General features: G+C 32.6%; 9 protein-coding genes and 1 long non-coding RNA gene across 22 annotated transcripts in view; 8 read left to right on the top strand and 2 right to left on the bottom strand.

Moving 5' to 3' along the window:
- The window catches only part of LOC133669227 (uncharacterized), a 5,431-nt gene extending 3,445 nt beyond the window's left edge, over nt 1-1,986 (bottom strand). Inside the window, exons 1-3 of one of the 2 annotated variants that reach the window (XM_062089282.1) lie at nt 1,826-1,986; nt 1,657-1,704; nt 1-291 (exon numbers count right to left, since the gene is read on the bottom strand). The exon at nt 1-291 is cut by the window's left edge and continues 480 nt beyond it. In XM_062089282.1, the coding sequence (XP_061945266.1) occupies nt 1-291; nt 1,657-1,662 (297 nt within the window). In that variant the 5' untranslated portion in view covers nt 1,663-1,704; nt 1,826-1,986. Of the gene's footprint in view, nt 352-1,656; nt 1,705-1,825 lie in introns of both variants that reach the window. The other variant, XM_062089281.1, reaches the window with a different exon arrangement.
- Nucleotides 1,987-7,037: 5,051 nt separating this feature from the next.
- Nucleotides 7,038-9,477, top strand: LOC133669423 (probable methyltransferase At1g29790). 2 transcript variants are annotated; one of them, XM_062089550.1, is made up of 3 exons: nt 7,038-7,406; nt 7,749-9,233; nt 9,338-9,477. In XM_062089550.1, exons 2-3 carry the CDS (start codon nt 7,835-7,837, stop codon nt 9,340-9,342), a joined length of 1,404 nt encoding a protein of 467 aa, XP_061945534.1. In that variant the 5' UTR covers nt 7,038-7,406; nt 7,749-7,834; the 3' UTR covers nt 9,343-9,477. The 2 variants fall into 2 exon arrangements, with proteins under 2 accessions (XP_061945534.1, XP_061945533.1); XM_062089549.1 differs by having other exon boundaries at nt 7,749-9,477.
- Nucleotides 9,478-15,977: 6,500 nt separating this feature from the next.
- Nucleotides 15,978-16,709, top strand: LOC133670188 (nuclear transcription factor Y subunit B-4-like). Its single transcript, XM_062090692.1, has one exon. The coding sequence runs from the start codon at nt 15,978-15,980 to the stop codon at nt 16,407-16,409; it is 432 nt and encodes a 143-aa protein (XP_061946676.1). The 3' UTR covers nt 16,410-16,709.
- An 8,958-nt stretch (nt 16,710-25,667) lies between these two features.
- On the top strand, nt 25,668-26,577 carry LOC133670187 (nuclear transcription factor Y subunit B-4-like). The gene has a single exon (XM_062090691.1). The coding sequence runs from the start codon at nt 25,770-25,772 to the stop codon at nt 26,217-26,219; it is 450 nt and encodes a 149-aa protein (XP_061946675.1). The 5' UTR covers nt 25,668-25,769; the 3' UTR covers nt 26,220-26,577.
- A 2,628-nt stretch (nt 26,578-29,205) lies between these two features.
- On the bottom strand, nt 29,206-31,072 carry LOC133669640 (uncharacterized). Its single transcript, XR_009833932.1, has 3 exons — nt 30,910-31,072; nt 29,906-29,966; nt 29,206-29,536 (listed from the first exon to the last, which is right to left on the bottom strand). It is a non-coding gene; the product is annotated as an uncharacterized LOC133669640 (long non-coding RNA).
- A 2,874-nt stretch (nt 31,073-33,946) lies between these two features.
- Nucleotides 33,947-40,485, top strand: LOC133670048 (probable cellulose synthase A catalytic subunit 3 [UDP-forming]). 3 transcript variants are annotated; one of them, XM_062090460.1, is made up of 14 exons: nt 33,947-34,211; nt 34,683-34,886; nt 34,984-35,391; nt 35,472-35,583; nt 35,685-35,847; nt 36,312-36,578; nt 36,667-37,012; nt 37,121-37,258; nt 37,342-37,467; nt 37,572-37,784; nt 37,870-38,146; nt 38,630-38,826; nt 38,934-39,284; nt 39,381-40,485. In XM_062090460.1, exons 2-14 carry the CDS (start codon nt 34,806-34,808, stop codon nt 39,963-39,965), a joined length of 3,264 nt encoding a protein of 1,087 aa, XP_061946444.1. In that variant the 5' UTR covers nt 33,947-34,211; nt 34,683-34,805; the 3' UTR covers nt 39,966-40,485. The 3 variants fall into 3 exon arrangements, with proteins under 3 accessions (XP_061946444.1, XP_061946446.1, XP_061946445.1); XM_062090462.1 differs by having other exon boundaries at nt 34,201-34,302; XM_062090461.1 differs by lacking the exon at nt 33,947-34,211 and adding an exon at nt 34,309-34,482.
- A 2,459-nt stretch (nt 40,486-42,944) lies between these two features.
- LOC133669257 (flavin-containing monooxygenase FMO GS-OX-like 4) lies at nt 42,945-46,902 on the top strand. The gene is made up of 7 exons (XM_062089321.1): nt 42,945-43,679; nt 43,836-43,906; nt 44,499-44,654; nt 44,785-44,867; nt 44,982-45,117; nt 45,208-45,381; nt 46,471-46,902. The coding sequence occupies exons 1-7, from the start codon at nt 43,112-43,114 to the stop codon at nt 46,666-46,668; spliced, it is 1,386 nt and encodes a 461-aa protein (XP_061945305.1). The 5' UTR covers nt 42,945-43,111; the 3' UTR covers nt 46,669-46,902.
- A 1,355-nt stretch (nt 46,903-48,257) lies between these two features.
- LOC133669289 (putative cullin-like protein 2) lies at nt 48,258-52,383 on the top strand. Of its 4 annotated transcripts, none has more exons than XM_062089364.1 (9): nt 48,258-48,404; nt 49,240-49,405; nt 49,510-49,606; nt 50,376-50,561; nt 50,696-50,743; nt 50,817-51,020; nt 51,123-51,200; nt 51,694-51,786; nt 51,995-52,383. In XM_062089364.1, exons 2-9 carry the CDS (start codon nt 49,278-49,280, stop codon nt 52,103-52,105), a joined length of 945 nt encoding a protein of 314 aa, XP_061945348.1. In that variant the 5' UTR covers nt 48,258-48,404; nt 49,240-49,277; the 3' UTR covers nt 52,106-52,383. The 4 variants fall into 4 exon arrangements, with proteins under 4 accessions (XP_061945348.1, XP_061945349.1, XP_061945350.1 ...); XM_062089365.1 differs by lacking the exon at nt 48,258-48,404 and adding an exon at nt 48,420-49,133; XM_062089366.1 differs by lacking the exon at nt 48,258-48,404 and having other exon boundaries at nt 48,420-49,405.
- Nucleotides 52,384-52,987: 604 nt separating this feature from the next.
- On the top strand, nt 52,988-55,960 carry LOC133669288 (non-functional pseudokinase ZED1-like). 5 transcript variants are annotated; one of them, XM_062089363.1, is made up of 3 exons: nt 52,989-53,198; nt 53,774-53,847; nt 54,338-55,960. In XM_062089363.1, the coding sequence occupies exon 3, from the start codon at nt 54,348-54,350 to the stop codon at nt 55,380-55,382; it is 1,035 nt and encodes a 344-aa protein (XP_061945347.1). In that variant the 5' UTR covers nt 52,989-53,198; nt 53,774-53,847; nt 54,338-54,347; the 3' UTR covers nt 55,383-55,960. The 5 variants fall into 5 exon arrangements, 3 of the variants coding, with proteins under 3 accessions (XP_061945346.1, XP_061945347.1, XP_061945345.1); XR_009833868.1 differs by having other exon boundaries at nt 52,988-55,432; nt 55,515-55,960; XM_062089362.1 differs by having other exon boundaries at nt 52,988-55,392; nt 55,515-55,960.
- Nucleotides 55,961-59,438: 3,478 nt separating this feature from the next.
- LOC133669998 (cysteine-tryptophan domain-containing zinc finger protein 3-like) lies at nt 59,439-68,644 on the top strand. Of its 2 annotated transcripts, XM_062090376.1 has the most exons (13): nt 59,439-60,006; nt 60,967-61,039; nt 61,139-61,275; nt 61,367-61,756; nt 61,861-63,083; nt 63,529-63,884; nt 64,016-65,418; nt 65,546-65,703; nt 66,604-66,764; nt 66,922-67,082; nt 67,793-68,100; nt 68,237-68,315; nt 68,406-68,644. In XM_062090376.1, the coding sequence occupies exons 1-11, from the start codon at nt 59,914-59,916 to the stop codon at nt 67,991-67,993; spliced, it is 4,356 nt and encodes a 1,451-aa protein (XP_061946360.1). In that variant the 5' UTR covers nt 59,439-59,913; the 3' UTR covers nt 67,994-68,100; nt 68,237-68,315; nt 68,406-68,644. The 2 variants fall into 2 exon arrangements, with proteins under 2 accessions (XP_061946360.1, XP_061946359.1); XM_062090375.1 differs by having other exon boundaries at nt 68,237-68,644.
- The last annotated feature ends 461 nt before the right edge of the window (nt 68,645-69,105 follow it).

A 69,105-nucleotide genomic window follows, 5' to 3' on the forward strand; every position in this document is an offset into this window, starting at 1 on the left:
CTCATCTGTAAGAACTGCATCCCCAGGGTGGCTCAGAGATCCACACCCTCCATCCTCTCCATTGTTTACCTTATTATTATCCACCCACATAACTGGGACAGGTAAACCTATTAGAAAGGAATGGGAAGCCTCAAATATTCCAACCGAACCAGAAGGAATTGTTAGAAGCTGCAGATGCTTTGATTGCGATATCATGGATGGAATCTCTGCCTGATACTCATCACCAACTCGAGGGTTCTCTATCGGATGCCCACACACACCACTTATCTCAGGAGATCTTGGAGGAACTATCTGCATAACAGATGATTCTTCAGTGGAATTGCAATCGGGATCCAGTTGATTTGATTCTATCTGCAAAAATGGTAGGGACTAAGAAACTAAAGAGCAATAAACTAAAAAAGAAAAAAGGGCATAGAGCACAGATTCAAGTGCACATTCAGAAGTAGTTTTGTGATATTTAAATTAAAAATAATTGGGACTTCTATTCATTGTATATGCAGACTGTAGAAAAACAATTGATATAAGCTGACATGTCATAGAAAATGGTTGCCATCAGCAGTCAAGGAATGGCAAGCACTTGTGGTCTTCCTCTTTAGGTAACCTGCATTTTTGTTTGAAGAGGGTTCACCAGCACCTTCATCTATAAGGATGCACCCATGGTTGTGAAAGAATTGGAGATGGATATCCAACAACACAAACCCAGACACTGTTTAAGAGATTGCATGTCCACACATGTGCATGCTAATGTAGACAAAAATGCCGACATTGGCTACAAATTTATTGCAGAGTAACCCATCAGGATCGCCTTAATTATAAGTCCTGGATTTTACATTTGAACCAGCTAAATGTTAACAAACAAAAAGAATTCATCAAGTATTCGAATCCGCTTGGGGAAAAAGTATTTCTCATCAACTAGCAATTCCCGACTCAGAATGTAAAACCTAAAAGAAAGGAATCCCATGTTTCATGTCAATTAAAGGAAATACTCGATCTATAACCACCACTAATATAACAAAACAAAAGCACTTTCATCTCTCGATAAAACCACAAACCAGATTGTTAACAGACGGACAATGCTCATCTTTCACGTACAAGAAATCAAAATTTCTCCTCTCACCCAGCCAACAAGTTCAATGCCGCAATCTATTAACATGGTTCGTCCAAAACAAGCACTAGCTCATCTGATCACTAGCAAAATACACATACCAAATGTACCATACATAGACAAAGAAGATGACTTCAATGTCACCAACCCAGATGAAATTGAGCAACAACAGATCATTTTTCATAAACATTCAGCAAATCTTTTCGGATAAATTATGGGTTCGACAACATCAAGAACTAACTAGACATCTCCAAACCGAAAGAGGAATCAACAAGAAACAGTAACAAATAATCCAAGAAACCAAAGCAGCTTCTCATCTCAAAGTCTCCAAACCCATATCAAATAACCTCATAACAGTAAAGCTCGACAACTTCAAACTCTATGCACACAATTCTAATGTGATCCCGCAAACATTTAACTTGTATCAACGCAAAGCAAATCAACAACAGCACATAAAGATACACCACATTAACATTAAAAAAAGAACATTTATCCACGCAAAAAGCAAACCAAGTAAATAGCGAAGTTTCTTAATGACAGTGCTAACTAACCTCCATGGAACTGCCTGGAATGTCAAATCCTAGCGTGAAATGCACAACCTGGACAAAAGGGTTATCATGTTATATATGCTCTATATGATTTAACTAATGACATCAAAATAAAACAAAAAAAAGTACCAAAAAGAGAAAAGGAAAGAAGAGAAGAGAGAGGGTGCCTTACCTTGTTGATGGTGGTGGCTTTCGCTTTAAAGGGTTGTTGTTCTTTAGGGAAGAATCAAGAGAGAGAGAGAAGAAGCAAGTAGTTCGTCATGGTATGGGAATGGAGAAGGGGTCGAGAGGGAGAAGAGAAAATAGTGTTGCGTTCTCTAACAAGTTTTTATTTTTTTTGGCTTTAGCAGCATTAAATAAAGGGCGAGCGATTAAAGAAAGACTTAATGGCACACGATAAATATTTTGCATCAAGCAAACCTTCGGTAATCAATTCCTTTTTCTTCCCTTTTTCTAATAGATCTATTGCCTCTCTTTTTTGTTTTTATGATAAGGATATATTCGAATCATTTTATGTCTTAACGAAGAGAAAAATTAATTTTCTTTTTAATATCAATCTCAATATTTAAATCTTAAATATTAAAAATTAAAATAAACCTTTTTAACCACCTGATCTAATTTATTAAGTATCTAATTTTTCTTGCATTTTTATTTTTATGTGTTATAAAGATTTTGGATCATTTTCAATTATCGAAACTAAATTTCTTTAAAATGATTCTAAGCTAACTAGCTATTTCCGAATCGATATCTTTATGATAAATCTTATTTTTTATTTGAATCATAGCTGGCTAAACTATTTATTTTTATGTTTTAAAAATATTTTAAAAAAATTAAATTTTTTATTTTTTCTTTACTTCAAATTAATATTATTTCAGCATTGATCTAAAGCCCTTCTTAATAATAAAAGACCCTATAAATAAATAATATATATTTATTAATTATATTTTTGAAATGAAAATTGCCTGCTTAATAAAAGACTTCAAGTATTATAAGCTTTACTTCTTGTGTGTGTGTATGTAAAAAAAATCAGATATAATCTTATCCAAAGCTTCATTCATCGTAAGCTAAATAATGAGGAGTGAAATTGTGTGATTAATTATCAAGTGGCTTTTTCTTTTTTATAATATTATAGGTGGTATTATGGAGTCAAAAACATGCAATTAAATATACCTTAATTATAATTATAGTGACTTCCAAATTTAGTTAAAGATATGTTATAATTAATTCTAAAGAAATTAATCTTCAGCATATTTCAGACAGATAATAGTTTATGAACCTATGACACGCGATTGCTCATATATATAAAATACATCTTAGAATTATAAGATTTAAATAATTTTAAATAACTATTAAATTAGCTATATTAGTGAAAAAAGTAATTTTTATGGGAGAGATTTGTTCTCTTTAAATTTTACATTTTAATTACATTACCATTACAAGAAAATCTAAAATCAAATGCGAAAAAATATCATATCTGTTGTTATAAATCATTGTGAATTAGAGCATTGTTATGCTTTTTATTTATCTTTTAATTTTTATTCTACTTATATCATCATTTTATTTTTAATTTTATTATTTTACATTGTATTGGCTGATAATTGAACTAATAATTTATTTTAATTTTTTTTTATAAAGTTGTCATCATATAAAAAAAAACACTTCAATAATCAGTTGATGCTTAATTTTGCATAAAAAAAACTTGGTTTTATTACTTGAGAAAAAATAAAAATTTAGGACTGCAGTTGACAATGAGGCAAAAACATAGAGTTTTTTTATTTTACTATTAGTCATCATGAGCATTTCTAACAAATTTTCCATACATAATTTTCTTAATTTTATTTTGGTCCTTTTATTTTAAAATTTTTATATTTTGATTTCAAACTTTATTTTATTTATATTTTAGTCATTGAATTTGAGGTATGAGAAAAAGAATCACTGAAAAATAATAGATAAGTGAAAAAATAATCGATTGCCTAGATTTTATGAGAGAAAAAAAAAACTAAATTTGATGGCAATGTATTTCTCTTAACTAGAGAGGTGTAATTAATGTATTTTTAAGCTTTCATATTGCTAGATAAAGTGGATCAAGGTTGGATTTTTGTTTTATTTTGTTTTTATCAAATCGATTTAGGAATGTTTCGAATTAATAAATTATTTTATTGAAATTTGAAGAATGTTTATTAGGTGTTTTTAAATAAAAATAGATTGAAAAAAGTTTTTTAGATTTAAAAAATCCCAGATCATTTTTCTAGCAACCTCTTCGATAGCCAAAACCAAGATATAAGTAAATGATGCATCACTCACTTTATTTTTTAAAAAATAAAAAAGGAGATAATATATTATCTAACCTGACCTTGAGCAAAGAAAATTGAAGGAGAGGTGTGTGGGCCCATCACTTTGGGCCACGCCCCTAGCTCCTTTTGTTTTTTTTTTTTTAATGTTTTTTGGATTTTCGAGAAAGCATTATAATTTTATATGAAATTATTAATAATTGTTTTTCAATATATCTAAAATAAAAAATAAAAAATAAAAAATTGCTTATAAATATTTAATACAATCAAAATATCATGAATATTGATTATATATATATATTAAACGGAAAAAATGTCCTTATTTTGGTCGAATTATTATGTTTGAAAAGCTTGGCATCCACCCCTTCAATAAGTCAGATTCATGGGGTTTATATGACCCTTACCTAAGACCCATTAATTTGATCAATGCATATGTTGCTGGCTGCTGAGCTGTCTAATTTGGAAAGTTTCATCAGTCTGTCAAATGTGAATTTTATTTTATTTTTAATTTAAAAAGGGAATTTTGGTTCATTTTTGGTGTGACTAAACCTAGCCTAGCCAGCATGATTTAAAAAAAATAAAAAGGAAAAACAAAAATAAAAAGGAGAGACTACACGTGAGTTGACTGAGTTGACTCTGAACTAATTTATAACGTGGGGACTGGGTCGATTGCGCGTTATCGCTATTATATATATATATATATATATATATATATATATATATATATATAAATTCTTTTTCGGAGATAATACTGAAATAGTTTTGTTTAACATAGTAATTGAATTGTATGATGGGAAACTAGGAGTAATTTAGTCATGGATGCTAAGAAGGTAAATATAAAGTAATTTACAAAAGAGAGCGCATATCATTATTCTTTTCTTGAGAAAAATTGCTCCGTTTCTTTACTTTAATAAATTCAAAATTAATATTTTTTAAAAAATGTATTGTCTGAATACATCTTGATATAAAAAAATAATTTAATTACATTAAAAAATGTTTAAACCGGTTGGAAAATATCACTTATATTAAAAAAAAGGAAAAAAAATCCAATTTAAACCCATTTGCCATTTAACTTTTTTTTTCTTTTATGATGGGACGTAGCAAAACTTTTTTTTTATTATTTTTTTCAAGGGAGAGAGAGTAAAGCAAGATTTTTATCTTCAAAAGTTGTAGTTTTCTTCGTCGAGCTCCCACTCGAGAGCAAAAATGGGTGCCCAAAAAAACAAATTTCTCACAATTGTACACTAGCAAACAATACCAGGGAAGGAAATATCTGCTGCATCAACTAGAATTCAATTCGAGCTTTCTTGGAACACGGTTGGCCACGTGCTCTATTTTTTTTATTTAAATTAATTTAATGTAATCATCTTAAAAAAAAAAATTTAAAAAATTATTTAAAAATATACTATAAAAAAATAATCATTGTCACAATACCAAACATTTAAAAAAATATTATCTTACGTGTTTTGTTTATTTTTATAGTTAAAAGATGCATTTTACTTTAATTATTTATCAAAAGGCGGTCAATCACTAATGTTTATCGTTGATTTTATATAGGCGTCACTGAATTTTTTATAAAAATGATTAATTAATAAAAATTATAATTTCATAGCTTTTCTGATTTTTTTTAAAAATCAATTAATTGTATCAGAACCAATTAAATCGACCATTATCAATTAATCAAAAAGCTACTCATTATATATATATATATAGCGGTGGACGAACCACATAACACCAGATTTTGCTGCCATTTACTGCAGGACAGGACACCAAACCCTGTTTGGACATTGTCCTTGCAACGCTATTGCTGTGATTTATTTGGCATCAATCACTAATTGATGGGGTTTTTTTTTTTTTTTTTTCTTCCGTGTTTGCATATCTGCTTTGGAAGATATTGTATGATGGCAAGGCTCCATGACAAAGAGTCTTTGGCTGGTGTTTGAGTTTTTCACGGTGATTATTTTTTTTATTTGAAAGTATATTAAAATATTATTTTTAGTTTTTTAAATTAATTTATTTTTTTTTGATAAACATGCGTCCAGTCACGAAGCCAAACAGCGCCTATTGGTCGATGGTGCGTCGATTATGGATATTAATAAAACTAGATTCTAGTTTACTGACGAAAAGTCAGCATTGGTGCCACCTGCTGTGTGTGGCCTTGTATAAACTCGTCGAGCCCAAATCACTTTCAACTTTGGGACAGAATCTTTAATTTTTTTAAGGTAAAATGGAGTTTAAGATATATATTATTTTAGAGACTTATAGTTATTAGATAAGTTTTGTTCAATTTATCATATTACATCTTTGTTTTTATTCTTTATAATATATATATTTTTTTAAATAATAATAACTTTTTATGCACAATAAAAAATAAATATAATTCAAGTCATTGGTGGCATAAAAATCCATTCCCAAACCTCCTCCATTAGAATGATAAAACTTTTTATTCAATTTCAAGTTTTATTGATCAAATCTTGAGTTTATTTTTTAAGTATCACTAGTTTAAGTTCTATAAATCTCAGAATCACTAGAGACTGGGCTCGTTAGATTAATCGAAGTACAAATAAGCGAAACCGAACACCCTAATTAATCTAAAAAACAGTCTTTATTTTTTTTTTTGTTTTGTGTACTCCATATATTACTAATAGTTATTAAACTATGTGTAGGTTGTAGGTATTCCTACTGGTTCGAAACTTTAACTTAAATGATTTTAAATATTTATTTTATCAAACTCAAATCATCTGATGTGTTGACATGCTACTTAGGTAATTTAGATATAATCAAGTAATATTAGGACACGTCAACTCCGAAATAATTTTATTAAAAAATTAATAAATGATTTTTTTAATAAAATAATTGACTCGAAATCGACGCGGCAACTCAATAACTCAAATCCTAAACATGGTCTGACCCTGGCTGGTTATGATATTGCCATCCCTGTAGTAAGTTGGCAGCGGAACACGAAAAAACAATGCAACTGTAATCAAGTTGCCGCAATGGGAGCTGGCCATGTAAATAGAAAACCAAAAACATGATAGTCAAAGCATTAGTTCTAGTCGTTTGTGGACCGTATATAAATAAAAATATAATATTAATTATTAAACTATACAACTACGTAGAAGAAAATAAAATTATGCAGGTTGATCTTCCCTAGAATTTCATGACGATAACGAGATTCGTGCTTTCTTATAGCCTCAGGTGCTTAACAAGCAATTTTGGAATTTTTACACGCTTAAGCTTTACGATTTTCCAGCTCAAAAGCTCCTTTAGTAACGGTTCAAGCTACATTGCGTAGATATATTTTTAAGCTCAACTTGGAGATGCTAATCAAATTTTAGTGAGAGAAAGATTGCCTCCAGTGAGGGAAGAGAAGGTTTGAATATCTGTGAGTTATAGCAAATCTGCTGAAGGGAAAGAGATTTAGCTCTGTGTTCACTCTTGTCCTTGCAAATTCTTATCTGGGTATGTCTTATTTCTGTTTCCTTTGCTTTTATTAGGACTTCTTAAAAAGTTTGGTGTTAAGCTTCTTGATTTAGATTATTTTAATTTTTTTCCTGTTTGGTTGCTGAGAATATGAAGGAAAATGTACTAAACCATGTTATTTTCATTCTTTGTTAAATGACAATGTGGTAAGATAGCAAGTTAAATATAGCCAGCCAAACACTTGATTTCAGCTAAGGTGAGTGGAGATCTTTCACGTTCTAAAATGATGGGAAATATTTTAGATTTGAAATCTAAATCTTTATATCTATATATTAGTTTTGATTCTATAATTGATCCTAAGAAATTAGACTTTAAATATAGGTTGCCGATCCAAAGGAAGGAGAGGAAGAAGTAGCGTTTGGTGAAAACAAGACCATAGTTGCTAGCTAGATCTTGTATGATCAAGGATGGGGAGGTTATGCTCTCCAAAATGTAGACTGGCAAGAATAATGGGGTGGCTTCAAATCATGTTGGGAGGTCTTGTTATTGTTGTAAGCATAGCCAGTCTCTTTAAGTTCTATAATGCAGGGTTTTTCCTTCACCATGAAGATATATGCCAGCACTTCTATCATGTCGGTGATGCTTATGATGGGTTTGATATAAGAGCGTTGAACGATCGAGTTGGAGACGTGCTTGATAGGATGGATAAATTGCAAGAAAAGCTGGAGAAAACAGTGCAAGAAATGGAGAAGAACAAAGTTGATCTGGGAAAGACTACAATGACAAGATTGGAGCACAAGAGGTTTTTGGAGCAGGAGGTGATTAGGCCTCTTTATGGTGCTCACATTGCTCTTCGGCAGATTCGACTACCTCAAGCAGAGGGGATTAGAAACTCAACAATGAAGGAGGAGCCTTTGATTAACACTTTTGTTGTTGAGGAGATTCGTAAGTACATTACTCCGAAAGAAAATAGAGTCGGGAATACAAACATATACGGGACAGAGAGGATATATAACACGATAGGGCATGCCTGTGTTTTGATGAAGAAAGAATTGGAAGAGTACATGGACTACGACATTGGATCTTACTGTAAAGATGACTGGAGCTTGTCTCAGAAGCTCATGGTCAATGGATGTGATCCCTTGCCACGAAGACGGTGCCTGACAAGGGCCTCCAAGGTCTATCAGAAGCCATACCCCATCAATGAGTCTTTGTGGAGACTGCCAGATGATAGAAATGTGAGGTGGAGCAATTACCAATGCAGGAATTTTCAATGCTTATCAAGCAAGAATCCGAAGAGGGGCTATTCAAAATGCACTGGTTGTTTCGAAATGGACAAGGAAAAGCTGAAGTGGGTAACTAATAGCTCACTCCCTGTCGATTTTCTGATCAGAGATGTTTTGGCGATCAAGCCTGGAGAAATACGAATCGGTCTGGATTTCGGAGTTGGAACAGGAACTTTTGCTGCCAGGATGAAAGAGCAGAATGTCACAGTTGTCTCAACTGCACTTAACCTCGGAGCACCATTCAGCGAGATGATTGCACTTAGAGGTTTGGTTCCTTTGTATGTGACACTGAACCAACGCCTTCCGTTCTTCGATAACACAATGGACTTGATTCATACCACTGGATTTATGGATGGCTGGATTGACCTGATGTTGATGGATTTCATCTTGTTTGACTGGGATCGGATTTTAAGACCAGGTGGATTGTTATGGATTGACAGGTTCTTTTGCAACAGGAAGGACTTGGATGATTATATGTACATGTTTCTTCAGTTCAGGTACAAGAAACACAGGTGGGCAATCTCTCCTAAATCAAAGGACGAGGTCTATCTTTCTGCACTGTTAGAGAAACCTCCAAGAGGTATTTGATAGCAGTATGAAGCTTATAATCTACAGTTGATAAACATTCTTCGATCATAGTACTGACAATGCCTTCTCATGTGACTGGCTCGGCTTGCATTTTAGAGTGAAAGCACACTCCACTTGATAATAACTGCCACAGCATCATCTTTAATCACCATAGCTAAGTTATTGAACTTTGAGTTAAAACTTGCATTCTTTGTATCTGTGCTAATTATTTATTTTTATCTTGGTGTTTTTATTAATGTTTGTCAATTTATTGGCCTCCGGGATTGTCTTCCATGTCAACCGATGTTGCTCGTGGCACTAAAAATCCTTGGCTTTTTCTCCCAACCTCGCCCTTGCTCTCGCTCGCCGAGATTCCATTTCAAACAACCAAGCAAGAGGGGTATCGGAATCGAACTCAATCGATAGATTCGGGACGGGGACTCTCACTCTAGAATCATACTCCACCAATGTTGATTCCTCTGGTGCTCTGCTCGAGGCGAGGATAGCAGCTGGCGCATCGCGTGGTGATTCAATGACGCATGTCCCCTTCCGAATCGAATCCCTGTCACGATAACTTATCAACTCACTCATATTGAAACTTGCACAAGAAGGATGCTACGAAATAGATGTCAAAGTATCGTACAAACACAACCCTTATTGCTCTGATCTTCATTGTTACTATCTTTTGTTTGCTGTGGAAAAGGGAAAAACAGATTAAAAAAATATATTATTAGGTTGGAAACAATCTAGATATAAAATATATTAGTTATAAACAATCCACTGAATTATATATGTTCATATGTTTCCTGGAAAACATCAGCACATCTCTAGCAAAAAAATGTGTATCTACTCACAATGATTTGTTTAAATTTTATTTTTTACACTTGCTAATATATAATTTGTTTAAATTTTAAGACAAGCATTCGAGAAAACTTGTTTTTTAAAATATACTAAATCAATATAAAGTATTTTCTTAAGATATAATCGTGATGATTTATATATAAAATAATCTGAGAATAATCTTATTTTTGTTAAAGAATATAAAAAGAAATTTTCTATTATTTAGGTGGACGGATGTTAAATCATCCGTGCTGCATTTTATTCCAAGATTTTCCCAATATTATAGATGACAAGATCCACCATACCATACAAGCTCAATTAATGAGCACGTGCAAAATATAATTTACTACAAGTTCATTAATACTAATATATTGAATAATTTTTCAACCATGGTCATCGTAAAATGAACTAAAAAAGGTGAGAATATTGATTCGTACCTATTTATTTAGGAAGAAAGAGTGGAGGCATGTCCTATGAGGCTATGGCAGAACCATTATGACAAATCAAAGGTAGAGATAACCTTTAACTTTAAGATGGTGGTCGACTAAGAATCTTTGAAATTGTAGTGTAATGTTTTTTTTTAAATATTTTTTTTAAAAAAAAATATTAAAATAATTTTTTACTTTTAACATCATATCATTAAAACTATAAAAATATTAATTTAATATATTTTCAAACTAAAATCACTTAAAAAAAACTAAAAACAAAAATAAAAGCTATGCCAGTCATCTTCAAAAATAAATAAGAATGATAATAGATAATACACACACCAAACATTATTAATTAACATATAACTTGTATTATTAACAACAACCAAAGTTCTAAAATACCTATGTACTTTAAAAATGTATTGGTGTATAATATGATAATCAAATAAATGGTTACAATATAATAATAATAAAAAAAAAACAAGTTGTTCAACTATAAAAATAGAAGTCTCAATATCTCACGAAAATCAAACACCATAATTTAACATCAAATCTTGATAATTACTTTTACAAATCCAAAAACTTTAGTTATCCCGTTTACGTGTCGTAATAAACTATTCAACAATCAAATACTTTATATAAACAAGGTCATGCACAAATTATACCTATAAATAAAAATAATATATATATATATATATGTAACAGTAGTTTATGTTTTGGGGGACAATAATACCAGTAGGAAAATTAGTATTTTGGATAATAATATTATGATTTTTTTATCCCTTAGTTATTTTATTTTTTATCTTGATTTTGAGGGTAGGAAGGTCTTTTCACCATGACATAAATATTTTTTTGAGATTGTGTGAGGTTATTTTGGTAATTGAATTTTTCAACAGTAAAACTACTAATGTAACTCTTTAATAAAATAATCAAATATTTTCTACAGAAGGGTGTTTTTGTATTTTTAAATTTTATAGAACAGTTGAACTACTACATTACCCTTACAATTTGAATTTCTTAACCTTGACTTCAGAGGTTTAGTTGTAATTTCATCATGTTTTGTTTGTTAATATTATTTAATCCTAAATGTATTTTTGGTTTTTGCAAAACAAAAAAGCTATTAATGCGTGCCTCGCACGCGTCAGTCACTCTGTTGCCTTATGGCAGTGTGTATTGCTGGCTTTAGTGGTTGTAACTGTGACTTCGCCACATCATTTTATTTGTCTCAACATCCTTTTCCACTATGGATGACACATGTATGTTGTTTCGGCGTGGTTTGGCCTAAAATTACTTTTCTTTTCTTTATTTCTTTCTCTTCTCATCATTTCTTGGATTGTATGCTAGCTATGCAAAAATTCATACCATTCCTTCAATTTATTTTTTCTTTTGATTTAGTTTTTTTCCTCTTATTTACATTGATTGTTTCTAATTGAATTTTATTTTTGATTTCATCCATAATCATTTGATTTTTTTAATTTTTTTTCAAATTTGGTCCTCATTCTTTTAATTTCCATTAGTTTTTTTATTGATTAGTTTTTTTTTCAATTTAACACCTAGGCATTTATTTTCATTTAACTTTTATGTAAAGTTTGATCTTAATTCTTTTAATTGCTATTCTTTTAATCATTTTTTTAATGGACATTTAATTTCATTTGATTTTTTTTTCTAGAAATTTAATTTCATTTGATTTTTATGTCAAGTTTAGTCCCAATTCTTTTAATTTCTTTTTTTTTTGTTTTGCATTGATTTTTTATTGATTTTTTTTATCAATTTCATCTCTCAATATTTATTTGATTAAGAATCTTACTTCTTTATTTTTTCAGGTTTGCTTTAATGGAGTAACCTCAGTCTTATGATCTGGATAATAGATCTAAATGATTAGTTTGAGTTAACTTTTGTGTTTTTTTTTTTTAAATTTAGCAGTGTTTTTTTTTGCTTTTCTATTTTTTAGAGATATCTCAATTTCATGTTATACGCCATGTGTTTGACTTATTGACCTAGATTAGTTGTTGGGTTCTCTCGAAGCTTTTTTTGTTACTTTTTTTTTGTGCTTTGATAAGTTTTTTAAACTTATATGTTTAAATTCGCTTATAGTAAACTTCTTGATATGACCTGGATACCAGAGTTTCATAGGTTTCGAGCTTTTTAAGATTTGACTATGTTTAGAATATTTGTTTGGATTTGCATGATTTTTACAGATGTTTTTAATTTCACCGCCTATGATTTTTTTAATCTTTTAAATTTGGTTGTTGTTTTTTTAATTGATATTTATTTTATTTTTTTTTTCATTAAATTGCATCTTCCTTGGGGTTTTCCTATCAAATTTTACCTTATTCTTTTTATTGCTTTTACAAGTTTTTTTATTAATATTTTTTTACCGATCTCATCCTTAGAAATTAAATTGGTTAAGAATTATTCTTCTTGATTAAATCTGGGTAAAACATTTCACGGGATGTGATTTTTAAAGATTAGATCAAGTTTAAGAGGTTTGCCTTGTTTTTTTTTCCTTTTCTAAATTGATGTTGTCTTATTTTTTATTCTCTCTTTTCTAACTTTTGTTTTGTTATTTTTTTCGGTTTGATTCTATTAGGTTAGCCCTCACATTTTTTTTTCTTATTTCACCCCAATTATTTTTTAATCTATAAATAATGTATCATATTACAAATGATTTTCAATTTCACCCCCTATGATTTTTTTAATCTTTCAAGTTTGTTCATAATTCTTTTAATTGCATTTTTTTTGTTTGTGATAATTTATTTTTTTGGATTTCATCCCTATTGATTTGTTTTTGTCAGATTTTATAACTACTTTTTTTGCCATTTGTTTTTTTTTCAAGTTTTTTTATTAATAGTTTTTTTCAATTATTTCATCATTCAAAATTAAATTAGATTAGATTTAATTTTCTTTGCTGAATTCGAGTCATAATTTAAAAAGTTATAATTTTTTAAATTGAACTAGGTTTAGAAGGTTCATCAAAATTTAATTTGTTTTTTGTTTTTTTTTAAGCTAATGTTTTTTATTTTTTTTAGTTTAAATTTTTTTTCTTAGTTTTTTTAGTTATATTAACATTAAATAGTTTAATAATTAAAATAGATTCGATTGCAGTTTTTTACATTAAAAAACATTTCTTTATATTAAAAAACATATTTGGCTTGCGGCTGTGCATAAGTAACGTATCCAAGGAATGATACTAAACTAACTAGCTAGCTAGGTAGCTAAATGCTTGTCTAGGATTAGCTCGACTTCCATCTTACCAAACATATATATTAAAAAAATATATATTTTAACCAAAAAAACATAAAAGTAAAAATAATTTTATATTACTTTACATCACATCTAATAATTGTGGAACTAAGCTTCTTCTTTCTTTTCGTTTTTTTTTTCTCAAGAGAAACCAATAGTCACTGGAAACATTCCTTCTTACCAACCTTCTTTTCAGTCACCATGTTTTTCCCCTTTCATTTACTGAAAGACTACGCCATGGATTACATAATGGAAGTTGTCCCATATTCTTTAAATGAGGATGTCATATTTTTAAATATAAATACTTGATATTTAATTTATACTTAATTTTATGAATATTTGTTTTTATTATTGTATAATTAATTAAAAAATAATTTAAAATAATCAAGTTTTTAAATCCAATAGAATCCACTCGGATAATAAATTTAGCAAGTTAAGCTGTGAAGTTCATGTTAGTTCAATATATCTTCATTTTAATATTAAAAAAATCATCTTAATTTCTTTTTAAAAAATCACACCATATTTTTTTATCAGTTATCTGAGTTGTTTTTGGATCCTTCAAATCAATTAGATCATGTCAGAATAATTTTTATATGATTAAATTTTAAATTCAGATTAAATATTTGAGTAACCTATTTCAGTTTCTTCGCTAATTTGTCATCAACTTAATGGCACTAACAATTCAATTTTCAAGATTAATTTGTTAGAATGAATTTAACAATAATTTTTTTTTGTTCTTACCCAAATATTCTTATACCCTTTTAAAGAACGAGATTAATCTTGTTTAGAATTTATGGTCATCCTTCCCAATAAATATTTTTTTTTAGAATAAACTTATATTTTTATCTTTGTAAATTCTAACCGGAGTCGTGCATAGCATAGATCTAAAGCTTTCGATGTTACATCAATTCGACCAACCAAATAGTCCAAACTCATAATGCAAATGTTGTGTTGCCATGATAGATAACCAAAGCCTAAAAACTAACCTCAATTTGAGGTAATCAAACACTAATGCTTTTTAGAACAAATTTCTTTTTTATTTTCTTCGTCTTGGGCCCTAAACAGGCAAACGTGCACAAACGAAGTCCACTCATTTTCATAGAAGAAACTGAATTTTATATATATATATATATATATATAAGCATTTCTTGTACAGTACTGCGAGCACACAGAATTCCCATATTATATGCATGCGGGATAGACTCTAGGGGGGCCCACAACAATTTTTTTTAGCTCGGAATCAAGCTTGCTAGGATTCTAATTTGGCAAATGTAAATAAATGCAAGGAGTATAAAATTTGTCATGTAACTCAAATTATTATATTTAGAAATATTTGCGTTGGTGATTTAAGCAAATTATCTTATTTTTTTGTTATATAATCTTTAGTTTATTCATCAAAATCTATTTTAAATTTGACTTTAAAATATCAAGAACAATAACTCATTATTTAATAAAGGGTATATTATATGATATTATATGACACATGCGATATTTACTCTATGATTATAATACACATAAAAGTATCGAGAATCGTAACTCATAATATGATATACATGTACATATATAAATATAAATAGTGTTTGAAATTATAATAATGGTTATTTTTTAAAGTATTTTTAACTTAAAAATACCTTAAAATAATAGTTCTTGCACATGATCTAATGAAAAAATATTTAATTGTTCGAAATCTAATGAAAATACATCATGGGTCTTGCACATTATCGGAGGTTACATATCCAATATATTAGAAGAATATTTGATTTTTTTAATTAGAATTAGATAAATTGAGATTTGATTTTTTAATTAGAATTAGATAAATTGAGATTTAATATATGTTGCATGTATAAGCTATTTCATATATTATGATAAAGTTTTTTTTATAAAAAAAATTGTTAGCATTTATTTTTTCTTAGATTTTTTTTATTGAGTAGTAATTTAGATACATGAAGTTCAAATTTTACTTGGTGTGTTTAAATTAGTTTGACACTGAAAATATAACGTCAAAATAATAAATTGAAAACACAAAAACTTTTTAAATTAAGATAAATTATTAGACACAACTTCTAAAATATATATAAAAACTCTATGTCACATTGTCATGTGATGGGGGAAGGCCACACCATTCATACATACATGCTTGTGCGTGTGTATGCATTACACATAAACTTGCATTCATTGGCACGTCTATTTATAAGTAGCTAGAGTGCAAAACAAAGAGTAAATAATATTTCTGACTGAAAACAGAAATGGATGATGATAAGCAAGATCAGTTGTTGCCTATTGCCAATGTGGGTCGGGTAATGAAGCAGCGCCTGCCACCAACAGCAAGGGTTTCGAAAGAAGCGAAGCAAAGAATGCAAGAATGTGCAACAGAGTTTATAAGCTTTGTCACTAGCGAGGCTTCTAACAAGTGTCGAAAGGAGAATCGCAAGGCATTGAACGGAGATGATGTCTGTTGGGCTCTCAGTTCTTTAGGGTTTGATGACTATGCTGACACTACAGTAAGGTATTTGCACAAATACAGGGAGGCTGAAAGGGAAAAGGCTGACCAAAAGAAAGCTACTGACACTGACAAGGTCAACAGAGATGAAGAATCCAACCATACAACTTGCCAAGCAGTACAGCAGCAAACTGACCAGATTCCTGAACCAACAACATTAGAGTTTAGGTTTCTTTAAGAAGCTACTGCAATTAAGTAATGGAAGTTCTCTCAGAAACCAATCTTGAGAAATACTAGGGCCTACTTCGTATGGTGGGGATGAAGTAGAAGATCAGATGGAAGTTCTCTCAGAAACCAATCTTGAGAAATACTAAGGCCTACTTCTTATGATGGAGATGAAGTAGAAGATCAAAACGTAGGCAATATTACATATATATGGAGGAGATCAGAGTTTTTTAATAACTTGTGACATAATTTGGTGTAATACATATATATCTAGCTGTATGAAATAAAGGGCTTTAATTTTCTTCTATATGAATCCGGTTGCTACTCTCTGAGGTAAACTTTAATCTGTTCTTCTTTCTTACTTTTTTTTTTGTTCTTTTTGCATTGAAGAAGGAGAAAAATCTGTATATAATCTTAGATGTTGATTAATTAGGCTTTGGATTTTGGATTTGCTTGAATAGAAAATTAAAGTTTAGAGGATAATTTCTACCTTGTATATGGCTTTTGATTCCCTATATCAACCACTAACAAGTGATTAATTAGCTTGTAGTTCGATCATATAACAGTTAAAATAGCCTTTTTTTGTGATTGATCACAAGCAATCCCATATATATTCTAAGGACGTTTATCATTTTCCAGTCCTAAAGCTCCTTGATTTTGTAAGGTTTTAGTGGGAACTAGATGTAGATTGTCTTCTGGTGAAGAAGAGGGAGTAATCTTGGGTAGCACATCCAAATCGGACAGGGAGAGAGAGATCATTCAGCTCAGTCTTCACTCATGTTTTGGAAAATTCTTGTGTGGGGTATGCTTTGCTCCTGCTTACAAAATACTCTTTTGCTCTTATATTGTTTTGTGTTAAGGGATTTTTTCCCTGTTACTGGTTGCTGAATTAGGAAAATGGATGAACCAGAACCTGATATTGCTATGATCTATTGTAATTCTGACTCCGTGGAAAACGGCAAATCTGCAGGTCTTATAGCAAGTTAACTAGCTAATCAAATATTTTAGTTCACCGGTTAAGGGTGAGTGATCTGATATGCTAAAATGAAATGTTGAGGGATTGTTAGCAATTATAAAGGCTTGGTTCTAGTTTTTTTCCCTCAATTCCTGTTGGAATTAAAGAAATGAAGCTGATCAGTTATTGAACTATTTTCTTCATGAAATGATTTTATTGAAGTAGAGTTCATCTTTGAATTTGATTATGTTATTGTTATTAATCGGATGAACAAGTCATTTAATCATAAACCATGAAGTTTTCATGAGTTTTTCATGATCTTTGCATCTAAATTTTCTTAGCATTTGGACTCAATGTCTTTCTAATCTCATGTTTCGCGCGATGCTAACTATATGGTTTTGCAAAATAAAATGTTACTGGAAGTTGTGACTTTGTGGTGATCTTCTTAGTTATACAATCTTTCTAATTGGTTCAAATTATCTTTTGACTCAGATTGTGTAGATACGTTTATGTTTATATGCAAGCCATTGCTTATATATATAAACAATATGCAGAAGATCAGCAAAAATGAAGAAAAATCTCCAATAGTTTGCATTCATTGTGTGTGTGTGTGTGTGTGTATAATTGGCATCCAAACAAGACCTTTACCTCTTTCTGTCATGCATGAGCATAGATCATAATATGTATTGATGATCAGTTATGATTCTGGGAAATTTTCTAATCATTTGTGGTCCTTATGATCTGACCTTCGATAACTATAATCTTGTTACTGATGTTCACGACAGGCCAGGCTTGATCATATAAGAGACTGAGCTGGAGTGGCTGATAGGATGGATAAATTACAAGCAGATCTACAGGAAATATATGTGGTACGTACGTAGACATGGATATATATGAACGTCTAAGTACTGCATTATTTCTTTAAAAATATTGATTTGAGTCATTTTTATCAAATTAATATGTTTTCTATTTAAAATCTTTTTAACTATTTTTTGTTAAATTATAATTAATCTGTAGTTCATATATAATTTTCACACACACACACACATATATAACAAGAATAATATGATTTGGAAATAGTACCGATCATGCAAAATGGGGATTTTTCCATTGATTATAGTTTAGTGCATACGTATTTAGAATATAATTTGTTGGTTAAAGAAACTAAATAGTCAAATTAAACAAAGTAAAGAATAAGATTAATGACAACATTCTTATTCTCTACATGGATTTTTGCTTTTTAAGAAAGAAATTTAATGGCTATTTTCCACAATTTCTCTCTTTTTTAATGTTTGTTTTTAAAGAATTATTATCACAAGTAATCACTATGATTCTCCATACAACATTAAGAAAATAAATGACTTTTTTTTACAAACAAATAATAATAATAATTAATTAACAAATCTTATACGCATAGTTTTCAAATTATACATAAAACTAAAAGGTACAGAGAAATCACTGTTTCCTCACACCCAAATACACTGCATTAATCTACAGTGCATTTCTCTTTCTCTCTTTTTTTATTTTTTTTGTAATTTTCATTTTTTTTGTTTATTATTTTTTTTCTAAAATTATCTTTGTTGATTTTACATTTTAAATATTGAGCTGGTTAAAAATTTTGATTTATAATTTTTTTCTTTAAAATACTGTGGATTGCTACGGTGTTTTCTCACATAATTTTTCTATTTTATTTTTTTATTTTACAAAATTATATTTGTCGATTTTATTTTTTTTATATTGAGCTGATTGAGAATTTAGTTTTGTAATTTTTTTATTTAAAATATTATTGATTGCTATAGTGTTTCTCCACATGTTTTTTTTTTCTTTTGTTTTTTATGATTTTCTTTGAAATTATCTTTTTTTATTTTATTTTTTAATATTGAGTTGGTTAAAAATTACAGTTACAATATGTGAGTAAAGTATTATAACTTTCCTCCCAAATTACTGTGGATTGCTACAATGTTTTTTTTCCATATGGTTTTTTTTTGTTTTGTTATGTTTTTCTTAAAAATTTTTTTGTCAATTTTATTTTTTAAATATTAAACTGGTTAAGAATTGCAATTATAAGTAAATACAAGTTTTCCCTCACAAAACACTATGGATTGATACAGTTTTTCCTCAAATGGTTTTTTTTCCAGTTTCTTTTGTGTTTTTTTTTTGTAATATGTTTTTCCAAAACTATTTTCGTCGATTTTTTTTAATATTGAGTTGGTTAGAATTTAAGTTTGTAATAAAACTTAATCATGTGGGGAAAACACTGCAGCTTTCCTCACAAAACATTGTTGAGAATTACAATTACAAGTCATTATAAATAATGTTAAATCATATGAGAAAGTATTGTAGCTTTCATCACAAAATACTATAAATTATTACAGTGTTTCCAGCATGATTTTTTTTCTCTTTTTTTTGGTGTTTTTTTTCTCTAAAATTGTCTCTGTCGATTTGATTTTTTTTAATATTGAGCTGGTTAAGAATTTAGCTTTGTAATTTTTTTCTTTAAAACACTATGAATTGTTGCAGTGTTTTCTCATATGATTTTTTTTTATGATTTTTTTCAAAATTATCTTTGTCCATTTTTTTTTTAATATTGAGTTGGTTAAGAATTATAATTACAATAAAAATAAATCATATAGGGAAAACGTTGTAGTTTTTCTCACAAAACACTATGGATTGCTACAGTATTTCTCTAAATGGTTTTTTATTTTACTTTATTGAGGAAATCACGGTAGTTTTCCTCACAAAACATTGTCAATTGCTACAATATTTTTTCTCATGGGTTTTTTTCCTTCCAAAATTATCTTTGTTGGTTTTTTTTTTAATATTAAGTTGATAGAGAATTTAGCTTTGTAATTTTTTTTGCTTTTTATTAATAGAAAAGCTAAATCATGTGATGAAAACACTGTATCTTTTCTCCAAAAACACTGTGGATTGTTACAAATCATTTTATTCAGTCTCTAAATTTTGATCACCAACACAATTTTTTTTTTCTATTATGAAATATTGGCTCCATCATACTTTTAATTTCTATTACTTATCTAGTATTGATTTACAATTATAACACTATCAAATATTTTTTTTTATAAACTGCCGGCGATGCATGAACATGCCTTCTCGTAATTAACTAAAAAAAAGATTCGGCGATGTTTTTAACTGATTATGTTTCACTTTAAAGTTGATCATAATAGTTCACTTGCCTTAAAATATGATCATTTATTCTTTTGAGGTGGCATGCATAAACACATCAAATAATTTATCGTAAGATCTCATCATTTTCTCTATATAAATTTATAATTAGATCTCAAATAATCAAAATCAATATTTGAAATTAATTATACCAATGCAAAATACAAAAATAAAAAACATATGTTATGTTAAATATAAAAAAAACATATTAAATAAGAAAAATATCCGAAATTAATTTTGATTTTAATTTTGATTTACTTGGATTAATAAAAATATTAAGATATTAAAATTGATTTTATAAGTTTGCCCGAGCTGCAAAGGTTTGTATTTGACCGTCTCTGGTGAATTGCAAAGTCAGTCCCTGTATTTTCTTAAATAAAATAGGTTAATCTTGTATTTTTAAAAATCATAATAAAGTTATATTATCCTTTTGGAAATCGTAAATCGTAAGCGAGTCTGCATCTGTAAATATAATGCTGACTTTATCTGATTTTTACTTGGCAGATTAGGCCTTTTTTATATAAAAAAATAATAATTACGTTAAGGGTTTTATCCATGTTAATAATAATATAAAAAAAGTGTATATGGCACTCAAAATTCATAGATTTTTTTAAATATTGTTCTCAACGTAAGTAGTTACAAAAAAAAAATTATTATCAAAATAATGATTTGTTGTCTCTAGAATATAAGCTTAGTTTTAATCATATTATAAGATATAAAATAATATTTCCAGACAGCATTTGTTTAGAGGCAATCTAAGCATTTCCTCTTTGCCAAAAAAAAAAAATGCTCATTTATATAAAAGTGCCTTGAATCCTATAATTAAAGCAATCCATCTTTGGGCTTTGATGGCCCAACTGCTTGCTTGCTCCGTTGAAGAGCAGAGAAAAGCCATCGTCTTGCTTATTTACCATAATGGGTTTCTGCATTCAAGACAGCATTCGGGCTTCGATGTGTGAGCACTAAATAATTCTACGAAGACTTGTCTTTGGTCCAAAATTTAACAAATTGAAATGAGCCGATCGAGGTCCAAATATTGTTCCATGTATGAAAGGAAAAAAAAGAAAAGAAAAAAACCTAGCTCGAGAGAATAATTATGAAGACTTGATTGAAGAATTTAATGCCACTGCGCATAAACGAATAACTTGATACTCTTGCTAATCTTAAGCTCATTTAAAAATAAATCTTATTCGAGCTCAACTTAAAGTTGAGTTACAAGATGGATTAGTTGACTCGTGTTATTAAAATAATATTATTATTTAAAAATTTTAATATATATTTTGATTAGATCTATTGAATTGGGAGTTAATTTCTTGAGTAGATTAAATTAAATTAATTTTAAATTTAATTTTTGTTTACTCTTAATATGTAAATTAGAATTGGATCCCATGTTGACGCGACCGACTATATTATTATAAATTAACATAAAATAATAAAATATCATGCCAAAACACAATGTTGGCTTCATATTTCCTATTAGTGACAACATATTCTCCATTCACTGAAATAGTTTTTATCAACGACAGGAAGAAAAACAATTTAATTCCACTTTACACTTTTTAATAAAGGATAATTTGGCAGAGAGTAGCAACGGTTTTCGGCATGTTGAAGTCGATTCCTGTGTGCCATATAGCCGATATTCTTTATCGAAGAAATAACACAAACAATTCACCAGAGGCGAGCAGGCATGCATGCCACTCATCGAAGGCATGGCACTGATGATAATATTCTCCTAAGTTATTTTCCAAGTATAAAAAGATGCAAGAGCTGGGCTAGCTAGCTAGCTATAGGCGTGGAAGTTCAAACCATACAAACCCTAATTTTAACGAGGATGAATTGTCTTGATATATATCAATGTAATCGCAGATGTGGATATATGCAGACTAATTTTAACGAAAGAAATTGGGCAAAAAGAATAATGCTGTCCACAACAAGTTCTTGCCTTCCACTTTGATAGGAGATTTAATATAATAAACTCTGGAAAATATAAAAAAAGATTATTCCTACCCACTAGCATTTAGTTCACTGGTATTTTCTCAAGCTTGCTTTTACGGGAGAGTAAGGATGAAAGAAAGGATCCTGATTCGCCAAGAGAGCAGAAATATTTTATCAGTGAAAAAGTCCTTTCTTTCTTTAAACTGTAAAGAAGGCATAGACAAAGAAAAAAAAAATGGAACTAGACCACATTAGATGCCCATTTGAGTAATCAGGTGCTAAAAAGAAAGGAATCTCAGCAAAGTTTATGGCCAGCATAAAAGGTATTCAATTCCAGGTCCCTAAAAGATGACTTCCAAATATCTAGCTAGCTAGGGTTTGTGAGATATTTAGTGCGTCTAACCATTTGTTTAACCATTTCTCTTGTCCCCTGTGAGAAACCCTAAACATGTCATAAACCCTAGCTAGAAATGGGTCCTCGAACGAGTTTTCTATAACTCCGCCAGTGTTCTTCCAGTAACACGTCATCAACTCCAGCCAAACTTAATTTAAGTGAACAAAACCTCGAATAGTACGTATCAAAAAGCAGTCTTTATTCGACAAGAGTTGTACCTATCTACATTATTCACTAAAATTTCCATTAATTAGCTTCCATGGCTGTGTTCAAATGGTTACTGCTGATAGTTGACCATTGAAATTAAGCCGTTGAGAGCATGCTTACACCTGCCTGCATGCGCTATGCTCTTTTTTTTTTTTTTTTTTTTTTTTTGAGAATGTGGTAATGGTTAGGTTTAAAGTGTTTTTTTGTTTGGAAATGCATTAAAATAATATATTTTTTATATCAGCACATCAAAACGATCTAAAAATATAAAAAAATAATTTAAAATAAAAAAATTCAATTTAAAAAAAAAACACGGTTTCAACCGCTGAAACCGCGTTCTCAAATACTGCTTTAGTGTCTTTCAATGGTTAGACATGCATTCTTAGGTTACCAACAAGTGATTGATCAAGTGATTACCAGGTAAAAGTGGTCTCTATCCTGGAAAGAGTGAGAATATAATTTCAATCTCCTAAAAAACATGGTTATCGGAAGAGCTCTCATCTTCATGTTTCCTGCCTGAAAAATTAAGGATTAGTCTCGAGCTAAATTAATAAGTCTCTAGGCTTTGATTAAACCCAAAAATATTTTTTGAAGTTATCTTTCATGTATCAAGATTAAGTTAATTTCTATTTAATCAGCGTAAAAGGTTGACTAGCTATCCATTATATATATTTACAAGAAATATAATGAGAAATAAACCTATACAACAAGAGATATATTCAAAGCTATGAAGATTTTTAAAAGTTTGCCGAAATAATGATTAAAGTTAACATGCATGTTTGAATGATCATGAACTTGAAGAATTTATTGGATGATTAATTAATGGCTGACGACCCCAATGTTACTACTTTGGTCTAACGCATTAGTGATAAAGGATGATGATCAAATCAGATTACAAGAATATGAAAGAAACTAAGTATTAATTTATCCAATTGGACGGTTGTTAGTCGACCGTACTGGATTTTATTCAAAGATATATCGTGCCAAAAATCTAGATTACATGCCCCACCAATATTTCACCTTATTATATATTAAAGAAGCACGTCCAAGATTTAATTAATTACATTAATTAGTGCAATATCTGTTGAATATATATAGTTTATCAATTATTGTACCATTATGCCTAAAAAAAAGAGAAATGAGCTTGATTCGATTCCATATATACTATGCCTACAAATTAAATTATTTACCAAGAAAATTTGATCGGTGTTAATTTGTTCACAAAAAACATAAATTAGCTTTGAAAATATAGAAATTTATTTTGAAATTATCTAAAATACCGATTATATATATATATATATATATATATATATATATATATATATATATATATATATTCATCTGAGGACCTTTTTACATATATTTTCCATGCACATCTTTTTAATTTTAATTTAGTGCAAATTAACCATTAATTAAGAAAACAGAATTAATGTGCAATATCTTTGGATTATTTACATGCATCGATCGAGACTAGGCAGCACTATAGCTAGCCATGAAAAAAACATCCCTGCCCATTTCAAGATTTGGCAGTGCCGATCAGCCTTCCAGATTTAAGAATCTCAATTTTAGAAGTCCCTTTGGAGACCTAATTTCAGTTCTGCAAAAATCAACATCTAAAACTTTGAATTCCCACTAATTTGACCGACCAAACTGTTCATATATACTCATAATGCAAATGCTTTGCCGCAAGATAGAGAGACAAAACCTAAAACTAACCTAAGCTTGAGGTAATCAGACCCTGGCACTAGCTAGGGCTCCAATCAGTTCTAATTTTTAGGTACTGTGTTTAGGTTAATCCCCAAAATGCAAACGTGCACAAACGGAGTCCACTCATTTGGATAGTAGAAAATAGTATTATACGAACAATCCTAAGACACTGCAAAGCAGAAATGGTTGCAGATTTTATGGAGTTTAAAATAGAGGTTCTACAGGGGGGGGGGGACCATAAAATAAGCTTTGCAGCTTGGGGACTTGCTAGGTTAATTTGCTAGCTAGGGTTACTATAATGTTTATGTTCACCAAGCCATGTTCTCAAATTTAGCTGGCAAAGAAGACGCTGCTGATCAACGAATAGAGTTTTCGTTTCTTTTGTTCGTGTTGTTTTTTCTTCCAAAATTATAATTAGGTTACTTAATAATTGGAGACTATATGGAGGCAACCCTTTAAGTTGTATCATGTTATATTTTCTCAGATCCAATTGGTAAAGTAAGTTGTTTTGGTTATGATAGTTTTTATAATAACAAAGAGATCAATTCCAAATTTAATTTTAAAATCTCGAGAATCATGGATTCATAATTTGATGATGGGTATTTCGATAAAATTTTATCTATAAACACTATATAATTATTTATGTACAGATATCGAGAAATATGACTCACCGTTCAATTCAAAAATAGATTAAAAAAATATTCATTCAAAAAATAATTATCTATAAAGACTATAAAAATGTTTCTAATTTTTTTTATGACATTGACAATTTATTATTTAATTTTTGTTGGTTTAAACCGTATCTCTAAACTAATAATATATATTACTATATTAAAAACACGGTATGGGTATGTAGCATCAATATCTTGTATATCACATGGTATGTGAAGCATGGCCATGTGCTTATTGAGCGATACACATGTGTTTATGCATCTATATACACATGATAGCTTGCAAAGCAAAGAAGAAATTCATAAGCAAACCAAAAAGAAATGGAGGAGGAGCAAGATAAATTGTTGCCTATTGCTAATGTGGGTCGGATTATGAAGCAAATCCTGCCGCCAACTGCCAAGATTTCCAAAGAAGCAAAACAAACAATGCAAGAATGTGCAACGGAATTTATAAGTTTCGTAACCGGTGAGGCATCCGACAAGTGTCATAAGGAGAATCGCAAGACAGTGAACGGAGATGACATCTGTTGGGCTCTAGGTTCTCTAGGGTTTGATGACTATGCCGAGGCTATAGTAAGGTACTTGCATAGATATAGAGAAGTTGAAAGGGAGAGATCAGCTAATCAACACAAAGCTTCTGGCACTGAACAAGACATTGAAGAATCCAACCATATAAATTTCCAACCACAGCAGCAAATTGAAGCTCCTAACGGAATAGAATTTAGGATTCTTGATAAGGGCAACGGCAGCTCTTTCACAAATCCATCCTGAGAAATATTGCTCAGTTTTCTTTATGAATATTGAAGATAACGAGGTAGAAGAAGATGAAGATACTGATGAACAAAAAAGATAAAGGAATTTGGAGATTTGCCTGCTTGATAAAGATTTGGATCTCCTGACAAAATGCAATATTTGAAGTTCTTGACTTGCAAAAGCTTTGACTCACTCTTGTGTGAATTCATGAATTACTCCTCTGAGGTATAATGTTTAATCTTTGTCATGAGTTTAGGGTTTCTTTCTTATTTCCTCAAGGAGACAAATCTGTAAAATTTTTAGCTATGTTATGCTTTAGATGGCATACTCCACTTAATTACCATAGATTTTGCTTCTAATATTAATTTTCACATAATCTCTTAGCTTGATGCATGTGATGGTGATTGCTGAATACACTCACACCATTTACAAGTTGGCTTGTTCATAAGTACTGTACATGCTAATTAGATTTTAGAAATCAGGACTATAAGGCTAATCAAACTATAATAAACTATTTTTTGTTGCTTTTGAGTAAGAACACCTCTAATTTTCTGTTCATTGATTTCAGATACGAAGGTGAATACTTCAGATTGCAGTAAAAAAAATGTTTTCAGTGAATAGATAATGGAAGCTAATTTTCTTTTTAACTCCTACCATTAATCAAAATGAAATTATGTTTCTTCTTTGTTCTTAATTTATAGCATCAGTCCAGCGTTCTCCTCCTTTTCCACTGTCTCGCAGGCACATCCACACCCACATCTATCTGTTTGTTGTGCATGGGTGAAGAACAGTGCTGTTCTTGTTCATATTTTGTGTATTATGTCACTCGGTACTGGTTTTATTACTAGTATACCTTGATTATACATATACATGACACAAAGCCACCCAAAAAATTCAAGCACTGCCTTGAACCAGACAGTGCTAGTTTTGTGCACATTAACAGATGGAGAAGTATGCTCAGTGACTGATAGTTTAGCTATAAGAGCCATTTGCAGATCGCAGAAATTTTTTGCTTGGCTTTAATGCTAGCTCTCGCTTGTTTTGCTTCCGCCATTCTGTAAATGGAATATCTCTGTGTAATCTTGATCCCTTCTTATCTAATTCAATCTTGATGATTTTCATCATGAAGAATATCGGACCAAAAGACAGCTACAGCAGCTTGCTATAACCAGCTGTTGCGTTCATTAATATTTGTTCATCTATTTCCATAAATCCTGATGTTAAAGCATGCTAATCAAGCAATATGCCGACCTATAAGGCAGCTCCATTAACCTTCGAACCGAAACCGCATCTAGAGATGGAATTCAAGAACCTAAACAGAGATTGTATACATTTCAATTGTTCTCCAGCATTAACCAGATGTAGTTCAACAAATTAGCAAATAATGATTGCACCTCCCATTGTTGTTCTTACTGAGTTCAGATTTGCTCTTTGAGCAGTCCTGTTGCGCACCCTTATCTCTCCCCTTCTACTTACATGTACTATGAATGAGGAGAGAAAAGGAGACGATTGACCAAGTCATATGTAGAGTGACATTATTTTTAAGAATTTCCTTCTTGTAAATACGTACTTGAATCCTCTCGCTCATTTATGCACCGCACTTTCCTGAAAGAGAAGTAGCTGTAACCTGTTTTTTTATTCTTCCTCCGGAATACAAGTGAAGTTACCAGATGCATAATTATTTAGTCAACTTAAGGCTAAAAAAGATTACATATGTACTAGATTCAGAGTTTGCATAGCCCTAGAATCGGGACCACTAATATTGAGGCTTTACATAACGTGTTTTGTCGAGAAAATCCTATCAAAATCTGATGCATGCTTATTTTTAACTATACCAGTAAATGGATCGGTAATCTCCCCATAAAAAGATGATTGATAGAACCCTGATAAATTAATGTTAGAAATTGAGTTAGGGTTTCAAGCTTCAGTATACAACCAAGGGCTTCATTAAACTCTTTGGGACCACTTCTCAACTATCATCTGTTTCAACAAAAGATGGAATCTTAGTTGTTCTTAATAGAAAAGGGAGAGGAAAGGACAGACGTCCCACTTAAAGTTGTTTCCCAACAAAATGAGAGAAATCATACATGATATGAGAAAATGTGAGAGACAAAGGATGAAACTTGAAAACATTCTAAGTGCCAACTATACCAACGCAAATAACATCATTAAGGGTTTTCTTGATACAATGAATTATTTGATAACCTCGAGACTCTGGGACCAACTATATGTCAATGCAATATTAGGTAATGACATTCATGATAGAATGATTTCAATCAATGCTGCTTCCATGGGCTCCGACCGTGAATCACGGCATTGAGTTTCACAACCTGGTTGCACCACATTGCTTGTTGGAAAGCACTTGGCAACAGTGAATCCGAATTAAACCAAACCGAACAAGCGTTGGACCACATTTTGTGCACCAATTTTACAGGACAGGATAATATGATCATGGGTTGTCCATGTGCAATGTAGCAGCTTTGCCATAAGCAAGTGCAGCATTATTGCAAATTGTTGCGAGCCCTACGACACAAATTCAAGAGCTGCATTTGTATTTCAAGTTTGAAAACAAAATCCTCACCTTGATCCTCAATGGTCCCAGGAACTAAATTGATGCAAGATAAAATACACCAGTGTCATTCAGCAATGACAACGGGTATAAACAAAAATCAAGTATTCCATCCACAGCATGAACATGCCAAAACTTTTGCAATATTAGTACCAAGAAAATGATGCTGTTATAACATAGCTCTGACTGAAACAAACAGATTCACTTCAAATTGAATTTCATAAAAAATCTCCACCGTCAACATCATCAAGAACATAAAACAGAATATCTTGGTAGGTGTGTAAGCAAGCTTTTGTTCTTTCTTGTGGTTTGGGCAGAAGTACATGGCTCCTAATTCCAACACACCATCATAAAATTTCAGAGATTCATATATATAATGAAATTTTTTTCATTAAAGCAAAGGGACGGTTTCATAATTATAGTACTTTGGTCTAATTATCAAAAGCAATTCATTATTCTCTGATATTTCTGATATTTCACATTCAATATCAATTCTACAGTAAGAGAATTACATAATGAGCCATTCAGAGCATTCATGATTTTAAAAAAATCAAGAAATTTGATTAACGAAAGCTTCTACAAATCCTCAACCATCATCTATATCTGGTCCCACCCAATAACCAGTTACTGTTTTGTGAGTATAAGAACTTACAACTAGAAACAAGTTCGTAATAAAGGTTGGTGGGTGTTGTTAGATATCCACGGAAGCTCTGATTCACAGAAAGTATCTCTCTAATTGAGTTGCAAGGGACCAATCGGTTGGTTGCTGTAAACAAAATTTGAAGACATATAAGAGAGCAAGTTAAGGGCAGGCCTAAATGTTTCTTATGCATTATCTATTAGCTTTTCCAATGACCGTTTTCCTTTTTCTTTCCTTTCCTTTTTTATTTTAACAAGAAGTTTTCCTTACTCAGTCAAACTCTTACATACCTCACTCCATAGAGCACCTCTAATTGAAATCAACATATCATGTTATAATAGTTAACTAACTGAAATCAACATATCATGTTATAAAAGTTACTTATTTTCAAAGTTTGTGTTACCATGACATGCAAAAATGATTTAAACTATCAACTGAAAATGATAAATCATCTTTCTTCAACTCTTTTTGGTAGCTGGCGTGAAACTAAGATACCTGTCCTGGTTGTTGCTTGGCTTGATAGTCAAGTAAAAGCTGATTTCCTTTGTTGTAATTCCTGGAAGGAAAATCACATAAAAATCACAAAGCGCAAACTCATTCACCCAATTGTTAGTTTTCAATAAGAGAATTGATAATTAATTTTCATGCCGCCTAGTACTCAATAGCTAGAAACAAATGACAAGCACAGACTTCGTAATTAACCCACCAATCAGCTTCTGTAACAAAACTACAGTTTTACTTAATATTGTGCTTAAAGTTGTTCAATCTCAAATCTTTTAACTGGCTTCTGATGTGAAAACATTTCTCCTCTCTAAACTTTAGGGAAGCGATGATTACTGTACCCATACAGATTATTCTACATGCTCCCCTCTCATAAATTTTGCTCTTTCAATACTAGCTATTTCCAACAACTAACTAATACTTACATCCAGTGGTTTGCAATGTTGTATTCAAAATTTCAAAATGAGAAGTAATCCACAATGGTTCATCTCTTTTCACACAATATGCATTCGTAGTTTCCTTCGAAAGAGCCATCAGGATTATAGTTTTCTATACACTTTCAGGTAGCATATCCATATCTTTAAAGGAAACAGAAGGGCAATCAAACTCCAAATCCTACAAGGCAACAACCCTTAATTTTCCTCAATCACATCCAAAACACTAACTAAATAAATAAATAAAAACACTAACCCAACAAATTCATAAGCCCCTCAACCTCATTATACTCTCTCTAGCACTGTTTTCCACCATAAAGTTCGTTCCTTTATGACAAAAACCACACTTCTAAAAAACAAAGTAGAAAACAAAACAAAACCCACTTAATTATTCAATAATATCATAAGAATAAGCAGCAGCAACAATTCACAGTCACAAAAGGGAGATCCTTTCAACTATGAAATCCCAATTCTTGCATCACTAAAATGAAATTAAACTCAAGAAGAATAAGTTAAACATAAGAATTGTTGGCTTTAAAAAGATGGGCATGACTGGCTTTTTACCCTGAATGAGAATTTAGGGGCGGAGAGAGGCATAGAGAAGTTGATGGAGACCAACAAGGATGCCATTGAAGCTCTTTTCCAGTGTAAGTGACAAGGGAAATTTCTGGGTTTAGTGGTTTTTGGAGGGGTTACGGAAAGTGTTATTTCCAAGGAGAAAGTACCAACGGCATCGTTTAGTAGACACTATTAGAATTCTCGAACTACAGGGAGCATCGCTATTTTTTTTTATCTTTTTTTTTCTTGGTTAAAAAATTGGATTTGCACTTATTAACAATTTAACAAGAAATAATAGAATCAATTTTTTTTGTTCATTAAATTTTCAGTTAAATTAAAATAATTTAAAATATTTTTAAGGTTTTATCTTTATGTGTTTCACGCATTAGAAAAACAGTAAAAAAATAATTTTTTAAACGTAGATGGCTTCCATAAAATTCTATTAGAAAAAATTTACTTCTAATCTAAAAAAAAATAATATGATGGATCTTTTTAGATAATATATATATATATATATATATATATATATATATTAAACTCTTAATCCTTTCTTATTATCCACTTAAATGTTGTCATTTTCAAGTATGATTTTTATGTTTTTTGCATCATTTATTTTTATATTTTAAATTATATTTAATTATATTTTAAGAGTATATTTAGCTTGAAAAAAATATTAAATTTATAATTATTTTAATATTTTATGATGATTTTGATTTGTTGATATTAAAAATTAAAAAAAATCATTTTTCAAATAAAAAAATATTTTTAAAAAGCAATTTGGATCACAACTATAATTTGATTCAGTAATTTTTTATAGTTTTATAGCTAATATTTCGATTTATAAAGTTCTTTTTATTTTTTTTATCGTGGATCCTTGCATCCTTTTCATATGATAAAGTAAAGGGAAAGGGAAGTGACAACGCTGTAGGTAATAGAAATTCGTGAATAAGAAATAAAATAAAAATTAAAAAAAAAAGAAGATATAAGATTTGAGCTTCATATTGAAGCCTTAGCTAAGGCCACGAGATCCAAATTCAAATCTCTAACTGCCAATGGTTAGAGTACAGCTCAGTTGGGCTCGGGCCAGGCCTTCTGTTCAAATTAACAGTCGCATGCCCGACTATTGGGCCACATAGGCCTTGTAATTATTTTAGGTTTTTTCAGATTAGCCATCACTTTCTTGGGAGAATGGTGCTTTTTTCTTATTCTTTGATTTATTTATTTTTTTTCTCAATCAATAGCTTTCATGTGTGTGTGTGTGTATGAAATGATTAAATTTAATCTCACACCTCTTCGTCTCTTTCCCTCGGTGGTCAAAGTCGTGAATTGGTTTCGTTGATGAGAGGGCCAAGCCCAAGCCCAAGCCCAAGACTAAGTGATAGATAACATATGTACAGGCCCAAATATACATGGGCTCCAAAAACAAAAATACACATAGCCCATTGCAATGCAAATTGTCGCAAAAAAGATTATTAGATACTTTAATATTATATTTAAGTACAATCATACATAATTGTTATGATGAATTTTATATTTGTGTGACAAAGTTATTCACAAGGAATGCTTATCCAGATCAATTATTTTTATTAAAATAATAATGTTTTGTTTTGTTTTTCTTGCTGATGTATCTAAATTTAAAAATGATTTAACTAATTTAACCAAATTAATCAAAACCAAGCTAGGTCTTCGATGATATATTTTGACTTTTTTTAAAAAAAAAACAAACAACACTCACACTTAACTGTTACTCCTATTTTTAGAGTTAAACACTATTAGTATTTTTTTAACTTACAATTAATATTTTTCTAATATTTTTTATTATTTTGATATGTTAATATAAAAATAAAAAATAATATTTTTATATATTTTAAAATATAAATAATCGGAACGCAGCTCGAACATTATTTATTGTGTGTTTGGGACGCGTTTCCTTAAATTTTAATTATTATTTTTAAAAAATATATATTTTTAATATTTTTAAATTATTTTGATGTATTGATATTAAAAATAATTTTTTAAAAATAAAAAAATTATCTTAATATATTTTTCAATAAGAAACATTTTAAACCTTCTTCACTGCGAAAAACTCCAAGACATTAAAAATTCTACCATTCTACCGAACACAGATAAATGAGGTGAAAAAAGACAAACCATTTTACCCTAAAAAAGACCAGTGAAGTGTCTTCTTCGGTCAGCCCACCAGTGAGAGCACAGATCCCGGAGGCTGCTTCTTCTCCCTTGAACAAAGTTTCCATCCAACCTCTTATTTTATTTTTTTCTAACTAAAAATATATAATATAAGATCGGCTAAAGATACCCACGGCAGGGCATTAGGTCGTCTGAGCCTATCGAGCCACCAAATTCCATTAGATGGACCGTAGTGAATTTATTTATTTATTTATTTATTTTGTCGTTTAAATATGTCATAGCAGTTCCTCCGATATTATTGAGAGACAGGCGGGCCCATCTTGTGAGCTGGAGGGGATTAAATGATCCAGGGAATATAACTCTTTTTATCCAGTCCCTCAATTATGTAATTAGTCATAAATAAGTCCCTTTCATTTAAATTCTTGTTAATTTCTCCTCAGTATCTCTCTCTGTTAAACGTATTTGTCCGAATTTTGTTTTATTAGTTAAAAAAATAAGTAAAAACTATTGACTTTATCATTACATTAAAATCATTTTAATTGACTCAAACGTATTGAAAATTTTAATTTCAATTAAAACTAGTTTTGACATCATCATTGAGCATATTCTATAAAAAAATTAATATTTTTTTTTACGTAAAAGAATGTGTAATAAATTGAATTTCATGAAGGGATACCAAAGTAAGTATAGGGAGAAATTAGCAAGAATTTGAAGATCAAGAACTAACCTGTTCATGAGCATATAAACTAGGGACTGATCTATAATTACCCCAATGATTGATTGATGTGGTTTTAGGAATAGTTCATCGCAGGCTTAATCAAGAAAAAAGTCTCCCTGGAACTATTTATTCTACGAGGAAGATGATTTAGTTTAGCTTAAGGTAGATCCAAACCAAACCAGTGGCCATGTTCTAAGTTTTACTTTAGAGAGGGACTGTCGGTGCATGTCTTTAGCGTACTGCATGGTACCACATCTCTGTCTCTTACCCCTGCAAGTGGTTGTTTACCGTTGCTGACTCGTACTCTTTCCTACACCCAAAAAAACACCAGCCACATCTCCTTTACCGACATCACTTCTGAAAGCTCCCACTTTACTGCTGTCTCTTTGCTTTTAAATCTCCCCTCTTCTGAAAAATGAAGAGGAGCTAGAGGGCCAACAAGGTTAGCCTCCTCGCCTTTACCTTGCCTTGTCTTTATCTTTGAATCTCTAAATACAGCACTGGGAATTGTACTCTTTTAAGTAGAAGAAAAGGTAGCTGACAAACCTTGATTTCCCTCCAAGTTTCCAGTTTTCGCAAAACAGAATTTCAAAATCTTTCTGCTTAAAGCTATGCTATTCTAGTAAAGCATGATCATCAAAATCTTGACATGATTCAACGTGTTCTTGTAAGTTAATCAGTTTCTGAATGTGGGTTTTTGCTTTTAAGCGGAGGTATGTTCTTGATTTAGTTCTAGCTAAGATATTGTTGCTCCTTTGTGTGGTTTGGCATGTACGAGGAGGGCTTGTAATCAATCAAATGAAGTGGATGGAATTATTTATGTGTATGGATTAAAATAAAGATAAATGATTTGGAGACTTGATCGTGATTTGATTAAGTGGCTGAGCTTTTAATTAAATTTAATTGAAAACAGGAGGGCTAGCAAGCAAGATGAATAGTTGTTTGTCTGCCTTTCTTTTGGCACTGATCCCATCATAAATAGCAAGAACAGAAAAGGAAAAAAAAACAACAGATTGCTGCCGAGGAATATTCCGCAATGGAAGTGAGTGCAGGTTTGGTGGCCGGCTCTCACAATAGAAATGAGCTTGTTGTTATCCGTCGAGATGGAGAATCTGCTGTAAGCAGCTGTTTCTCTTTCCCTACATATTCCTTTTCTTCTCCTTCAACTGATCTTGTCTCAACTCTACATTTTGCTTGTTAATTCTTCGTTGCAGCCGAGATCGCTAGAGAGAGTGAGCAGGCAAATATGCCACATATGTGGAGATGATGTGGGGCTTACGGTGGACCGGGAGCTTTTTGTGGCCTGCAACGAGTGTGCCTTCCCCATTTGTAGAACTTGTTACGAGTATGAGCGTAGAGAAGGAAATCAAGTCTGCCCTCAATGCAAGACTAGATTCAAGCGTCTCAAAGGATGTGCGAGAGTCCATGGGGATGAAGAAGAAGATGGCATTGATGATTTGGAAAACGAGTTCAATTTCGATGGAAGGAATAGCAACAGGCACGATATGCAGCACCATGGTGGTCTTGGAGGACCTGAATCTATGCGTCACTATGATCCCGATCTGCCTCACGACCTTCATCATCCTTTGCCCCAATTCCCTCTCCTTACTAATGGTCAAATGGTACCTAGCTCTGCTTCCTGTCCTGTCTTAAGGTTTTCCAAAAATATTGTACTAAAAAAATGATCCTTCATGACTTGCAGGTTGATCACATTCCTCCTGAACAACATGCTTTGGTCCCTTCATACATGGCTCCTATTGGTGGCAGTGGAAAAAGGATCCACCCCCTCCCCTTTTCAGATTCTGCCGTTCCTGGTAATCATTTCTACATTGCCGATTGTTTACTGTTTTTTCAGTCAAATTGGGGGATCTTGGCTTTTCCTTTTTTATAATTGAAAGCCAATTGGCTGCTGCAGTGCAACCAAGATCCATGGATCCTTCCAAGGACTTGGCTGCTTATGGATATGGAAGTATTGCATGGAAGGAGAGGATGGAGAGCTGGAAGCAAAAACAGGACAATCTGCAGATGATGAAGAGTGAAAACGGGGACTGTGATGGTGATGATCCCGATCTCCCATTGTAAGCCTTAGCACCAACCTACATGAAGCCTCACTTATTTATAATTCCTTGCATAATTAACTGTCTCTAAGTTTTTTTTATTCTTCTTCTTTCCAGATTAGTTAGCATGGTTTGGTGATTGTTATTCTTAACATTAGCTTCTGCATCCACTATATGGCTCAAGTACTCAACCATATTTTTTTTTTTGTATGTCTCTCTTTATCCTCAGAGTTTTAATCTAGTTTTTAATGGAAATTTAATTAGATTTAAAATAATAACAAACTCTGCATTCTTTTGTGTTTTAAACTTAAGTCTTCTTGCTAAAATGCTGGCAAATACTATAGACTGTAGAAGAATATCAGTGGCAATTGCTCTTAGTTTCTTCTTTTTCTTTGCCTTCTCAAATTCCTACTCCTAGCTTATTAAATGTCAATTATCTTAAGCACTACTGATTATGGAAATAAAATTTATTCCTTGTTGATCAGAATGGATGAGGCAAGACAACCACTATCACGAAAAATGCCTCTTCCGTCCAGCCAAATCAATCCTTACCGAATGATCATCATTGTTCGACTTGTTGTTCTTGGGTTCTTCTTCCACTATCGAGTCACACATCCTGTGAATGATGCATTTGCTTTATGGCTTATATCTGTGATCTGTGAGATTTGGTTCGCCGTTTCATGGATTCTTGATCAATTCCCAAAGTGGCTCCCTATTGACAGGGAAACTTATCTTGATAGATTGTCTCTGAGGTAAGAAATCCGTCATTTGCTTTTGGTTCCTGCAACTAAACCACTGGCAAGACATTAGTTGAACTTATGGCCCTAACTTGTTTGTCAGGTATGAAAAGGAAGGCCAGGCTTCTCAGCTTTGTCCAGTTGACATCTATGTTAGTACCGTTGATCCATTGAAAGAGCCCCCTCTGGTGACCGCAAACACGGTTCTGTCCATTCTTGCAGTGGATTACCCTGTTGACAAGGTTTCGTGTTACGTTTCTGATGATGGTGCTGCTATGCTGACATTTGAGGCATTGTCAGAAACATCTGAATTTGCAAAGAAATGGGTCCCTTTCTGTAAGAAATTTAGCATTGAACCTCGGGCACCGGAGTTTTATTTTGCTCAAAAGATAGATTATTTGAAAGATAAGGTGCAGGCTTCATTTGTCAGGGAACGAAGAGCAATGAAGGTGATTAGGCTTCAACCAAAATTTTTTCTTTTGTCTCTCTCTCTCCCTCCCCTTTTCTCCTTTGTTGGCCAGTTTGTAAAGTAACCCTTGTACTTATTCCAATTGCAGAGAGAGTATGAAGAGTTTAAAGTTCGGATCAATGCTTTGGTTTCCAAGGCTCATAAGGTCCCAGAAGATGGATGGACAATGCAGGATGGTACTCCATGGCCTGGGAATAATGTTCGTGATCACCCTGGAATGATTCAGGTATGTGAATATCTATCGTCGTTTAATGCACTTCTGATAGTGATTCCATTCTTGAATAGACAATTTTTGTCAATGCTTCATAGGTTTTCCTTGGCCAAAGTGGAGGGCATGACACTGATGGAAATGAATTACCACGTCTGGTATATGTTTCCAGAGAAAAGAGACCTGGATTTAATCACCACAAAAAGGCTGGAGCTATGAATGCTTTGGTGAGTAACTCAAAAGGGAAAAGACGTTGGATTTTTCACATGTTCATCTGAAGTTAATCGGGATGTGATGTTTATTTAAATTCATGTGCTCATCTGTCAAACAGGTCAGAGTCTCTGCCGTGCTAACAAATGCTCCTTATCTTTTGAATTTGGATTGTGATCACTACATCAACAACAGTAAGGCTCTTAGAGAAGCAATGTGTTTCATGATGGATCCATTACTTGGAAAGAGAGTGTGCTATGTCCAGTTCCCACAGAGGTTTGATGGCATTGATAGGAGTGATCGATATGCCAACCGGAACACTGTATTCTTTGATGTAAGCATTCGTGTATCAGAACTTCTGGATTGTTCATTGCTTCTGAAATTTGTCTGTCTAATGCACAATTCCTCCATCACTACAGATCAATATGAGAGGTTTGGATGGCATTCAAGGACCTATATATGTCGGGACTGGATGTGTTTTCAGAAGGCACGCGCTTTATGGTTATGATGCCCCAAAAACAAAGAAACCACCAACAAGGACATGCAACTGCTTGCCTAAGTGGTGCTGTGGATGCTTCTGTTCGGGAAGGAAAAAGAAGAAGAAGATAAACAAACCTAAGTCCGAGTTAAAGAAGAGGAACTCTAAGACATTTGAACCTGTGGGTGCTTTGGAGGGTATTGAAGAGGGAATTGAAGGTAACATTTGTAACTAATTTACACTTCAAATCCTGGTCTAATTATAGCTTCAATATCCTCCACTGTCTATGGTTACTAATAGGTTTAAAAATTGAGCTAAAAAACAGCATCTAGACATCCTATGTTAACGAAGCTTGATTATGATTTCCCACATCAATATGTTTTTGCTGATCTTTTTCTTTGAGATTGCCAGTTTCTTGTTGGCAAAGGCTGATTCTAGAATGCGGCCAAAGGACAATTCAGACATGTAATTTTTTAGGAAGTGTTCAGTGTTTGCAGGGCGATTTTAAACTAAGTTCTATGTGACTCCTCATTTGTTTGTTGAAGAAAGTTTGATGTGATAGTCTGCAAGCTTTTCTTAAGCACATAGTTTTTGTTGGAGGATTCATTTTGCTTCTTTTCTATGCTTGTGGTCCTGGTCCTTACTGATTGTCCTGCTGGATCAATAATTTTGTCTTCTTAACTCAAAAAGCTTGAATTCAGGAATTGAAAGTGAAAGTGTTGCTGTAACATCTGAGCAGAAATTGGAAAAGAAGTTTGGACAATCTTCTGTGTTTGTAGCGTCTACCCTGCTAGAGGATGGTGGCACGCTGAAAAGTGCCAGCCCTGCATCTCTGCTTAAAGAAGCCATCCATGTCATTAGCTGTGGCTATGAAGATAAAACAGAATGGGGCAAAGAGGTAAAAAGAATGTTTAGATTTATTTGTTGGATATTCAGAGCTTGCACTCGATATAATCTTTATGACAGCCAGGTTTAGCTCGGCATTAATTTGTTTTCCGTCTCCAGGTAGGGTGGATTTATGGTTCTGTTACAGAGGATATATTGACAGGCTTTAAAATGCACTGTCATGGATGGAGATCAATATACTGTATTCCTTCTAGGCCAGCATTTAAAGGTTCGGCACCCATTAATCTTTCTGATCGTCTACACCAGGTCCTTAGATGGGCTCTTGGATCAGTTGAGATATTTTTGAGCCGGCACTGTCCTCTTTGGTACGGATATGGAGGGGGTTTGAAGTGGTTGGAGCGTCTGTCTTACATAAATGCTACTGTTTATCCTTTGACATCCATTCCTCTACTGGCGTACTGTACTCTTCCTGCAGTGTGCTTGCTTACTGGGAAATTTATCACTCCGGAGGTATTGATTTGGTTTTGTTTAAATTCTGCTTAAAATATGGTATAAACTTTTCAAGATTTATTTATTAATCTTTTATTTTTTTGGTTCAACTTGCAGCTCAGCAATGCTGCCAGCCTGTGGTTTTTGTCTCTTTTCATTTGTATTTTCGCAACAAGTATACTGGAAATGAGATGGAGTGGGGTTGGTATTGACGAATGGTGGAGAAACGAACAATTTTGGGTGATTGGAGGGGTATCAGCACATCTATTTGCAGTGTTCCAGGGGCTTTTAAAGGTTCTAGCTGGTGTTGATACGAACTTCACTGTTACGTCTAAAGGAGGAGACGACGATGAGTTCTCAGAGCTGTATGCATTTAAGTGGACCACGTTGCTCATCCCACCAACAACATTGCTGATAATAAACCTGGTTGGAGTCGTGGCTGGTGTCTCCAATGCTATAAATAATGGGTATGAGTCATGGGGGCCTCTGTTTGGTAAGCTTTTCTTTGCATTCTGGGTGATAGTTCACCTTTATCCTTTCCTGAAAGGTTTACTCGGCCGACAGAACAGAACTCCCACAATCATCATTGTGTGGTCAATTTTGCTTGCTTCCATCTTTTCGCTTCTGTGGGTTCGAATCGATCCGTTCTTGGCCAAGTCCAACGGTCCACTTCTGGAGGAATGTGGATTGGACTGTAATTAAACTAGCATGCACCAGGATTTGCTCATCAGGCAGATTGGCCAGTAATGTTTGATAACGAATATCTGAATTGATAATCTTCAATCAGAACACGCAGGGTGGGGTGAAGCCTGCAAGGTGTAGATTGAATGTGTGTTTTCACGTGGATCTTTGTTTTGAACATCTCATTCCTCCTCCTTGGCCAATGAATTCCGAAGGGGTCAAGAAGATTAGCCGTCTGTGGTGGTGCCTCAGTGCCAAAGCTTTCATCTGGTGTCATGCAACTAGTTGTGCAGAAACTACAAAATACTCTTTCATTCTTCTTAGTTCAATTTATTTATAAAGGGAAGAGGAGGTATGGTGAACAGCAACTGTATACTCTGAATTGTTACCCTCACGAGTCTCTCCCATTTCCTCAAATTCATTTCCTTTATAATAATGAAACAAAGCGGGATTTATCCTGCTGTAAAAGGTGTAAAACTACAGAAGCAAAGTATAGTGTTCATATGATTTCATGGGGCTTGTTGTTCACCCCTTTGTTTCAGACATCAATGTTTACAGCATTTCTAGTATCATATTCATTTCTGTTCAGGTCTTTCACAAATATAATGGCAATCATACTTGAACTGCGAAAAATCCTGCCACATAATTCAACGAAAAACACTTTCGAATCCTTTATTAACCGAAACTAAATCCCGTGGGAAAACCTATATAGACATGCCTTGGATTAGCGTGGGTTGTAATAATGAAATTACTATTTAATGTAAAAAATATCAGCGTTCTCTTCCTGTCTAAGTGGTGTTTTTTTTCCTACCTGGAGTGTGTGTATGATACGATGTTTGATATCATTTCACCTTTTTTTTTTTTTTTTTTTTTTTTGGATTGCAGCTGGCGATAAAAAAAATTATATCAGCTCTTTAATTTTTTTTTAATTCAATTTTTTTTTAATTGCAATTGTTTAATTAGATTTTATCGATTTTATTTTTATTTATTTAATTTTTTTTATTTAATTTAGTTTTTATTTTTTTAATTGCTATTTATTTTTTATTCTAAATCATTTTCATGATTGCTTTTTTTCAATTCTATCTACATTTACTTTCATTTAATTTTTTATGTCAAACTTGATCATAATTTTTTTAATTGCTATTTTTTGAATTAATTTTTTTCAATTACATTCCTAAACATTTAATTTCATTTAATTTTTCCCTACACATTTAATTTTAGTTAATTTTTATGTTGGATTTAGTCCTAATTTTTTTAATTGCTATTTATTTTGTTTTGCATTGTGTTTTTGATTGATTTTTTTTCTCAATTCTATCCCTCAAAATTTATTTGATTAAGAATCTCGTTTCTTTGTTTTTTTAGGTTTGTCTCTAATGATGTCATATCGATCTCATGATCTGAGTCATAAATTTAAAATATTATTCTGAATTGATTTTAATTTTTTTAAAACTGTTTTTTTTAAATTTGCTTTTCTATTTATGAGATCATTTTAATTTTATATACTAAATAACGTCTATTTTTTACATTTTAAATTCAGTCCAAATTACTTGAAATTGTTTAAACCAGTTGGCTGATGATCCTTGTTACAGTTATTTTTTTTTATTTTGACTAAAAAAAATTATTCCTCAGTTACACATTTATTTTTATTTTTATTATTTCCGATATTTTTCACAAGAGATGCATCGACTTCCGAATCCTTTAGCTGTGAGTCCTCAACATTTAGCAACAGGAGCTTTCCACAGCCCGTGAGAATGTACAAGCCGATTGTGAACTTTGATGTTATTTTATTTTATTTCGACACCAATGATATCGTATTTGAAGATTTGGCGTGATTTCAGAACCATTTTATTTATAAAAAAGAGAATGGAAAAAAATAAATAAAATAAATGATATTAAAGATAAATCGAATCTTCGATTACACCACCATCAATATCATTAGAAAAATCTTCACAATATAAATTTAATAATGCCAAAAAAATTACAATCAGTGAACAAAATAGACTGCACAAACTGTCTAAAAATATTAGGACTCATTTGTTTTTTTTGAGTTGTTTGTTTGATCCACTTTGATCATTGTTGATGATTTTTATTAGTATTATTAAATTTATCTTGTCGAGATCTTTTTAATAATATTGATGATATCATCATCAAGTTTCGATGTATCTTAAATTTTTTTTTCTCTCCCTTTTCTTTTTATTAAATCTTATATCTAATAAATTTATAATTTTAAAGAATTGCAAATGACAACCACAACTGACGAATTACAATGTCATATGTGACTCTTTAAATTATTTTATTTTTCTAAATATTTTTGCACGACAAGGGGGTTAAAATAAAGCAATCATCTGAATCTGGTTGTTAAGCCTGTTTGGCTCTGCGATGGAATTTGTGTTTGATCAAATTTAAAATTTTTTTTTTTACTAAAATTGAGTGCAGTTTGTATTTTTTGGATTATTTTAATATGCTGATGTCAAAAATAATTTTTAAAAAATAAAAAAATATTATTAACATGTATTTCGATATAAAAAACTATTTAAAAAGTAATCATTACCACACTGCTACACACGCTCGACTCCGCTGGAACCGACCACCCATCGGAACACGCACGCATCTCATGAGTGTTTATGACCTGATATTTACCTTGTGCCATGCTAAAGAATGTTTGACCGGGTCGTCGGCTTCATTGGAAATAAACAAGCCATGGACCTGGTGGCTTCCATGGAAATTATAAACTATAATTTATATATATTGTAATAAAAAAAACACGACTTTTAAATTTGTAGCTATTAAAGGCATGGTTTTTTAAATAAATTGTTAGATGAATAACACAAATTACGAGAGATAAAAAGAGAAAAAAAGTGCTATTTTGATTATAAAAAAATTGCCAAGTTTTTTTTTTTTGAAAAAAACACATGCTAATAAAAGCGAAAATATTCTTAAAAGAACAGTAATACTAATTTACAGTTTACCCAAATAAATATGCAGATATTCCATTGCGTTCCCCCGTCTCCGCTCACCATTGACGGAAAGAAATTGAAAAGGACAGGCAGACCACCAATTATTCACTCAGACGTTGACTTTTTTCGAGGGAGCATCAAAACAGTGTGCTGCGATGCAACTATGGATTTGTAGCGTGGCGTGCCCCTTCCCTGAGCTGGAGAAAGAAAATGCAAGCATCACCCAATGCGCTCTCCTCCCACCACGTCGCCGTGATCGGGGCAGGAGCCGCCGGTCTGGTGGCGGCACGTGAGCTCCACCGAGAGGGTCACAAAGTGGTGGTCTTTGAGAAAGATGACCAAGTTGGTGGTCTCTGGATGTACGATCCCCGTGTAGAACCCGACCCTCTCGGGCTTGATCTAACCCGACCTGTTGTTCACTCAAGTCTCTACGAGTCTCTCAGGACCAACTTGCCAAGGGAGACGATGGGTTTTATGGACTACCCGTTTGTGACCCGAGAGGGTGAGGGAAGAGACCCGAGAAGGTTTCCGGGTCATAGAGAAGTGTTGATGTATTTGCAGGATTATGCCAGGGAATTTGAGATTGGAGAGATGGTGAGGTTTGGGTGTGAGGTGGTGAATGTAGAGATGATTGATAGTGGGAAATGGAAAGTGAAGTCAAAAAGGAAGAGACTTGATGATAATGATAGAGGTGATGATTTTGCTGATCATGAGGATTTTGATGCTGTTGTCGTTTGCGTTGGACATTACACCCAACCTCGTATCGCTGAAATTCCTGGTATTTAGCAGTAGCATGATTCTGCAGTACTTTATTGCGCTTTGTGTACTATGATTACTTATTTATTGCCTTCCTGTTCTTACTTGTGTGAGGGTGCCTTCACTCTTTACTTGTCTTCTTAATTCTTATTCGTTAATACCATTGATATGGTTTCAGGCATCAATTTGTGGCCGGGGAAGCAGATACACAGCCACAACTATCGTATTCCTGAGCCTTTCAGGGATCAAGTATGTATGGCATCTTGTACTTCTCTTTATCTCATAATACATCTATTTTAATTCTAGAATGATACTGGCTAAACATTATGGTGTTTTCAAGCACTGGTTGGTTCATGTATTTGTGGCGCAATATTTTCTGCTGGAAAAATCTAACGTGAACACTTGCATATCGGTGTGATCGATACTGTTTGCAAGCTTATCAGATGTGTAGGCTTTTCACAAAGGAATGAGTTTCATAATTGCAGGCAATGAGAGTTTTCTAGAAAAGTCATCTACATGTTTGTACGTAAAAGGCAATCTCTTGTGAAATTTTGGGAAGTCAAGTTGTGTACTTTGAAATATTTGGCGGACAGTCTTGTGTTATGGATGCTTAGATTGTCAAGGGGGTGTCAGAAGTTCCAAGAATAATTCTGAATGTAACTGGTTTGTTGTATTTGGTTCTTGTTGATGCAACTCTCAGCAAACTTAATTTGTGTAAATTTTTTGTTCCTGTCTGTGAATGTATGTCACATTTTACGCCTTTTCTTGGCCTAACCTGTTAGTCTGTTATCTTTGTTTGCGTCGTCCTCTCTTTTATTAAACAATGCTCCTCCATTGTCAGATCATAATTTTGATAGGAGCTTCTGCGAGCGCTGCTGATATATCCGTGGAAATTGCTAGACTTGCCAAAGAGGTTCACATTGCTCGTAGATCGGCTGTAGATGATGATACGTACGAAAAAAAGCCTGGATATGATAACATATGGCTTCATTCTACGGTATAAGCATCACTTCAAGTTGAGAGTGGATGGTGGTGGTGACATGAGAGGTTTTGTCAAGTGTTTTGACCCTACTGCTGGCAGATGGCTTGATCTAACATGCTGCCTTGTTTTCCCCAAAATAATGCAGATAGAAAGAGCATGTGAAGATGGTACTGTCATTTTCCGAGATGGCATTGTTATCCTAGCTGACGTTATTCTGCACTGCACCGGGTAATTTTCACTTGGCTTCAATTCATTGTGGTTAAAATCAAATCTTAATTAGACTAAAGAAACTGTCTGAGTGAATGATTGGATTTTTACTTTGCATCAATTGTTGTGTTTAAGGTACAAATATGGCTTCCCTTTTCTGAAAACTGATGGCATCGTGACTGTGGATGACAATCGTGTGGGGCCATTGTACAAGCATGTTTTCCCTCCAATCTTGGCCCCGTGGCTTTCCTTTGTCGGGATACCCTATTGGGTTGAGCTCTATATATATATATATGTCCTTGTTTTCATCATGTATTAGCTTTTATCGAAAGTAATCCTTTGCTTATGATTTTGGTGCTAGACTTTCCCTTTCCCAACGTTCGAAGTTCAAAGCAAGTGGATTGCTGGTGTTTTATCTGGTCGAATTGCGCTTCCTTCACAAGAGGACATGATGGAAGATGTTAAGATCTACTACTCTGAACTTGAAGCTTCTGGTGTACCTAAGCATCACACTCATAACTTAGCTGACTCTGCAGTAAGCCTTATGTTATGTCTGGTTGAAGTTTATCCTCCTCTTCCTTAGTCTAGTGGCCTTGCATCAATGGGAAACTTTCAAGTTAACATTGTCGTAACATTGTCGAGTAACCATCTTAAGTTAAAAATTTAAGCATTTAGGTAAAGTTTTAAAATATAATTTATAATACTTTCTAAACATCTTTTTAAATGAAAATTTTTTAAACTTGAAACTTATATATATCTACATTATCTTGTATTTAATTTTTATTAATTGGAATAAAGGTGGTGAAATTTGATCTCAACCTAATAAATTAAGTTATTAGGTGATGTTTTAATATATAATTTACATTACTCTTTAATGCCCTTGAAGTGAAAGTTGTTTTGACCTGAAACTTGCATGTGTCCATACTATCTTGTGTTTAATTTTATAAATTAGAATGAGATGGTGAGATTTGAATTCGTGATCATTTGGTCAATAAAATTCTGATACCATATAAAGAACCATTTTAATCAAAAAGTTTAAACTATTAAATGAAATTTTGAAATATAATTTATATTGCTATCTAATAAATATGTTTTTTCGTTATTGAACTTATTGGTAATGATAGAATGACATAAATTTATTGGTTGTTTTGTGCTTGAATTTGAAATCATTTGTTACTTGATTTGGTTGTCCACTATTGTTAGAGCTTTCTATCCTCTTTTTTATTTTTTTGGTACAATATTTTCTCCTTTTAATTAAAATTATCATTAATATAGTTCAATTGGTATTGGGATCAGAGCCTACAAAGACCAAAAAATCACGATTTTAAATCTTATAATATCTATTCTTTTAATTAAAATTAATGAATAGTATAATATAACGGGGGTTCTCATCTATAACATGAATTAGCAAACCACTAGCCTTGCAAACTTCTGTCCCTTGGCTCCCTGAATGTGAATCCTCTTCCTCCATTATTTGTGTACAAGATCCTGAAGTTAACGAACTTGCATTTCCAGTTCATGTATGGTAGCTACAGTGTATTGCTAAATGCTGATCTTCAACTTATTTCATTAATTTCTAGTGTTCTATGCCTTTTTACCCGATGTTTTGTTTTCTTTTTTGCAGAATGACTACAACAAGTGGCTTGCCTCCCAGTGTCGGTGTTCATGCTTTGAAGAATGGAGAATTGAAATGTACAGTGAGATTCTTAAGAACTGGCGTGCCATGCGAAATATGTATCGTGAAGAATGGGACGACGACCACCTGATCTTGCAAGCCCATGAAGACTTCAACAGACGCATCTCAAACAAAGTCCAGAGATGAAAAAAATTAAGAACAAGCATTCCATACAGAAGGTGCAGAGGAACCTTGTCCATCCTAGTGTCCGTAGGGCTTTCGCCTCTCTGTATTTTGAGGCCAGGGCTATCAATTTCTGTATCAAATATTATTTTTAACAATTAACTAAAACATGTGGTGGAGAAATTACTATAGCAATGAATAATAATTCTCTCCATGTTTTAGTGTGGCATTATAAAAAAATATTTGTTTTTTTATTAATATTTTTTTATTTTATATTTATTTTTTATTAGATTGTCTTACTCTTACTCTTATGATATGAATTGCGAGTTTTACGAGTTAATTTGATAGACTAGAGTTTTTTTTTATATATATAATTTTTTTCTCTTAATTTATCATTTAGTATTGGAGTAATTAAAAATTAAGTTTTATGATTTGTTTTATTTTTTTATATTAGATTATTTCAATCTCATGATCCAGAAACAGTGTTTAACCGGTTAACCCAAGTTGACTATGGTTTTTTTTTATTTTTTTTTAATTAATTTTTTTTAATTTTATCATTTAATATTGGATCGGTTAGAAATTGAACTTTATAATATATTTTGATTTGTTTTTTATAAGGATATCTTGGTCTCAAGATCAAGATAGCAAGTTTTCATATTTTAATCCTAGTTAAATTAAATTGTTTTTTTTTTAACATTATTTTGGTCTCTTGTCTTTTAATATTTAAATTTTTTTTATTGAATTGTTCTCATTTCATAACCTAAATTAAAAATTTATGTTAATCTAGTAAAAACTCTAGACCTGAAGGTGTACCTAATCTAAAAGAAATACTCTAATTTTTCCAAGGTTTAGTTACATAATTACTATGATCTAAGTGACATTTATTCGTCCAATGAACTAGAATTCATTACTTATTAGAAATGTATTGCGGTTGTTTTTTAAAATATTTTTTATGTCAAAATACATTAAAATAATATTTTATTTATTTTTTAAAAATTATTTCTAAAATCAGCATATCAAAACGATCCAAATCATACTAAAAAAATTAATTTTTAACCAAAAAAAATAAAAAAATTAAATTCTAGAGGCAAACCGCATTCCCATAAGCTGCAAAACACCTGGCAGTCGTGGATCCTTGGCCAGCAATGAAAACTCCCTTTCAAAGGTCAGAGTAGAGGAATCAATTTCTATATTGGGAGAATTATCACAGGGATTTTGGTCCGCATTATATTCTGTTTTTTTTTAAATGATTTTTTTTTGTTTAGCTTCAAATTATTATTATTATTATTATTATTGAATTATTTTGATATACTAATATTAAAAATATTTTTTTAAAAAAAATATATTTTTAATAAATTTCCAAATAAAAAACACTTTAAAAATTAATTCTTCATCACTTCTAAATAACTTCAATGGAAAAAATCATTAGGGTAAAAAAATCATAAAGAAATATTTTGAATAGACTTGGACCTGCCATTGGGCCATTCAATAGCTCACTGGGCTGTCATCTCAAAATTGCGCCTAGAGGGAAAACTAATCAAAGAAAACGCCCATTTTTCCCGCTTAATATCATAATTACCCCTCTGCCAGCCTCTTTTTCCCTTGCACTTTCTCACAGAGCCAGTCACAATAAGGAGTCTTCCAATCCAAGAAATCTCCCTCACACACACATAAAAACGCACCTCTAAGTTTGCGTTTTACCGATTCTCTTCCTTACTTTTCTACGAAAATCGATTTCTTTTGCTTCTTTTCTTGTTCCAGTAATTCTTTTTAACATTTAATAATCTTTATTTTCTTTTCGTTATTAATTTCTGTTTGGTTGCTAAGAAAGTTTTCGTGAACTGAACAAATTGTTATCCACGTTCTATTTCTTTTTATATGCAGTACTACGTGATGTCATTTAATAATCCTTATTTTTTTTAACATTTTCACAATCTTTATTTTCCTTTTAACATTTTCATTTTCATTTTCGTTATCTTTATTTTATTTTCATTAATATTAATTTCTGTTTGGCTGCTGAGAAAATTTTTGTGAACTGAACAAATTGTTATCCATGTTCTATTTATTTTTATGCGCAGTACGAAGTGATGCCATTTGATAATCTTTATTTTTTTTTGTTATAAATTATGTTAATTAATGATGATTATATATAAATAACAAGCACCGCTCTTAATTGTTTTTTTTTCTTCAATTTTTTTAGGGCAATGCAAATTTTTAGTGTGTTTCTAGTTTTAGGATGAGTGTTAGTCTTTACTTGAACTAAGAATTTATTTATTTATTGTTTTAGATTTAGTTGAAAGAATGATTAATTAGTAGTAGTAATTAGCCTTTGTGCGCACATGCGTGGCACGAAAATCGAAGTTATTGAAATTGATGGGAATGTGGGTCCCGCCATTTGATGGCAGTGGATTTTTCGTGTTCGTGCATGGATTTTTGTGCTGGATAGCAATGTTGTTTGCTTTCGATTAATGATTAGTGGTAGTGATTAGGTGAGATTTTTGATGTGCTTATGGTGGGCGATTTAAAGATGGCTAGTAATGTAGAGTTTTGAATGGATGTAATGTTGATAGTAAGGTATTGTTTGTGTATTGATAGGTGAATTTGGAATCAAGGTTTGAAAATAGCGAGGAAAGATGTTGGAACCTGAAGAAGAGAGAGCGATGAAGATGGTACTTGAAGACGGGATAATGAAGACGAAGAAGATTATGGAAGGAAATCAAGAAGTGAATTTTACTATTGAAGAATACCAGAGGTTTCATCAGTATCCTCTATGAATACATATCTAATTCTTTAATGCATTGTTGTTTGTTGTGTTTTTAGTTAATGTTGTTTCAATGGATTAGATACCCTTCACTACTTTGGTAGATGTGTTTTTGACCTGCATTCTGCTAGCTATCGTAATAACTCACATTGGCTTCTTGAAAGATTTGTTAAGAGCTTGGAAGAGAGCATCAATTCAGTGGTAAGTTTCTTTAGTAGACGAGTTGCTGTTTTGGTCCTTGGTAGAAAGAGTTTCATCGTATTGAATTGCGTTATTTCATGCCGGAGTTCAAGTTTGGTTCCTTTCAATGTGTATTCAAGCGTGCAGTATCCATTCTGCCAAGAAAATCGAACTTCCATAATTGTCCAAATTTTGATATACGAGTGCATGCATTCAATCTCTGCTTGACATAAGTCGAAAGCTGCTCACCCTGTCTGTCATTCTTTCTGAACATTGACCTCAGTCATAAACATCCACACTTTCCTGTGTAAAATGAAACAACTGAACCTATCAATTGATGGACTGATATGTTATGCCAATGAAAGAGAGAAAAGCTTGTTTGTTTGTGCTAAATTATCTGATTTTGCTTCCTGTTTTTTTTTTCTTTCTTTTTTTTCTTGTCAAAAGTACCATGAGAAGCTCTCCATCAGTTAGCAGTGATGAAAGTCAAGTGGACAAAGCCATTGAATCAGGATCATCCGGTAATTGGTCTATGGAATGATGCCTATATCAACAGATTTGATCTTTGGATCCAACAGATTTGATCTTTGGATCCAACAAATTTTTCCAATCTCATAGTTGATACCTTCCATAGCATGAGTTCCGAAAAATAAACCATTTCTGGTGTCTTCCATAGTGCTGTCGCTAATTTGTCAACCGGTCAATCACTAACATTCATCCTTGGTATAAATGGAAACAATTACAACTGTATATTGATGCTTTATGGATACTTTTGCTATTCCACTATCAGGTATTGCCATCTTTTGTGGACAAACGCGATGCGCTTTTGTTGAGAGAACTCATCTTGATGTGGTCCAATTACAAGATGATGACAAAGTGGCTCTGCAAATTTTTTGAATCCATTGACCGCCACTTTGTCCCCAATATCTGTTATTGTTCACTCGATGACATCTCAAATAATAACTTCCATGACCTGGTAAAGAAATTTGTCATAGTCTTTGTGTTAACTGTGTTTTATTTTGCAACTAACATCTCCCCTCCTCCTCCTTGTATATTTCTTTTGAATTTTGTCTATGTTTGGTATTTATTGATTTGTATCTAAACTCGCAGGTTTTCAAGGAGTTTTATGTCAAATTCCAGGATGTTGCAATATCATTGGTATGTAAAATTCAAGTTTAATTTGGATTTTTTTTTCTTTTCTGAAACTCACATTTGAATTTTTTGACTGCAGATCAATCAAGAACGTATGGGATTGCACATCGACTGCAGCTCGCTGAAAAATGTTTTTCTTGTGTTTATGGAAATGCATAAACATACAGGAATAGCGTATTATGAAGGTATCGAGAGTGTTATGCTAGAAGAAACCTCTAATTACTACTGTCAAATGGCTCAGCAGTGGCTATCACATGGTTCACCAGCGGATTATGTTCAAAAGGTTTTCTTTTCATATTTTTGTTTGAGATATCAGTGGTCTTGATGTCTGTTTGGGACATGAAATACAACATTTAGCTTCAAAATATTATTTTAATATTCTTAGGTTTACCGGTGCTTGGAACAAGAGGCAGAAAGAGCTGATCGTTATATGCCCTCTGGAACACAACCCAAGCTATTAAAGGTACTTCCACTGTTTGTAGACCCTAAACATTGTTGAAATTAAATTAACAACAAATTTTCCATATGATGATATTATTAATCTTGAAGTGTAAATGATTTTATCAGCTCCTAGACAACTCCACCTATATTTAACCGGAAGTTTTGTTGAACTTTCTGCTCTAGTTCTTTTCACAAACCTTCACTGTTCGCTTCCAAGAAATGCAACTTCATTCTCCCTCTTAGGTCAATCTTTAGCATTTGAAGTAAAACTGGACTTGAATTGAGTCTAGTTTTGTAATTGGCAAGCTAGCAGGCAGCAAAAGCTGTTATATTCATCTAAAGCTCTTGATTATTTTGATAAGTAAACATTGGTCAACAAATTTCTGCGTGCTGAAATCATTTTGTGGGTGAAATATCATAGTGGTTTGCAAACTGCAACACTGATGGTGAATCAAACTGGACAGGCATTAAATTTTAGTCCATTTACGGTTTGCTTTTTCTGGTTCCTTATTCAGGTTGTCAAGCAGCAATTGGTTTATGAAATATTGGACAAATTGGTTGAAAAGAAAAGACTTGAGAACTGCGGCCTTGTTACAGATTTTTATCAGGTGTGGTAAACTTCTAAGAGATCTTTTTTTTCTATCACTTGATGAACTCGATCCATATTTCTGGCCTTCCTTTTATTGTCATAAGGTCTTCAATTTGCAGTAATGGCTCCTCACTAAAGGAACCATTTCCGGAAGGGGCAGAAAAAAATTAAGCAGATCTTATTTTCAGCAACAATCTAAATTTACTCTATGCTTCGACCATTTGTAGGAAATGTTGTCAAAATGTGCCAACATGACTCTTCAAGAGGGAAGCTCATGGACAACAGAAGAGTGGTTATCTGCTTTGTTGACGTCATCTTTGATCTGTCCTTTGTCTTAGTTTTCTCGATGGTGGCGCTTGGTGAGATGTATAGTTTTTTTTTTTTTTTTTGTATGATATTTTGTCATCCTTTTTTCTCCTGTTAAGCTATATTCTGTTCTGTGGGTGGAAGTCGAAGATCTTTGACATCTTCTCCTCATGGATCTTCAGACCGGACTAGGTGTGATTGGTGATGGCACTATCTATATCAGTGCATGTTCCAAGTACGAAAAAGGAAAGCACTTGCTGTATAAAAATTCACAGTTGGGATGTTTCAGAAGAATAATACGATAATGATATTCAAGATCCTACAAAAATAAATTAATAATAGAAGTATGACAATTAGGAAAAGAAAATAAAAAATCCTAATTTCTAAACAGGAGAAATCTAGGTTGATGTTGTAGGTTAAGAGCACAAAATGGTCTTATTTTTATTTCAAAAAGATCTCAAATGACCTTTGATGATCTTTTAAGTGATATTATTTTTATTTTTATAAATTTATTTTTAATATTAGCATATTAAAATATAATCTAAAAATATTAAAAAAAATCAAAATTTATTTTTTTAAAAATTGGACGGCAGTATCAAACAAACACAAAGCTTTAATCTTCTAAAGCATCACCAGATTTCTAAGCCAGTGTTGTATAAAATGTGCGATTTAGACAGAAATTGTTAAAGAATAATGGAGAATAATTTAGGGATACATTTTATTTTATTTTATTTTATTTTATTTTTTGATAACCCGGGGTGTCCGGGCCAGTTTACACGCACCACAACTAATCCCCGGACTCACTAAACACCCTGCAAGCCCAGTAGACATGCAAGATACCGCAGGGGTGATAGACATGCATGCTAGGGCTCGAACAAGATGACAGAGACAAGGAAACCTTGCCTATGCCGCTGGGCTACATGCCTGGTGCAATTTAGGGATACATTTACGATCACAGGTTATGGTTGCCCTGATATCAACGTTGACTTGTGCAAGTCTAAATTTTTGGCCTTTTGGAAGGCTCTCTCTCTCATAAACACACACTTGCACAACGAAAAGCACAGGTTTCTAATCCGGGGCAAATAATTCTAGTTTGGGAGGTGTCTTGACCACTTGCAGTCAGAGGTACACCGTCCTATCACCTTCACTCGTTTTTTGGATGGATTGCATGTGATTTGATCACTTTATGCCTCTTGCGCCTGTTTCAAAGGAAAACTAAGGCTCTGTTGTTCAGTATTTGAGATGATTTGGTGTCTCGTTGGTTGTGGATATCAACATTTTTGTGTTTCTTTGTCACTGCTTACTTGGTATGAACAGAGATTGTCAGTTTGTTGATTATACATTTAACAGCTTCAGAATCACTGATGCAAATGTTGGAACCAAAAACAACTAATGTCCTGTTCGAGTATATATATATATAGCAAATGTTCTCCCAATAAAGGTCATAGCTGAAACAGTTAGGGATAAGGGATGGAAGTCCAAGAAAACTGCCCGAGTCTTTGAGATGGAATTTCCTCTGCCCTACTACCGTCTTGTCTTTGCTTGAGAAAGTCCACCCTTATCATTTCTTACCTATATTATCTTTACCCAGAAAGTTGAATCTCTCCCTTTTCCTCTCTGTCTTATTTTTTCTAACTGCAGGTGGCTTCTAATCTAAAGCCAAGTGGGGTTCTATCTTTCTCTCTCTTCTACACACACAGGAGACTGGGGTAGGGTTCCTGGTGGCTGGTGTACATAAGCTCTTTATTTTGGTACCGGACTTGGCCATTCACAGGTACACTGCTTTATCCTTATCATGTTAACTCACTTGCCATGAATTCTACTGTTAGAGAGTTTTTGTAGAAGATTAGGGAATTGTTTTTCATCTTCATCTCTGATGCAATATTAATCATAGATATTTTAGTTTGGCCATTATGGAGTGTGTATTATGCAAATTTCTGAACTGGATAGTTACATGGATCTTAAAAATCAATGGCCTTATTTTTCTGCAATTCATTCTCTGCTAATGATTTCCGGATCTATGAGGCTCAAAAGGAGGAAATATGATGGAAGATTGCCATTTTAGCATTGTAGATCACCACAAGGACCTAACTTGTAAGGAATCTTGCATCAAATCCTATCATTAGCGATATGAAAAGATACATGCATCACAAAATTGAAATACACAGCTAGAGATAGACTGGAATGTTTTCTTATACAAGTATAGCCTATATATGATTCATTTGGTGTTAGAATTTAATGTGAATTCTGAGTTTAATGAATAGAATTGGTGGCATGAGTACTTGCTGGGAGACCAAGAAGGATAAGAAAGTAAACAAGGAAACTGCATTCATAAAGAATGGAAGCAAATTACTGGAGAAGCTTGTTGACATTTGTGATGGAAAATGCAATTCTATTCGTAGTTTCTCGGCCACAGAGCTCAAGAAAGCAACAAACAACTATGATCCACAGAAAATATTGACCAGCGATTCAGGCTATAAATTGTACAAGGGTTTTTTGCAAGGCAGACCTGTTTCTGTTAAGAAATTTAAGGATGACGATGAACAGTATGAATATTGTTTCAATGACATTGTTTATGCATCAAAAATGAGTGTACATAAAAGTTTTATGAAGTTGTTAGGCTGCTGCTTGGAGGCTCAGATTCCTATTCTAGTTTTCGAATATGTTGGAGATTGGACACTTTCTGATTTTCTATGGGGCTCTGAGGAAGCCCGTTGTCAGCCTTTGCTATGGATTCCAAGGTCAAAAATTGCAATGGATATGGCTAATGCAGTTGCTTTTCTTCATGCTGCTTTTTCCAAACCCATTGTTTTTAGAAATATCAAACCCTTGAACATCTTACTGGATGACAACCATGAGGCCAAATTGTCAGATTTCTCGATCTCCATATCAATTCCTAAAGGTGAATCTCATGTACGGGATTCAGTTGCAGGGGCAACAGGACTCATCGCACCCGAGTACCTGACCACTGGTAATTTCAATGAGAAGCAAGATGTTTTCAACTTTGGTGTATTCCTACTTGTGCTTTTGTCTGGACAGATGGTGGTTGATTTTTCTCGTCCTGAAAAGGAAATTCTCTTACAAGATCATGTGAAAAAATGCATTGAAGATGATAGGTTTAACAAAGTCATAGATTCCACTATCATTGCCGAGGGGACTTGGCCAGGAAAAGAGCAGCAATTGCAGGCTTATACAGCACTTTCCCTGAGATGCATCTCTGAATTAGCAGAAGATAGACCAACAATGATTGATGTTTCAAAGGAACTCAGGAAAATATATTGGTCTGCAATTTCTTGCCGTCAGCAATAAGGATGATCATGCATACCTTTTCCATTGACTGATACTACCGATTACTTCTTGTAATGAATACGTTATCTCATCTTCTAGCTGTATTTACTTCGAAGCTGCAAATAATACTTTTCTATTTGATGTCCTTAACAGGGTCAACTTTCGATCCTTTTTATGCAGTCTTTGAGGCTACTCCATCAGGAGCTACTGTAAAATGTAAAAGGCTAATACAGAAGAAAATAACGGAACAAGAAGTCAAGAACTCCAAGAATTAAGAGTAGGCAGCAGCATCATGCTGTTATCATAAAAGAAAGAGCAAAGAAAAGGAAAGATACAGGCTGTGCGTGTCATTCTGAAATGTTTCCAAGTGTTATTTGGTTTACATGTTACAAGGGGAGCACAATGCATGAAACTCAATAGAGAAAAGGAAGACTACTGCAGGAGTTGCTGATAGCCTGAGATATTCATTGCATAGATTGAATCAGAATGAGGCAAAGAGTTGTTTGGTGAGACTCCGAAATATGAACATACTCTCTCAAGTGGAGTGTTTTTTTTACTTGAAATTTATACAAATTCACACTTATGTGTTGTGCTATTAATTAACTCGTAATAGTTTAGATGTTAGTGCCATGATTCCGTATCAAATAATCATTTTAATTTAAAAGTTTAAACTATTAAGTAAAACTTTAACGATGAGCATTTTTGAAATATCATTCAAGAAAGGTATCATTGAAGAATGTTGTCGATTAGTAAACTATTTGAGTATGGAAATAACTAAAGAGTTGACTTAGATGCATGGAAACATTATCTTTTAAGGTATTTATTTATCTCACATAGAGAGATGATATTTTTAGGATACAACTAAACCCTTTAAACCTCTGAAATAATAATAAAAAAAAAAACAGAAAAGAATATGTTTTTTGTGTATAATTTTTTTATATATAGTAACATGTTTATATAAACTTTAAAATATTATAATGAAACTAAATAATTGTTATATTTCGAATTAAACTAAACATCTGCTATTTAGTTTTATCCCAACAATCAAAGTTAATGAAGGCTTTGATAAATATAAAATTGATAAAAACATATTTGGTTAATGGAATGAAAATAAATACATTAAATAAATTAGTTTTTAAATAATTTTAAAGTAATTTTTAATACTTTTAAATTAGAAGATACAAGGAACCATGTCTTTCCTAACTCTAGTATCTCTATATTTTTTTTATTAGAGACAATTTGTCTCCTATTACTGTAACAACACACAAACCTAAGTGAATGGCCTAAATATTATTATCAATAATGGTGTCCAAATTGTCATAAGAAACTACATATTTGAGCATATAATGTTTATTTTATAATCATGCAAGATTATTAATTCATTGTAAATCTGCAATCATAACATAAAACTAATATATATACAAAACAAATATTAAATCATACATAAGAGATTGAAACTAACCCAATACTAAAGCATAATTTTAAATAATACTTAGAGTAAAAGTATATAAAGCACTTACTTGTTAAAACTCTTACAATTTCATCATGCTAGAATTTTTTTTGTTATTGTTAATAATTAATATTTTATCATTAAGGTTTTATTACTTTGTGCAAAAGAATTTTCTTTAATAAGCCTCCTAGTGCTCTAATAACATTGTTTTGTTTGAGTGTATTTTTAAATAAGATTTAACAAACTCAAATAAATTATATTCAATATCTCTTTACAAAGATTAATCATACACTCTAGGGTTGAAGAAAATAGTAGAATAACAAGTCTAAAAAAAAACAACAACAAATGAAGGAAAAAACTCAATAAATTTTATATGACTTTTTACCATCCAAGACATATATTTATAGTACTTGGAACCAAAACATTAATTTCTCATAACCCATAAATAATTATTAATTATGATGAATATTTATAGTCATAGTTCATGAATTATTCATAATAACTTTCATTCTCATTACATGATTAATGTATGAGTTTATAAACTAAAATATTTTAGGGACTGAAAAAAATAAATTACGAATCAATAATAATAAATATTTTTATAAACCAAACCCAAGCTCAAACTTATGAGCTTACAAGCTTACTATGCTATTTACAAAGCTATTTTGGATTGAAACTTTTATTATCAAAAGGTTATCTAAGTATAATTTTTTATTCATTGTTAATATTTCATATAAAAATAATCATATTGAATTACGAAATATAAGCAGACTTTACACATAATTTGATCTTATAAGACTTATTATATATTTTATGATAATAACTATTTTTACCTTTAAGTTAACTCGGGTTGATCTCAAAATTGGGTTTTAAAATTATGACAGTAATTATTTTTATATTTAAGTTAACTCGGATCAATTATCAACCCGACTCGTGACTTGGGTCTGGTTTTCTGTTGATCCCCGAGTCGAGTTTTAAAACTATAATAATAATAATAATATTTTTTATCTTTATATTGATTTGGATTAATAGTCAACTCAACCCCTGACCCGAGCCTAGTCCCGATTCAATCCCAAATCAATATTATTTTTTTTTGAAATCTTTGAATTTGTCTAAATTCTATACTTGATTCTGTAACTCAATTTCTTTCTTCCAAGAATCAAATGAGTTAAATAATGAATAACCATAAATTTTAAAAATTAAAAATTTTGGTTAGTGACAATAACCCCCCACTTTAATGTCAAATTGCAAGTAAATTTATTTCTCATTTCATGTTATTATCTCAAATTCAATAATATCAAAATTTTGATAAAAAAATTTTATGAGTAACTAATTTAATTTGAATTAAATGATTACTATTTCATATTTCCCCAAAGAAAGCAAAAATCTTTCATTTTAACTCGAAATATAACAAGGGTATTTTTGTAGTTTAGCTCAGACATGATAGTTGGAGACCTTCAACCTCTTGAATTTCGTCTGAGTTGGTTAGGTGGGGTCGGTTACAATTTTGGAAAACCACCTAGTTTAGCCCTTGTAATTGTGTCAATTCAGCAACAAAGCCACTTTAGAAATAACTTTTTCAAATTTACCCTTATTAGTCATATTTTGTCAATTCAGACTAATTTCACTAAATTTCAACCAAATTATGCCAAATATACCAAGATGATGAGTCCTTTTTTTATATATATAAAAAATCAAACTTTGGGTTTCCATGGCATTCTCTGTCATGATATTTTATATGTTATTTTTTTAAAAAAAATATAATTATTAAATTTGATTTGGTTAAGTGGGTTGATTAAAAAAACTTGTAACTTTGATCTAATTTTAATTTGAAAAAAAAGATATTAATTTCATTAAATCCAGTTGATTTGATAACTTGACTTGTGAAAATTTAATCAACGCCAAAAATTAAAAAAAAAATGAATGAAATAACATTGTTTTGATTAAAAAATAATAATTAAATCGAGTTAATTTAGTGACTCATAGGTTGACCCAGCAACCTAATTATGATCCAGGTAAAAATACTCGAGTTATGTGTTTTATTTGGTATTATTTACAATTTTTTAAAAAACATTTTAAAAATAGAAAAGAATCTAGTTTACTTTTTGTCAATGAAAAAATGCAATATCAATAATAAGTATTATAATTTTAAAAACCACTTTGAAATTTTTTATTTTATTTCCAATTTCTTTCACACAAAAAAAATAAAAAACCAAGTTTAATTTTTTTCTAAATTTATTAAAATGAAAAATAAAAATGTTTCTAGTTATACATCAAAATAAAAACATAAACGATACTAAATAAACCCTTAATTTATTCAATTTATATTTTTATTTTTCTGCACACAGTTTGAAATTCAAGCATAATTCACTAACCCTAATTGGAAGTCAAAAGAATTTGAAACCTAAAACATGTTATTACCCTGTGATGAACATGACAATATCATGAACAAGGAAATAAAAAACAATTATCAAAAGAAAAAGGCTCGATTGACGAAATGTGACGAATATAGGGCAAACTTGATGATGAAGATTTTCTGTAGGTACTGTTTTGACAAATAGACAAAACTATGAGGGCTGCTTAATGGGATTTTACGTTTTCTTTACGTATGAAAAGAGGAAGCAATAACAGAAACTGAAACCAACCAAAGCAAACACAAAACGCTTTCTCTGTTTATCAGTAAGGAAAGTTTGAAAATCAAAACAAAGCTCCTTACTTTTTGATCAAACAGCCATCTTTCACATTTAATTGCTGCTAATATCTTTCCCTAATATTCTTCTCCCTTGTGTGAGATAGATGTACATTGAACACTAATAAAGAGCAATATCTGTTTGCGGTAGTGTTTGGAAAGAATTTATTAGTGTGCGATTTTACTGGTTTTGAGGGTTTTACTTGATGGGTTTTACTGATTTCTGGATTTTAAAAGTGGGTTTTTGATTTAAGTTCAAAAAAGTGAATTTAAAAAAAAAAGTTTAGAAAAGTTTTTTTTTTTTTTTGTGTGCGCGTTTTTGGTTAAGTTTTGGGGTTTTAATGGCTGAAAAAAGTTAAGGTTAGTGTGCTAGAGTTGAGGTTTGGTTTTGGAGTTTGTGGTGTTGTGGGATTATGGGAGAGGGTGAGATTGAAGAGGGAGAGGCATGTGATTACACGAACAATGATGATCGGAACATTGATATTGATGTGGCTCTCTCCTACATTGTAAGGGTTTTGGCAATATTTTGATAAAAAAAATTGATTTTTTTTTTGTTTTTGTAATGCAAGTGATTTTGCTAAAATTTTGATCGCAGTTTTGAGAGGTTTTTTTTTTGCTTTAACTATTGATTTTACAGTAAATGGCTAACTGGTGTTTTATGAATAGTTTTTTGCTCTGTTAACTTTCTGAGAAAATTTAGGAATAAAATTAAAAACAAAAACTTGGAATTTTAATTTTGTTGTCTTTGGTCATAGAATTCTCAGTGTGAACGTTGGTGTTTTGTTTTCTTGTTTGTCTCATGCAATTTGTCTGGGACCTCGTGAAACACTCGTACAAACAAGTACTGTGAAAGAGAAGAACAATAAGGGGCTCTGTGATTTAGCTTTTACTTTTAACAATGTAGGTTTAGAACGTCTCTGTCAAGTGCCATGAAATTGTGCAGCTTCGTGATCAATGTTGATTGTTGAACTGATTTTGCTGGACCTGGATTTTACTGTTTGATAATGTAAAAGTTCTAGTATCTTAGATGTTGTTCCTGTCTCCACTGCAAATGAGGTTCTCACCACCGACAAGTTGATTAGTGTCTTAACTCTTAAGCTAACTTGATGAAACTAATGAACCTTTGTTGAATGTAATAAACCTTTTGTATATAATCAACATGGCAAGTTGATATGCCTTGGTAAATGTTGTGTATATAAAAACTTCTGGAACTGTAGATTAGGAAATTTTCTCTACTGACAATGGGCATGAGAAGGAAACAATTTCTCTTTTATATGAATGATTAACATTTTGAAACCTTTGTGACCAGAGCACGTTGTGCCAATTTATTGATGTCATGTTTGTGATAGCCTTTGTGCTGTTTTTCACTTTCTTTTTATTTTGTACTTGTGATTGCTGGCTTTCTTGATTGCATGTAGTCATTGCTTTATATTTCGAGTTACATTAAGCAGTTGGTTCTTTTACAGGATGATAGGATTCAGGACATCTTGGGGCAGTACCAAAAAGATTTTGAAGGTGGAGTTTCTGCTGATACTTTGGGTAAGTGATGCATTAGAGAACTATTAGAACATGTGTGAAATTCTTTGGTAACATGTTGGAATTCTTTAAGTAATGTTCGGCACTAACGCATGTTGACAGGGGCAAGATTTGGTGGTTATGGTACATTTTTACCTACTTATCAGCGCTCTCCTTCTATATGGTCAAATCCAGTAGCCCAGCAGAAAGTACAAAGTCAAGGCATTCAAGCATCTTCTCATGATGATCAGCTGGCGGAGGTAGATTCTAATAATTTTAGAGATCAGAAACAATAGTTAGTTTCTTGTATCTTCTTTCTACCTGAATATTTTGGTTCATGTCATTTCACAGGGTGCCATGCAGAACTCCACGGTTTCAATACGTGAGACCGTTTCTGCAAGACCTGAAGCTGCTTCGAGAAGTGCCTTTCCACTGCGTGTGGGAAAACCTTTGCCTGAGGATAGGTTGGTTAAACCTCAAAGGTCAAGAGAGTTCATTTCTGATTTTGAACCACTTAAAGGGCCAGGTAACCCATCGAACCAGAAAGTGCTGAAGGTACGAATCAAAGTTGGGTCAGATAATTGTTTGCCGGAGCTGAAAACTTCAGCAATTTACAGTAATCTTGGCCTAGACATGTCTCCATCTTCATCATCAGAGGACACTGACAGCCCCTCTGAATGTGAAAGGGATTTTCCAGATCCTCTAGAGGAACACATTTATTCTCCATCCTGCATTGTCAGGGTGAGCTGTCTTCCACTGTTCTATTATTACAAGCATTATTCTCTATGGATTGTTTCTCATTTGGTTGTTTTTGCTTGCCATTTTTATTGTGATGGAACGAGCAGATCATGACCTCTTCTCCCATACCCAGTGGTGCAATGCTGTCACCTCTTCGTGATTGTTTTCTTAATTTATCAGAACAAGGATTTTTGGACCACAAAAGAACCGTACCTGTGCAAGAGTGCTCTGCCATGCAGGCTGATGAGAAAGTTCTTGTTGACAAACAAAAGAAGCCAGGTGATAGAAGTGATAGGTTGGAGTTGAAAAATGAACACTGTAATGATCCAACCAATTCGTTCAGTGCCTGTTCGAAGAATGAATCAAGGATGGAGACCTCAAAGGGCAACCATATGTTATCTGATGCTGGGAATCACCCACCTGAATCTAAAACAACTAAAGTGGGCAAAGTAGCTGTTGGAACAGGTATCATATTCAGAGCCAATTTGAGTGGGGCAAAGAAGGAATTATTTAGCCAAAAAGCTTGCAAGATTCATGAAGTGAGTGCAAAAGCTACTTTGACTGGAAAAGTTCAGAAAGATAAAAAATTAGGCTGTGAACCAAGAGACAATGGGAGCAAAGGTGATAAAAGTCTTGCTTTGTTTAAAGACAATTATATGCCTGAGGAGATGAGAAAATGTGGAGATAGAACATTGGATCTTACAAAACAGGAGTTTGAAAAGAAAAAAGCAACCCACTTACAGGATGATATGAAGGTATCTCATGGGGGAAAACAACTATCTACTGGCAAAAAGAAATCAAAGGAAAGCAAAAATGATTATAGCTCAACTGCTGGGACATCAAAAAATAGTATGAGGATCCGTTTGTCTGCTGCACCAAAAGAAAAGATCTTTCAGAAAAGCTGTAAAGGGGACAATGCATTGCTTGAAGATTTGAGAAAGGTAAAAGTTAAACATACTGTATCAGTCAGTGACAGAAAAGCTAGGGGAAATGATTCTAGAAGCTGTTTGCTTGGAACTTCAGTTGAAGATGAGACGAAGGACAATACGCTTGAGGTGCCTGAGAAAGAACCCCTTGCTTTCAGAAATAAATCAAAAGTGAGTTCAGGTGAAAAAAAATCGAGTTTCGTTTCAACTTCTAAAGAAAATTTGAGAGGAGACATCAATGATGTTGCACCATTAGCTGGCCCACTTCCTACAGAGGTGCCAACATTTCTTATAGAGGAAGATTGGGTGTGTTGTGACAAGTGTCACAAGTGGCGGCTTCTACCATATGGTACAAATCCTAACCAACTTCCACAGAAATGGCTGTGCAGCATGCTTGACTGGCTGTAAGTGCTTTTGCTGGATATATGAACTTTTATGGTTGTGTCAGTAATGGTTAGAGATTAATTGGCATAAATTTAGTTGATACTTATTGATTGGCTTCAAATTTGAACAAATATAAAACCAAGTGGAACTTTATACTAAGTGATTGGTGTCTACCTAGCAAGAATATCAAATACTGTACCTTGCTGTCATTTGAAAATTTAGGAAGAGTAGGTCATGGAAGTTATTTTTTCAATGGCAGATGATATTGTCAATAAAATAGCTGATTAGTGTGAAGGGTGCTTCAGAAATCAGATGTTCACTATTAACCTCAACGTGATTATATTCTCCAAGCTAAATAATAAACTATCCTTCTGGAGAAATTCAAGTTTTTCCCTGTTGAAGAAAATGGCTTTTGTTGTGCTCACTCTCATCTCTAATTTTTTCTCTGGTGGAAACTGTATTCAGGGCTGGAATGAACCACTGCACTTTTAGTGAGGAGGAAACAACAGATGCTCTGCATGCACTTTATCGATTACCTGTTGCAGGGAATCATGGTGACCAGCTAAGCCATTCTGTCAGCGCTGAATCTTCGATTACCTTGGTTAATACCTTGCATGATCTTGATCAAAATCCACAAGATCCTAGTTTTTGTGGTGGAAAGAAGAAACTTGAAATGAAAGAAGTGTCTCATCCAGCTCAATATAGTGTTACCAAGAAGCGGCTGAACTCTACAATGAAGAATGAACATGTCTTTATTGAAAGAAGAAGTTTACATAACAGGAGCTTGTCTTCTTTGGAGACCAAGTTGGAGAAAAGATTGGGTATTCCTCATTTAAACTAGATTACTTGTCTTGGCAAAGTCTATAAATTAAAGAATTGTTAAGTTTGTGCACTCTGATGACCTTTCTTCAGCTATTGAAGTCCTTGTGTTTACATAATATGTTCTTTGCAGGTGATGTCCAGCCACAGAAATTCAAGAGCATGAGGGAAGCTGATCAAGAAGATTTCAAGCTTTCCAAAAAAGCAAGGATGGAGGGTATGCAATATGCGGTGGAAGATCATAATACTGGTGGAATCTCAAAGAAAGAAATGGGAAGTAATAATAAACAATATTCATCATACAGAGATGTGAGGTATCTCTCAAAGGATTCCACGATTCTTAATGTTGAAAAACATCAGTTTCAGAAGACAATGGTTACAGAGGATCTAGATCCAGTGGGTATTGAGGGGAAGAAAAGAAAGTCAAAAGACTGGATGAACAGTCAGATTTATCCTGTTAACCATTCTGGTAATGGGCAAGATAACAGTATTTCCGTGGAGGAGACAAGTTGGAGTGAATGCAGGAAAGAAAGGCACTCAAGAAAATGTAAATATGAGGGAAAGGTCTCTAGCGCAAGCAAGGGTGTTTGCAAACTGTTTGGAAAAGAGAAGATTAATTATTTATCCCAGTCAACTGTTGATGCTAAGAATTCAGAGAGAAGGGATTTGAGAGATGGACTGCAATGCACAGAAGCTACCTTAAGCTCATCCTTGATATCAAGCACATGCAAAGTTAAAATCAACTTCCCAGATGTTAAGGGCTCACCTGTGGAGTCAGTCTGTTCTTCACCTTTGAAGATTTCTAACCGAGTCAGCCCTAGGAGTTTTTCAGGCAATCATGGTTGCACAGATGTTGGTTTTTGTCACTTCAGTGGCCAAACAAAATGCTTAGAAGGTGAATCTGTTGGTGTGAGCAACTGGTCTGAGACCTTAAGGAAGGAAAATGCCCCTGTTGTTGCACCTATCAAGGAAAAATCAAGGGATATCTACAGACATAATGATGATAAAGTTGAGAAAAAATTTACTGGTCAGAAGGTTTCTTCCATCAAAAGTCTAAATAATAGTACTAGAGAGGATGACCAATTTGGACGTGAAGGATATGAGGCCACGTTTAGGAAAATGGATAGTGTTTTTCAGAAGGATTGCAAATCAGGTGCGCAGAACCATAGCAACAGTGAATTTTTGGACTTGCTTCCATCAGACACAATTAATCAATTGGAAAAATCTGCAGGGAGACATAAGTCATTGGATTTCTTACTTTTTGGCAATAAAAAGGAAAATCAGTGTTGGAAAAGTAGAGAATCTGATGCATTGGAAGTTGATGGTTCTAGTTGTGATGGCTTGGGAAGGGCTCCAAGACAACTTGGAAAGGATGATGGTCAGAATGGCATTGACGATGTTATGCGAAGGCATCCTTTGCTTGCTGCCAGCAACATTGTTGCATCAAATCATCTCAGAAATGATTTCTTTAGTCAGGTAGCAAATGATGCTTTGGAAGGAGCCAAGGATCTTAAGCATTCAGCAGATCCTCTTCAGGTTTTTCCTTATTCTGTCTTGATTCTTTAGCTCTAGAACATTTCACTTTGGTTTACCTTTCTTCTGGAGAATGCTTATATGTTTACCGTGAATAAAGTCTGACATATATTTTCTTCGTACTTTGAAGATTTCTGCATCAGGCCTTCAAATTGCTGAGCTATTCTTTCAAGCAGCTTTGAAATTTCTTCATGGGGCATCACTTTTTAATCCTAATAACAACAACAGTACCAACAATGGGAACATGACATCAGCTGAAATGTATAGTCATGCTGCAAAACTGTGCGAGTAAGTATAGATTGCCAACTGTTATAAGACTCTGTATGTTGTCTTTCAGAGGTCTACTGAAAGAAAAGATAAGGGAAAAATAATCTGTTGATCAGAACAGAGGTAGTAATAATGAATTATGAAAGATAAAATTCCAGAACTGGTGGTAATAGAGTTGCAGTGCCTCGAAATAGATGGTGGGCTTGTGTCCCTCATTGTACTTTCACCTATAGGTCCAGTGTTATCTTATTATGTTTTTCATATCTATTATCTAATTAAATTGTTTTTATGGCTTGACTAACCACATAATTTAAAGCCAACCAAGCCTTCAATTGACTTATTCTTTTAGTATTTAGTATGGGATTGTAACAAAGATATAAACATTACCCAAAGTATGTAGATGGGGAAGGATATGATTGTAAGGCAATTGGTGTCACCTCCAAGAAAATTATCACTGAATATAAGCTAAAAGTTTGTGTCTTTTCATGCATAGATTAGAGCAACATGAACTAAAAGTTGGTGTGTTTTCATGTATAGTTTAGAGCAACATATTGCTTTAAATTAATTTTATTATTGTGAGAAATTTTTTTAGAGTTTTCCATATAATTGCCTTTTAAAGTGCACAAGTACAGGAGATCTTAGTGTTATTGCGTTAACAGAATGCCATGTCATAGCTGTCTAGAAGTTCGATGGTGTGTCGTTTTAAAGCTGGAAATATTATCTGTGTAACTGCAAATGGTTGCTATCAGGATTTTAAGTTCTTTGTTAGTGGTTGGGAAAAGACATTATGGAATAAACATTTTGGTTCTTACTTGAAAATGTATGCATTTTTCTAAAGCATATTCCAATCCAGACGTTGAGCAATACTTTATTGGAATAATTTTGGAAGTGTTGTTTATGTCATTGTACATGCTTCTACAGATATTGTGCTTCAGAATTTGAGAGATGCAATGACTTGGCCTCCGCATTTTTGGCGCGCAAATGCATTGAAGTGGCATATATGCGGGTAGTCTATTCCAATGACCTCACTGCAAGCCGGGACCGGTATGAACTTCAAACGGTATTGCAAAGGGTTTCTGCAGGTAAAAAAAGAAAACAGGCATGGTTTCTAGATAAATTGAAAATGTTTGAACGAATAAGATCCTGGAAAATTTGTCAAACCAATGTCATATCTTTATAACATTATAATTCATTGAGAGTAGAATTCTTGCTTGACTTTTTTTCTCCTCTGGTCCTCAGTTGAGTCTCCATCATCTTCCGACTCTGATGTTGAGAACCTAAACAGTGAAGTAAAAGTGGGGAAGAGACAAATAACTAAGGATGTTGGTTGTTCTGAAGCAACTAGAGATCATGTCATTCCTGCTAGAAACCAGCCCAACTTTGTTCGGTTGCTTAATTTTGTACGTATATCTTCTCTAGTATACTATTTCCATTTTAGTTGACTTTGTTGTGATTGTAAGTATCATATCAATTTGTAAACTTGCTGTAGTCATGAAAAAGTTTGAACAAAATGTTATCATCTGTTGTGAGAAGTTGAAAGCTGTGCAAGAATTATTTTCATTTATCAAGAATGTCAATGCTTGATTGAAAAATCATGAAACTCCCACAGAATCATGAACTCTGAGTTTCTAGCATTCAGTGTAAACTTATGTTTTATTTTTCTCTTAGCTTATCGAGAAAAGAAAATTTACCATAAGGGATTAGTAGGACCATGCAAATTGATGGTGAGAGACACTCTAAATTTCCTCAGAGTTCTTTCATGGAGAGCATGTGAAACATGTCTAGGTTTTCTTGTTAGTTTCTCTTCCTTCTCTGTCCATAGAGAGGATTGGTGTAATGACCAAATTATCTTGGTTTTTCCTTTTAAACCAAACATTGGTATTTGCAACAGATGATACTGGTACCAAAAATAGCCAAGAAAAATGATCTGGGAGAGACATTATTCCCCGGTGCTCCAGCATAGATTGTTCATTCACTTCCTTTCGTGTCTCATTGTTGCCATATTTTAACCCTTTCACACATTCATGCAGTCTAGCATCCACTTTATACTGCATCTTCCATAGTACAAAAATTTAGGCACAAGAAGTATACTAAATGCATCTGGTGGCAGGCAGAAGATGTGAACCTTGCAATGGAAGCCTTAAGGAAATCTCAGGCTGCCTTTGCAGCTGCTGAAATAATTCTTGCAGAGACAGGCAACATGGAGGGCATTTCGTCTATTAAGAAGGTCCTTGATATGGGCTTCCATGATGTTGAGGGGTTATTGCAGCTGGTACGCTTTGCAATAGAGAGCCTCCGCAAAACTCCTTGATTCCTTGGGGAGAATCTTAATTCCAGGAATATGTTCAGCTTCTCCGCTTCATGAATTTATAAGGAGATACACAATCTCCATGCTCGTACCTCTTGGGTAGTACTTAGGTAAGGCCAGAAAGGACTACATTGAATATAAGGCATCTCCTGAAATTCAGAGTGATGCTACTTGCTGCTTTTCTGTTTTATTGTTGGAAGCTGGACACCAGTTTTGACACTCCAAGCTGTTCATGATGATAAACAGGTTTTCAAAAAGTAAAGATGGCAATTAGGAACACATTCAAAGTTGACAATTTTGAGCACCTCAAGCATGCAAATATGAGGTATGCAACTCATTATCATCACCACTCTTGTGCGCGTACACGCATTCATGGTGCTATCTATACACAGTTAATGTTACTGCCTCACTGCAGACCCCAGAGGAAATAAGCCAGATAAAGTCGATAACCTGTATAGGAGAAATAAGGAGCTATCTGACAGATAATAGCAAGCTTTTCTCTCTTTCTCATCTTCTGTAGTAGTCTCGATGAATACTTAAAGTTCCAGTCACATGTTTATATGATGCTATATTTTCCTTGCCATTTGAACTTTGATTTCTAATGTACTGAAAAATATCATGATCAATCAGTTACAATTTCAAACCTCTTTTTGACCTTCGACTGAAACTGTCAGTCCTTGCAACACAAACCTTTGCTTGTTTTCTCTCAGCTTTGACAAAAACTCATGTGAGTGTGCAGTTAACAAATATGAATTGATTGACATGGAATTTGCTCTTTAACTTCTTGAATATCAACCAGGTGCAATGATGGTACCCACCAATTATATCTCCTGTCAAAACAAATTTTCATTGAGAAACTCGGTGGACTGACGCATACATGGGGCACATACATGTATGTATATATTGACAAATGAAGCAGTGTTCTTCAAAATTCTTTTCACAAAATAAATTCCTTTTCCCCGGATGAGAACGAAGTTTCTTAATAATTGTGAAATTTTAAAGTTGCTTACAAAGTGATGGGCAAATAAAAAACTGAGAGAGAAGAACAGGCAGCTTGGCTGTCCTGAGGCCTTCACACAACCGGGTTGCCATGTCCTCTAAATTATGGGCCTTAT

This window comes from Populus nigra, chromosome 12 (assembly GCF_951802175.1).
Source record: "Populus nigra chromosome 12, ddPopNigr1.1, whole genome shotgun sequence".
NCBI lineage: Eukaryota > Viridiplantae > Streptophyta > Magnoliopsida > Malpighiales > Salicaceae > Populus > Populus nigra.

Coding starts and splice junctions, on each gene's coding strand:
- LOC133669423 (XM_062089549.1), top strand. CDS start 7,835: ATGGGGAGGTTATGCTCTCCAAAATGTAGACTGGCAAGAATAATGGGG.
- LOC133670188 (XM_062090692.1), top strand. CDS start 15,978: ATGGATGATGATAAGCAAGATCAGTTGTTGCCTATTGCCAATGTGGGT.
- LOC133670187 (XM_062090691.1), top strand. CDS start 25,770: ATGGAGGAGGAGCAAGATAAATTGTTGCCTATTGCTAATGTGGGTCGG.
- LOC133670048 (XM_062090460.1), top strand. CDS start 34,806: ATGGAAGTGAGTGCAGGTTTGGTGGCCGGCTCTCACAATAGAAATGAG. Junction 34,887..34,983: donor GTCGAGATGGAGAATCTGCT/GTAAGCAGCTGT, acceptor TCTTCGTTGCAG/CCGAGATCGCTAGAGAGAGT. Junction 36,579..36,666: donor CTTGATAGATTGTCTCTGAG/GTAAGAAATCCG, acceptor CTTGTTTGTCAG/GTATGAAAAGGAAGGCCAGG.
- LOC133669257 (XM_062089321.1), top strand. CDS start 43,112: ATGCAAGCATCACCCAATGCGCTCTCCTCCCACCACGTCGCCGTGATC. Junction 43,680..43,835: donor TCGTATCGCTGAAATTCCTG/GTATTTAGCAGT, acceptor ATATGGTTTCAG/GCATCAATTTGTGGCCGGGG. Junction 44,868..44,981: donor GTTATTCTGCACTGCACCGG/GTAATTTTCACT, acceptor GTTGTGTTTAAG/GTACAAATATGGCTTCCCTT.
- LOC133669289 (XM_062089364.1), top strand. CDS start 49,278: ATGTTGGAACCTGAAGAAGAGAGAGCGATGAAGATGGTACTTGAAGAC. Junction 50,562..50,695: donor ATAATAACTTCCATGACCTG/GTAAAGAAATTT, acceptor CTAAACTCGCAG/GTTTTCAAGGAGTTTTATGT. Junction 51,021..51,122: donor CAGCGGATTATGTTCAAAAG/GTTTTCTTTTCA, acceptor TAATATTCTTAG/GTTTACCGGTGCTTGGAACA.
- LOC133669288 (XM_062089362.1), top strand. CDS start 54,330: ATGAATAGAATTGGTGGCATGAGTACTTGCTGGGAGACCAAGAAGGAT.
- LOC133669998 (XM_062090375.1), top strand. CDS start 59,914: ATGGGAGAGGGTGAGATTGAAGAGGGAGAGGCATGTGATTACACGAAC. Junction 61,757..61,860: donor CTCCATCCTGCATTGTCAGG/GTGAGCTGTCTT, acceptor TGGAACGAGCAG/ATCATGACCTCTTCTCCCAT. Junction 66,765..66,921: donor ATTGCAAAGGGTTTCTGCAG/GTAAAAAAAGAA, acceptor TCTGGTCCTCAG/TTGAGTCTCCATCATCTTCC.